Below are 72,089 nucleotides of genomic sequence, written 5' to 3' on the forward strand. Positions count from 1 at the left end.
GAGGTGTACTCACTTTTGTTGCCAGCAGTTTAGACATTAATGGCTGTGTGTTGAGTTATTTTGAGGGGGCAGCAAATTGACACTGTTATACAAGCTGTACACTCACTATTTTACATTGTAGCAAAGTGTAATTTCTTCGGTTTTGTCACATGAAATGTATATATATAGATATAATGAAATATTTACAAAAATGTGGGTTGAGATACTGTATGCTGCTGTGTCTGAGTTTCAGGAGGACAGAAACCCAGGCACAACTGTCAAAACCTGGACGGTCATTCTCATACAGATGGCAACCCTACTAGTTTATCAAGTCAAAATTTCAAAAAAAAAAATTTGCTCGTCTCGCAAAACACTCTCAAACCAAGTTACTCTCAATCCAAGGTTTTACTCTTAATCTAATATTCTACACTGCAATGTATCAAGGAAAGAAAATTGGTGCCAACATCCAAAAATAAAACATCACTAATACACTGAATGTGCCAAATCCAATATAGCATGTGCAGATCTGTAAGCATGATCATTAAACACGAGACAGTTTCAAAACCAGCCTTAAAATAGCATGACACCAATAAATTGACGTCTATAGCATGTTTGTTCAAGAAGCTAGGCAATAATTGCAGGCAATTTATAAGATAACAGCCCAAAAGATCTGACGTCATAAAATGATCAGTCATCAGAAAATGAAAACTGCAATAGAAAAAAGAGAAAGCTGAAAAGACATAAAGGTTACTTCAAATTTTTCATAATAGTTACTTCAAATTTCTTCATAAGTATAGTCAAATTGCTTTTATAAACTCAGATTAAGAATATTATTCTGCAGTGTTTTCTTCGTACTGTGTAATCCTAAAAATATAGAAATATTGTGCGCAAAAAAAAAAAGAAATAATGGTCTACATGTTTAAAACAAAACTATTAAATAATATAAATCTAAACACTCTAAAATATAACTAAAAGTCTAAACTCTAACTGGAAGACCTCCCCTTAAACTTCATTACCTAGCAGGAAATATTGTGGTAAATTTATTATTTTAAAGCCCAACTCCAGGCACAATTATTTTTTTTTCCCATACAGTGAGATTAACGGCTCACTTTTGTCTAAGGGATCGGAAAACAGAGAAATACTTACCTGATCTTCTGATGCTCCCCTCACAAGACCGGTCCCTGTGGCTCATAGCATCCCCCACGGTCAAGTGGTCTTGTGCAGTTGACTGTTCCTGACGTCATCTCACCTATAGGCCTGCTCCGGATTTCAGGATGTCAGGATCACGGAGGATCGATGTTTCCCAGTGGAATGGAGGATCTGGTATACAGCTTTCTCCTCTCCCCTGGACAAATGAGCAGTTGGCCCGTGCAGTGGTGGGCACAGCATGTGTCACTGCATGTGAAAACCTTTTTTTGCCCAGAGATGGGTTTGAACCCCTTCCCGCCAATGCTATAGCCAAAAGACAGCACAGCTTTCCAGTTCTGGGAGGGCACCCATGGACATCCTTCCAGAAACGTGTCCTCTGTGGTGCGCATCAGGCACGCTCTGTGACTGATATGTCCTTTGGACACAGCGGATCACAGATCAGCATAAAGGGCCAATTACAGTGGCTCTTTACCATGTGATGAACTGTGTCCAATCACATCTGGTCACATGTAAACAGACTTGATGGTTATCAGCAGTCCTTTCCTCACACGCTGACTCTGTGTAAGGAAATGAGGAATGATAATCGGCAAGGTTGACAGGGCACAGTTAATATATTCTTTACACTGATAATCAGGGCACTGATCATCAGTGCCCTGATGATCAGTGCAGACCCATCAGTGCTGCCTATCAGTGCCCATTGGTGCTGCCTCATCAGTGCCAACTCATTAGTGCCCATCAGTGCAATCTCATCAGTACCCACCAGTGCAGCCTCAACAGTGTCCATCAGTGCCGCCTCATCAGTGCCTATTAGTGCCGACTCATCAGTGCCCATCAGTGCAATCTCATCAGTGCAGCCTATCAGTGCTGACTATCAGTGCCCATTGGTGATGCCTCGTCGGTGCCGACTCATCAGTGTCCATCAGTGGCCATTAGTGCTGACTCATCAGTACCCATCGGTGCAATCTCATCTGTGCAGACCCATCAGTGTTGCCAATCAGTGTCCATTGGTGCCGCCTCATCAGTGCCGACTCATCATTGTCCATCAGTGCCCATCAATGCCGACTCATTAGTGCCCATCAGTGCAATCTCATCAGTACTCATCAGTGCAGCCTCATCAGTGCTGCCTCATTAGTGCCGACTCATCAGTGCCCATCGGTGCAATCTCATCAGTGCAGCCTATCAGTCCCCACCAGTGCTACCTCATCAGTGCACCTCAGTGAAGAAGAAAAATGACTTATTTACAAAATAATGTGTTTTTTTTTTTTCTTTCAAAATGTTCTGCCTTTTTTCATTTTTTAAGCAAAAAAAAAACCTGTGGTGTTTAAAAACCACCAAAAGAAAACTCTATCTGTCTCAAAAAACAATAAAAATGTAATATGAGTACAGTATTGCATGACCGCGCAATTGTCTCTCAACAGCGCTGGAAGCTGAAAATGGCCTGGGCAGGAATGGGATGAAAGTGCCCTGTAGGCAAGTGATTAAAATTAATTGAATTCATTTTTTTTTTTTAATAATTAGGCAATTCGATATTACATTAATTTTACATTTAAAATACATTTTTGAAAGTAACTTCTAAAGGTATCCATATTCTACGTAATATCAACATTATGTAGCCCCCTGTACAACAGCAGAGGGGGAGTGTGAGCCAGCACAATTAGCTGTTCTAAAGTGCTCATTTGCTGACAGGAAACATGCTGACAGGAATAGAGAGAAAGGTGAGTAGAGGGAGGAACTCATCAGTCTGCTGCTGCTCCTTCAATATTCAATCAAAAGCTGAAGGCAAGATGTAACATTTCTGCATTAGGGAAAGGGCAAGTCATGAGATGGCCCTAATGTCTGACAAGTCGGTCTAATTCTCAGGATGGGATGAGGAGAAATACAAATGTTTTCTTAGATAAAACAGATGGCAAACATATTTTTTTGTACTTCCTTGTGTATTTAGTTGGAGTTTACTGTACCACCAAAATACGACAAAATGTAAAACTTGCCCTTTTAATAATTGAATACAATTTTTGGAGAATCTGGAATACTGGAAATGAATAAATGATTTGTTGACAATTACAGGGGGTTATTGTACCCTTCTAATCTTGATTTTTATCGTTATCTGCATTTTCTGTATAGCGTATCTTTGACACATTGGGGGTTACTTACTAAAGGCAAATACACTTTGCACTACAAGTGCACTTGGAAGTGCAGTGGCTGTAGATCCAAGGGGGACATGAAAGGAAAATAAAAAAACAGGATTTTAGCTTTCACATTAATGGATGATAAAATCAGCAGAGCTTCCCTCATTTCAGATTTTTCCTCTCAGATCTACAGTGACTGCACTTCCAAGTGCACTTGTAGTGCAAAGTGGATTTGCCTTCAGTAAATAAACCACATTGCATTATTATTTTGAAAGAAGATGTATGTTAGTCAAAAAATTTCTGTATTTGTTATGTTTTGTTTGTTGTTTGCCATGTTTTCTGTACTGCCCCTCTAACTCTCTAGATCTTCTCCCCATCCTCCTGCTGTTGCTGGGACCCGATGTTTTAGTTCCCCCCCGGGGGATCGCAAGTGCGACTTGACATGGACATTCACTGTACTGTTCATTTAAGCACAAGAGACTCCATTTTGTCCTCCTCTGCTTTAGTGTTCTGTAACCTTCACCTAACACACAGAAACCTCTCCTACTAAACACTCTCTACTCCCCCCTCCCTTCTCAATGTTTTACTTTTGCAATTGTTCTATTCGCTAGCTTTTAATAATATATTTCTATTTGTTTAGCTCTTAATAACATATTTCTATTTGTTAGTTTTTAATAGCATCTCACACCACCCTTTTCTTATCTATGTATAAAATAACATGTAATAATAAATTTTGACACTGAACAGACATTTTAAACACAGTGATTGAGTCCTGTGAATCTGTTCCTGCAGCTGCAGTATTAACTTTGTTTTAGAGTCCCAATCAGAAATCAGTCATAACAATTTGGCGAGTCAGAATACCAGGAGATTGGCAGAGTTTCCAGAAGGAACCGCGCTTTGATCTGAATCATCGGGAACGCAGACATCTAAATGCCGGCTAGGTAAGCTGTCCTTAAGCTTGCTATATTTCTGCCTTTCCTATGTATCCTATCTGTCGGTTCTCAAGGAAACCAGACCACTCTCGGACCTTTCTGGTTGGGTAACGTGTGTGTGTGAATGTGTTTGTGTCCCCCTTCAAGGGCTGGACTGTGTGTAGATAGGGAGAATCCTCTGCAGTTCCCTGCGTTGACTCCTTGTGGGCGACCTGGGTCAGAGGTGCATGGTAGGGTCAGATAAAACTCGGAGAAGAGAAGAGACGAGGAGGGTCGCTTAGTGAGTGTTTTGTCTATTGTCATAAACCCCTTCTATCCACGTAGATAAGTGGAGACTTTTCTTGTAAATCTGCAGATTTGCTGTACTATTTGTTTTAGAGGCAAGAGTGTATAGGCACAGATAGAGAAGACTGGCCAGTCATTATGGGCATTAATTTAAGTAAGAGAATGAAGGGAGAGAAGCCTTCAGAAAATGCCCAGCGCAAGATGAGCGCTAGAGAATATATGAACCGAAGGTACGGTTCTGCCTATACTGAGCCCCTAGATAAATGGGTAGAATGGACAAAAAGAACAGCTAAACCTTTAAAATCTGAAGGGACTTTTGATTTACAAGTATGGCAAACTTTTCTGCACGATTATGGCCCACTACTGTGCAGTGAAGGAACGTGGAGAATAGCTTGCACATGGGAGACAGAAGCTAAAGTAGCAAATCAAACTGGCTTGATGGAGATGTTTAATAAAAGTACTGCCCAAATTTACTACGTTTGGCCAGAAGACTCTATGGAGGAGGACCCCCCACCTTATGTGGCTGCCAGTTTGGCTTTAAGGGGTCCACGCACAAAAGCAAAAGAATTAGATTACATGGAACATACAAAAGATGAGCTGGGCAATATAGTAGAGAGCAGAGGTTTAACAGCCCCATATCAACCTACAAAGAGGCATTTGGCTCGTATCTTAGAAACAGATGATTGGCATAAATCCAAAGGCACATATGCAAATCTAGATCTCTATGAACTTAAGGCTTTGACCAGACAAAGAGAGATAGAGTCTGAACTTCCGGAGCAAACCATAATTTCCAAATTGTGGCAGCAAGATGAAGAGAGAAAGAAGGGAGATGCCGCCCCTTCTGCCCCGGTCATAGATCAATCTGTTGCAGTTTATCCTGTCAGAAATCAATTAGTTTTTGAAGGTAATGCTGTTGACAGTAAGTCTCAAATTAAATGGCATGTACCTTTTAGTCCCCAAGATATGAGATCCATATTAGAGGGATTGGGAGACCCTAGAAAGGATCCAATTGGGTTTGCAAACAAACTTAGCGCTGCACAGGAAGCATATGAGGCTTCTGCTACTGACATTCATCAGCTTCTTATTAAAGCAGTGGGAAGCAACATGTCTGGATATATACTTAAAGAATGTGGTGTAGACATCAAAAATCTACGTAAGATGGTTAGTGGATGGGAGGTTTGTGAGAAATTGAAGGAAAAATTGCCCCAAATATATGGACAAACCAGACATACTGAATTTATGAATGCCAAGCAAGGGAAAGAGGAGGCATCAGGGGCTTATTGGAGGAGGTTAAGTGATATGGCTGAGGAAGCAGGCATTAAAATAGAGGAAGAGAAGGCGGGAGAAACTGCAAGTCCATCTACACATCTGGTGAAACAAAGGTTTCTTGATGGTTTAATACCCCAGTTGAAAGAAAAGTTGTTCACAGCAAGGCCTGAGGCAGGCAATATGTCTATTCGAGACGTCCTGCCTATCCTGTTATCCATAGAAAACAGGATTAACCAAAAAGACAGCAAACCCAAGGTTATGTATGTGGGGAAGCAGAGAGGTAGAGGAAGAGGCAAAGGCAATGTCAGAAATCGTGGCAATCGGGGACCAATCATATGCTACAATTGTGATGGGGAAGGACACATAGCCAAATACTGCCATCTTCCTGACCATAGACTGGAAACGAGCTTAGAGGCACCTCATGCTGATCCCAGTTCTCTGCCAAAAGCAGTGGATCAGGCATAGGAAAATGGCATGCCAGTATCAATCATGTTAAATAGGGGAGACAATGGTCCCGAGGCCAGAGTAAAAGTATTTTTACGAGAACTCCCCTATCCTGGAGGAGAAACAGAATTAACCTGTTTAATAGATACTGGTGCAAGCCGAAGTGTTTTTAATATAGAGGACTTACCTCCAGGATTATTATCTACAAATGTTATCTCTGGTGTTGGCCTAACCGGGACCTCTACTGATTTGGTTGAGTCCAAGCCACTTAGTGACTGAAATGGCCGTTTGAGCTCTGAGCTCTCCGCATCCACGGCGACTTCCAGCTACTTTCTGCATACCCCAGCCTCTACCGGACTCATACAAGGTAGCGTTAACACTCACACTACCTCGGGAGCATGTCGCTTAAACGAAAGGAGCCCAAGCTGCCCCGTAAGCTGACGGCCTTCATGTACCAGCCGTCCGCATGGCGCGGCCAAGATGGCGCCGTGGCGGACGGGAGAAACACAAAGGCAGAGACTGCAAGTCCTCCCCGCAGAGGAGAGGGCCGCACCGCATCGGAAGCTGCACTGGTAAGTGCTTGCACATTGGGATACCCCTCACACTTCCCCCCCCCGGGACTCCAACCACCCATAGTCCTACAAAAAGCAAAATGAGGCTGGATGCTTCAGAGGGAATCCGGGAGGGAGACAGCACAAGAGAGATGCCCCATAGCTTCCCATTACAGAGTCCTCAGCCAGACGCCATTGCCGCTTTCCCCACTGTGGGACAGGCTGTCGTGGACACAACCCTCAAGGACATGCTCATGTCTCTCCGCAGTTCCCTACAATCAGACCTCTTATCAGTCATGCAGGGCTTTGGCAATAAAATGACAGTAATGGATGACAGGGTCACTCATTTGGAAACTAATGTGGATGCTATGACTGCCACCATAAATGACATAATTGATACGCAAGAAGCACAGGCCCAGGAAACTAAGTGGCTGACTGACAAATTAGCAAATTTAGAGGACAGGGCTAGACGCAACAACTTTAAAATCCGAGGGGTGCCAGAAATGGTGCAAAATACTGATCTCCCTGCCTTTGTGAAGGGCTTACTCAAATCAGTGCTTCCGGAAGCAAAAAATATGGAATTACTTGTGGACCCTATTCACAGATTACCAAAACCTGCATTTCTGCCGGATTCCACACCCAGAGACGTCATTCTCAGAGTACATTTTTTTCATATCAAAGAGCAGTTTATGCAAAAGGTGAGCCTGCCTGAACCCTATAACCACCTACAATTTTTTGCTGACCTATCTCAATAATATCACTAAAACCTTACGCAATAACCAAATCCAATACCAGTGGATTGCTCCTGCCAAACTCTCCATCAGACATGCTGGTTCAAAACATGTGATCTCCTCAGTCTCGCAAGGACTGCGTCTGTTACAAGATTGGGCTATTGTCCCATCCCACAACGAAGTGCTACCTATGGACCAGAGCAACACTGGCACCATGTTGACCCAACCTCTCCCCCCGAGAGGCCACAGAAATGTCCTACCTATCTGAAGGGCTGGGGTACATTCTTCCCTTTGGCCATGTAGATGTGAATCCTGCTCACACTCGGTCGTGTTAAGACTTATACCCCCATCCAGGGTTCTCTTTTCTAGACACTGCTGTGTCGTTCTTACACCCTGAGAACTGTTTTTGTTCCAGTTTCGCCCTCTCCCACCCCCTTCATTGTTTTTTTAACTATTGGTTCAGTAACCAGTACTTGGAAGCACCCCTGTCTTATCGGCTGACTGCTGACTTGGAACACACGGCACTTGCCGTGCTATCGCCTGAAGACACCGATCTACCTACACTCTTTCCCTCCACCCCCCCCTTTTTTTTTTTTTATCTCTCTCCCACATGTACTCAAGATTTACTGCTGGTCTTTCGCCCACAGTCCGTCTTTGCTACCTTCGAAAGAACACCGCACATCATTTCGAGGACGTCCTCTCCCCAGCAACATCTACCACTACGAATCTTCTCGGATTGTGGAGGCAACCGATCTCTCTCCAATCTCCAATGAAAGTAAAGGTACCTCAACTCACCACTGCTGTCCTTCACATACACACCATGACTATAACAATTGTCACAATTAGGGACGAGCTTCGAGTTCGAGTCGAACTCATGTTCTACTCGAACATTGCCTGTTCGCCTGTTCAGCGAACAGTGAACAATTTGGGCTGTTCGTAGCAAATTCGAAAAGCCGGAACACCCTATACAAGTCTATGGGAGAAATCTAAAGTGCTCATTTTAAAGGGTAATATGCAGGTTACTGTCCTAAAAAGTGTTTGGGGACCCGGGTCCTGCCCCAGGGGACATGGATCAATGCAAAAAAAAGTTTTAAAAACGGCCGTTTTTTCAGGAGCAGTGATTTTAATAATGATTAAAGTGAAACAATAAAAGTGTAATATTCCTTTAAATTTCGTAGCTGGGGGGTATCTATAGTATGCCTGTGAAGGGGCGCATGTTTCTGGTGCTTAGAACTGTCCTTGCACAAAGTGTCATTTGTGCAGGAAAAAAAGTCTTTTAAAATCACTTGCGGCTAAATTGTCGGCTCCCCGTAATACAGAGAACACTCAATGAGTGTTCTCTGTATTAGCCGACAATTCATTCATTCATTGATTAAAAAAAAAAAAAAAAAGCATGGGGGTTCCCCTAAATTCAATTACCAAGCCCTTCAGGTGTGACATGGATATTAAGGGGAACCCCGTGTCAAATTAAAAAAAAAAATTGACGTGGGGGTCCCCCTAAATATCCATACCAGACCCTTCAGGTCTGATATGGATATTAAGGGGAACCCCGCATCAAATTTTAAAAAAAATTGACGTGGGGGTCCCCCTAAAAATCCATACCAGACCCTTTATCTGAGCACACAACCTGGCAGGCCGCAGGAAAAGAGGGGGGGCGAGAGAGCGGCCCCCCCTCCCTCCTGAACTGTACCAGGCCACATACCCTCAACATTGGGAGGATGCTTTGGGGGTCTGTGACCCCTCAAAGCACCTTGTCCCCATGTTGATGAGGACAAGGGCCTCATCCTCACAACCCTGGCCTTCCTGCACTACAAGAAGACGCCCGGAATTGAACTTGCTCCTACATGAATTGGGACTCTACGATGTCTGGAGGGCGCACACGCTGATGAAAAAGACTTTACATTTTTCTCTCCCTGCCACAACTCTTACTCGCGCATTGATCTCTTTCTCACAGACCCATGGACTTTGCAGAAAGGCTCTGCCTCTACTATCCACTTGACCTCTTGGTCTGACCATTCCCCTGTAAGCTTAACTATTGAAGATTCCACCAGACGCGCTCCAACCTACTTATGGAGGCTGAATACCAGGATATTGCAATCCCCACCATATGCACAACTATTACAAGATAACCTAGTATCGTTCTTCGAACACAATACAGATTCAGTTACTGACCCACATGTTCTGTGGTCTGCACATAAGGCGTTTATGTGCGGACTCTTTATTAAATTGGGAGCTAGAGATAAGAGGCAGAGGAGGCAGCGAATGGACACATTATTGGCAGACATTCAATCTACTGATCTCCTCAACAAGCAAACTCCTACACAAGCACTTAAATTGAAACTCATTGCCCTCAGATTAGATCTCAGAGCCTTGTTGTTGGAAACCCATGATAAGTACCAAAGACGATTAAAAATGAGATTCTATGCTGAGAGCAATAAACCAGGTAAACTACTCTCCCGCCAGATTAAAGGCTACTCCTCTAAATCCCACATTCCCTACGTTTACCATCCTAGTACTAATGCCAAACTGACTGACCCACAAGCCATTGCCAATGCCTTTAGTGCCTATTATGGCACTCTTTATAATTTAAAAGACGACCCAAATCAACCTCAACCCACGCCCCTACAAATAAAATCGTTTTTAGACTCAATTTGTCTACCCAGCTTAACTCCCCTTCAATTAGAAGATCTCAATGCACCTTTCACAACGGTAGAAATTATACATGCCATCCTATCCTTACCCAACAATAAAGCACCTGGTCCTGACGGCTTTGTAGGAGAATACTTCAAACAATTCAATCAGATCCTAGCTAAACACATTACTCTGATATTCAATTCTGCTGCCTCCTCTGCCTCTTTCCGCAAGAAATGCTGAAAGCTTTAATTATAACGATTCCGAAGCCAGGGAAAGAGCCCACCTCAATGCAAAATTTCCGGCCTATCTCCCTACTAAATCATGACGTAAAACTCTATGCTAAGGTTTTAGAAAATAGGTTGTCTGACTTACTGCCACAATTAATACACCCTGACCAATCAGGATTTCTAAAAGGCCGCCAGACATCCGATGCGACCCGATGAATGATTAACATAATCCATCATACAGTGGCCCATCTAATCCCTTCTCTGCTTCTGTCTTTGGATGCGGAGAAAGCATTCGATAGGGTTCACTGGCAATACCTGAAACAAACTCTGGAAAAATTTGGCTTCCAAGGTCATATCTTGATGGCAATCTTGGCCTTGTACTCCACCCCATCAGCACAAGTCTATTGTTCATCCATGCTATCCACTGATTTTAATATTACTAATGGCACGCGGCAAGGCTGTCCCCTTTCACCCCTAATATTTGACTTGCTAATCGAACCCCTTGCTGCTAAAGTTAGATCACAAACGTGTTTTTCGGGTGTAACTATTGGAGGCAAAGAACACAAAGTCAGCCTCTTTGCTGACAATGTGATCTTTTCACTAACCAATCCTTCCTCTTCCCTGGTTAATGTGACTAAATCTTATATATTACCTTTAGCAATGTCTCCAACGCAGCAGCAACATCTGCGTAATCAATATCACTATGCATGGTCCTCAGACTCTCTTACTTACCTGGGCATTTCTCTCACAAAGACCACCAATGCTTTATACAAAGCGAACTTCATCCCTTTTTTAGCCAAGCTTCCTGCAGACTTAGCCAACATTTCTAAACTCACGCTCTCCACCTCAGGTAGACTTGCAGCATTCAAAATGCTCAAACTCCCCCAGCTGCTTTATCTATTTAGAGCACTGCCCATACCTCTACCGACCTCCTTCTTCTTTAACATATTTTATTAACATGCATTAGAGCGAGTACACAGTACAGATCACATGTTGGAGTGCAGAATAACAAACCGAATAGTGACAATGTAGCAAAAGCGATACATCAGTAGCGGGCATCAGAACCCGAACAGTAAAACAAGGTGATAACAGAAGGATGCAATATAGAGAAGAAGCACAACATATGTTTGGTGGAGAAGGCTATAGACATAAAGGTGCATAGGAAAGGGGAACGGAGCCTTCCCAAAGAGGAGGTTTGATCCAGAGTAGGGATCTTGGTACTGCGTAGCGAGTTGTTTTTAGTAGAGGGGGGTGTGGGAGAGAAAGAGAAAGAAAAGAGGGAAGCAGGAAAGGTGAGTTGGGGGTAAGAGAGGGGAGAGAGTGGGCTGGGAAAGAGGGGGGGAGTCGGCGGGCCCGCCCGGGCCCGAGGGCTTCGAACCAGTGGCGATTCATGTGATATCGATCTGTCTGTTTCAACAATCCAATGTGGCTAAGTCCACGTCAAGGGGTAAGAAGTGATCTACCCACGGCTGCCAAATTCTATTATGCTTAGGGAGGCGGTCAAGGATTTTGGCCTCGATCCTGCAGTGGATCATGGCCTGTGTTACCCTGTTCCTGAATGCGGGCAAGGGCAGGGATGCAGTCTTCCAAGCCTGAGCAATAGTTTGCTTAGCTGCTGTGGTGAGTTGGAGGAACAATCTTAGTTGATTGCGGGTACAGCATTCGGGTGATTTGTTGAGTATGGCGAAAGTAGGGTCCGGTTGAAGTGTGAACTTAAATAGTGTTGACGCCATTTGGAACACTGCATCCCAAAATTGCCGAACTATCAGGCACGTCCACCAGATGTGTAGATGAGTGCCAATGTCAGTACAGCCCCTAAAGCACATCGCTGAGTATCCCGGAACGTATCTGGCTATTCTAGCTGGGACTAGATACCAACGCATTAGAACTTTAAAATTAGCCTCAGAGGCAACAACATTTTGGGTCGCGTTCTTGGTATTAGTCCAGATCTCCTTCCAGGTCTCAGTGTCCAGATCTATAGCGAAATCAGTCGACCATCTCGTCGCATCCGACCTCCTTCTTTACGCAAATTCAATCCATCCTTCGAAAGTTTGTATGGCAAGATAGAAAATCGAGGGTGGCACGACTTCTTCTTACAAAACACAGACAAGTAGGGGGCTTAGGTTATATTGATATTAGACACTACTATAATGCGGCACTCCTAACCTAACTCAAAGCTTGGTTTACCTCTGACCCAAATAATCACTGGAGCAATATGGAAGCCTCTCAGGTCTTAGGCAAAAATTTACAAATTTGGTTATTATCCGCACCCAAAATTAAAAAAACTGATCAACATTTATCCCCGTCCATTAAAGCAACACTGGCAGCCTTTACGTACTTATTTAAGCATTTACACTCCCCAGCTCCTACCTGCGAAATCCCTCTCCCCATAGAAATGCTACAATTACTGATCAAAGACATACAGCTTTCCTCTTGGAAACGCAGGGGTATATCTTACATTTCAGACTTATACATCAATGACTTTATACACCCTTTTACCTCCCTACAAACCAAATTCTCACTGCCTCATACGGATTACTTCAAATATGTCCAGATATCGCACTGTCTCCTAAGCACTCCTTCCCTACGTCGCAACATACCAATAGCGGCTTGGCAGTACCTGTCCAACAACACCACATCGGCCAAAGGTATCTCTCTCTTTTACACCCTACTAGATGGTAAAACTACTTTTGAGAAATTGCCCCCCATGCTAATTTGGGAAAGAGACTTGGGTACCACATATTCTCCACAACAATGGCACACCGCAATCCGTGCCACTTTCAAGGCAACTAAATCAGCTAACCTGTGGGATCTCTCGCATAAACTGACCCTTCGGTGGTACATTACCCCTATGCAAATTCACAGATTTAGCCCCACCACTGATCCTAACTGTTGGAGACTGTGTGGCCTCCCAGGTTCCTTATACCATATCCTATGGGACTGCCCTAAACTTACCCAGTAAATACCTTTCATCTCATAACAGAAATTACACATATTGCTTCCCCTCCAACTCCAGCACTGGCACTCCTCAATATTGGAATTGATAATTACCCACACAATCTTCAATACATAGTCACCCATATATGCTTAGCTGCACGGTTAACCATTGTACGTAACTGGAAATCCCATGATCAACTTTCACACACAGAAGTCATAAGAGTAACACACCTACACGGCATGTTTGAACGCATGTATGCCTCAGCAGAAGGATCTCTTTCTCAAATGACACACAGATGGGAAGCTTGGCTAGAATGGTACAACATGTCCAAACCTCTATTCCACTGACTAATCTCGATACTCCAAGAGAGACACATTTTGCTCCTGCCCTCACATACCTTTTCCTCCCCCCATCCCCCCCCCCTCTCTCTTTTTTTTTTTTCTCTCTTCCCCTTTATGGTGCCTACATCCTAGCTAAATGTTCTCTACTGGTTACTGCTAACTGGATACCCTCCTTTGTTTTTTTTTTCTCCCTATTTCTCTGTTGCCAACACTGCAATGGCTATACTATTGCCGTTTTCTATCTCTATTCTTATTTACACTGGTTCATTTTATCAAAGTAGAGATGGAATAAGTTGAAAATACTGTTTATTTCTGTCACCATTGCTACCTAGATGGCAGGGATGGCTCCTTGCTCTTGCGTACAGTGTGTTCCCATTTGGGGTACCTTGGGCAGGGTGCCAACCCTCTTATTTTTTTGGACTTTGAAGTGTTAACGTCCTAGCCTTTTAAACGATGATCTGTCCCCCTTTTTTGCTGTATTTGAAAAAATTGATGTAATAATATCATATTCATACTGTTAACGGCATTTTCCTACGATGTCTTCCTTAAATGTACTTTGCATTTATATTTCTCAATAAAAAATATTGAAAACAAAAATAATAAAAGATGACTCTAAAAAAATTGTAAACATTATTATGGAGATCGGGCTTTTAAAAAATACAATATTGTTCATGAGATCAGGAGAAATAATCCAGAAATCTGTCTGTGTGAATATGAGCAGCAAAACAACTTCATTCTTCTAGCATTATAAAGAAGACAATAATGCGCTGCATTAAACGATCACAGAATTTGCAGCGTGAGGAATGTACTGACTCCAATATGAACACTAGTTTTACCGTCTCGTACTTGCTTCAGAGCATGCGTCGCTTTTGGTCTGTCAGAACAGCATACAGGCGAGCATTTTTCCCGATAGGAACTGGTTCTGGCTGAGTTCCGGCGAAAAGATTTGAAACGTTTTATTTCTAGGTCCCTCAGAATTTTGGGAAAAAAAGTCAGATGAAGCCCACACATGAGCGGAATGTCTAACGGAATCGTTCCATTCGACCTTTTCTGCCGGAAAGTCTGCTCATGTGTACGCGGCATAGCAGATGTTTGCAAGTTCTGACGTTCTCTATATTCATGGTAAAAAACAAGACCACTTTCTCACATTTTAAGAATAGTTAGTATTAAGCCTCATACACATGATTGGAAAGTCCCACAACAAACATTTGTTGGCAGAAAATTTGAGAACATGCTAGCCTACATTTGTTGGCAGAAAGTCAGTTTGTGTGTACGGGCCATTAGCCTTATTGTCTAGTATAAACTTTTATAAAGGGCTGAAGTCTGCAAAAACTCTCATAAAACTGGAAAGCAGTAAACCAACTGATGTTCTTCTGACACACGAAAATAAATAAATAAATGGCACTTAAAGATCTGGAATAGGCATCTTATCTTGATTTCATGTAAACTATTATCAATGTAATTTTATTCTTTGACGTTAGTAGCTGAACAACACTACACTGAACTACGTGCTGAAATTTGTGTTTTGACCTTCGCCCAATCATTAATTTGTCCAATAAAATATATTGTATATTTACAATATATAGGTAAAATTTATCCAGGGAAAATTGGATTGCCTCTCGGGAGATCAGGAAGGAATTTCTCCCCTGCTATAGCAAATTGGATCATGCTTTGCTGGGGTTTTTCACCTTCCTCTGGATCAAATGTGGGTATAGGATTGTGTATATGAAATTGTCGTTTTTATTTTTCTGGTTGAACAGGATAGACTTGTTTCTTTTTTCAACCTGTCTAACTATGTAACTCCATCTCCATCTCCATGAAACTATGTATATATTTAATTTTGGGATAATCCTGCACAATTTTTTTAAGAAGGTGAGTGACTCAGGTAGGCTGGATGACTCAGCAGCAGCTTCTCTAGTAACTCCACCCTACTGGAAACTTGGAGAAGGTTCCAAAAGCAGTTATAGGGTCAGCCCAGCAGGGGCAGTGTGGCGTTTGGGTGAAAGATGGAGATGTAGTTAGGGGCCTATTAGATTAGCTCTCCAGTGTGTGGGGGGGGGGGGGTTGAACTCAGGCCTGTGCTTGGGTGGGGAAAGGATCCTTCTCATGACCAGGAGGCACGGGAGCAAGGAGTGGACAGTGGGAGAACACTGCTGGGCAAATCTCCAGGGAGGAAGACAGCCACGTGGGCTGGTGAGTGTTGCAGTCAGGTGACTGAGAGGCATGCCTGAAGGGACTGGGTGCAAGTAGTCTGGGATGGATGCAAATCATTCTAGGAGGACTGTGGAGAAGTAGCCAGGAGGGCTAGTACAATGGGAAGCTGCAGCCAGGTGGGCTGGCAGTGCCTGAAGAGGTGGTACTGGGAGCAGTAGGACAGCTAGCACCACATACCTCTATTTTTGCTACACAAAAAGGAGCCCCTGGTCCCTGTCTGCAAAGGGCATTAACAATGATCTGACTGAGTCAGTGTCAGATCATCACATCAGTGCTAGCTGGTCACGGGAGTTGTAGTTCTATAAGCAAGTATGTGCTGGAGGCAGAAGAAGAGAAGTGTGTATATACGGGATGTATATAGTTCTGTCCCTGAAGAGTGTCTACTGATCAAGTGGGCATCCCATAATAACACTTTACCATCCAAGTTCAATTTCCCTAAATAAAAATAAAAAAGCTGCAAGGACTGTTTCTTGTCTGTGCAGGCCGGGAGATAACCATATTCACCAGCGGCTCCTCTGGGGGGGTAGCGCTACAACCGTATTATCATTAAAGTTTTAACATATAAATGTCATTTCAGCAGTTGTTTTTTTTTTCTTCGTTCTTCAGGGGTGGATGTCATATGACCTCGGATTGAAGTTATTATACCAAGATGATGCCTGCAGCTACAGACATTATCTCAGTATCAAAAATTTCTGCCGGCGATGCTCATTCATGTAGAAGTTATTCGAGTACTTTAGAGCCACTCGATCACTTCTACAGGTGGTGTAAGGCAGTGATACCCCCTGGATCACTCATCCGATCTGGGAGCCTGGGACTTCTCTAACCAGCAACATCCTGTGGACAGAACAGAGAGAGATGAACTGACATTATTCCTCCCTCTCTGTGAGATCAAAAACTGGAAGCAACAAGGATTTCGTCATTTCAGTTTTTTGTCTTTTGTTTACGAGTCATTTCCAACTTGTACAAGCATCTGATCAAACCGATCTTGGTTTAAAAAGATGCCTTGGAGGCCAGAGAAAAGATGTGGGGTCTAATAGATCCCAGGTCTCTCCATAAAGAGGACCTGTCATGGACCATACAATTACAAGGGATATTGTCCATGCCTTGTGATAGCAACATAGGTGATAACAAAAAAAAAATTGAAGGGTTGTGCAAAAAAAGTTTTATATAAAAAAAAAATTAAAAATGTTTTATATAAAAAAAAATGTAAATATGCTAACACGCTAATGCAAACATATACATAAGTCCTACATCAGAGCAAGAGAAATAATCCCAGACCTTCTGTGTAACGCTTAACTGGTAACCTGTATGGAGATGTATAGGTTCTGTAGTTTGGCGCCATTGCTGGAGCATACGCAATTTTAAAGTGTGACATGTTAGGTATCTATTTACTTGGCGTAACATATTCTTTTATATATTACCAAAAATTATTTGGCATTATATTGTGTTTGCTTTCACTAAGATTGCTTTCACTAAGTGTAATCTTTCCAAACAGTTTGCATTTGAAAAACCACTGCGCAAATACCATATGACATAAAAAAATTGCAACAGCCACCATTTTATGCTCCGGGACCTCTGCTTGAAAGAGTTTATAGTGTTTGGGGTTCTAAGTAATTTTCTAGCAAAAAAAATGCATATATTTGCATGTATGAGTGAAGTTTCAGAATTGGCCCGGTATTGAAGTAGTTAATTGAGTTCTAAAGGCACAAGTTTTTTTAGTCCCTTGCATTCTATGAGACTGAGGCAAAGAGACTGAGGAAAATAAGCAACATTGAGATACAAAATTAGATAAAAAAAAAAAATAAGAATTTTATAGAGCAAAAAATAAGAAAATTCAGAGAACAGAAAGAAGGAGAGACAACCAAAATTCTGAACATTTTCATGGTTAAATGAGGAGAGGAAAAGTGGATATATCCTCCTGTTAATGAGTAACAAAAGCTGTGATGACTTTTATCAGCTTCTAATGGAAGTTTCTGAGTCGAGTCAGCCCTCCCATGGCCCTGTCATTTTCATATTACGATACACAGATTTGATTATCTACACACCGCCTCTTTTTCTAGCTCTATATATATGCATTACCTTATGAAATGTGCCAAGCTTGAGGCAAAGATCACTTGGATATAAATCAGGGTCACTATCTTAACTCTCACTTTGGGCTTGACATTTGCTGATGTTAGACTGGTCTTGAAGGGATCTACTAATTGATGAGCAGCAAGCACTTACAATGGAAGTGAAAACACTTGTATCAATAATCCTTGGGGTAACACTACTAGTAGCTGGTATGTAAATCTTTAAATGTTTTTGTCCTGTATTATTTAGATATATTTATTCTTTTCAATGTTAACATTTTCTTTCTAACCTGTATAGTAATTTCTGATGGATATTGCAAAATTTCAAAAACATCTGTTTAGTGTATCAGTAATGATGCATGGAAGGAATATCTATAATTCTTTCTCTCTTTTTTTTTTTTTTTAAATCAGTACATAACTGACAAAGAACTTCAGAGTAAGGACTTAAACTAGTCATTTGCAACCAGGGTTCCATCAAACCTGGGGTTCCTCCAGAGGTTGTTAAGGGTTCCTTGTGGCTGATTGACCTCCCAGTGAGTGGAGCTTGTATAGTTCCAAGGCTAACAGAAGGCTGCATAACAGCTTTATATAAAGGTGGTATTCTGAACACCACTCTAAGGGTGGCATTCTTCCCACTGGCCACCTATATAAGGGGCATGTTTCCCACAGACCCACCAATCAATTGGTTTTCCCAGGGGTTTCACAAGACCTGAAAAAGATCTCATGGGTTCCTCTGGGGGTAAAAAGGATTAGAAAGGGTGGCTTTAACACTAGCAAATAAAAAATTACAATCTTTTTATTCATTTTTTTTCACAAAAATATCCTCCAATAATAGGGATTGTATAACAATAAGACACCAGTTTGTCAATAAATCATACCAGCAATATGCTGTGGCAATTTTGTATATGAGTAGTGATAATCACATTAATGGAGTCATGTTGAAAGAAAGGGTTTTGTTCACATTTTCCAAATATTATAAAACAGTAAACTCATGCCTAAAATTACATGTAAGGTGTATCTATACATATGATGTTATGACATAAAAAGGAAAAAGAAAGAAAAGAAAAAGATAGAAAGGAAAGGGAGGGAGTAGAGGTTTCTGCGAGACCATGCTGATACACCATCTGGTATCAAGTTCAAGGGTCCCAACGCTTTATCAAACTTAGGTTAGGTATTGTTAAGTATACCTGAGAGTTTATAATTATTGATAATCCATAAAAATTTTATTTGACATGGTCAGACGACACCACCAACTGGTTCCAGGTCCACGCGCTAGGGATTCTGGCTGATAGGACTAAGATACCAACCTTTTTAAATGTTTAATTAGGTCAATATGCTATTTTTAAAAAGTGATCGGGGTACATGCACCCCTGTTATAGAATGGATTTGATTAAAAATTCTCATCCAAAACCTGGTTACTTTGGGGAATTGCCACCAAACATGAAGCTTGATGCCAGTCTGACTACATTGTCTAAAACAGTAAGATGTAGTTATAGGGCAAATTTAGTCTACCTTACTAGAAACCTCCTTATCAATGTTTTATAAATAGATTCAACCAAGGTCGTATTGATAGATATTTTAGAAAAAATTACTAGCTGTATCTTGCCAGTCAGATAAGTCTAATGTTAATTTGAGATCCCATTCCCATTGTTTCACATAGGGAAAATTATGATTTGGATCTACTAAAGGATTATATATAATGGCTCTACAACTTTCATGAAATCCATAGTTTGGCAAGAAACCAGATGGATGGCATGTTTTAATTTCATTTTTAAATCTCATACAATGTGGTTGTATCAACATTGTTTTAAAGTTCATGTAGTGTAAACCCCACATGAATTGCATTTAAGCTGACCATACACTACTACTATTACCTTTGTAATGTTTCCTTTTAAGAACACTTGTTTCATTTTCCAATGGTAATGGGACCCAAATCAACTTTGTTTTTTGATGGTAGTGATGAGAAAATTTGAAGGTGTGGGATGGAAAATTTTTCTCAAATTAGTTTCTACCAGAAAATGTGTTTTTTGTTTAAGAATGGCCATTCCTTTCCAAATTGAATTGTAAAAACAAACATCAGTGAGGTAGTGGCCCCTTGTCTTACCGATGGTTCTTTATTGTTCAGCTATTTTGAACTGATTATTATGTAATTGTTTGAGGTTGGACAGTACTGGTCTCTTAAGCATATATTGTAATGTTTTTTGGTTTGTGATGAATTTGAAGCTTCCCGCTACTCTCATCTGTCCTGCTAAGGATCTGAAATGCCTCCTCACTGGTGTACACTTTTTTGGACATGACTTTCTGGTTTTGCTGGCTCTGATGACACTGTACTGGTTTGACGGTGATCAGGTACTGATGTGACAGTGACACACTATGACAGTGTTGATGGGGCATTGTGACACAATGACAGATGTTGATGGTGTGCTGGGGACACCCATAGATGTTGATGGTGTACTGGGGACAGTGACAGATGTTGGTGGTGCGCTGAGACATTGACAGGTGTTGATTGTGCACTGGAACTCTGACAGATGTTGATGGTGCACTGGAGACATTGTGAGAGAGGGTGGTGCGTTGGGACACTGACAGATATGGATGGTGGACTGGGGACACTGACATATGTTGATCTTGATGGACAGGTATTGCGAGAAATAGTATATGAATGGCAATAAAAAAAAAAAACAACAGAGGCTCTAATCCTCTAATTATTTCTGAAACAAGATAGGGGCGGCACAGTGGTTTAGTAGTTAGCACTCTCACCTAGCAGTAAAAAGGGTCACTGGTTCTAAACCTGACCACGGCACTACCTGCCTGGAGTTTGTATGTTCTCCCTGTGCCTGCGTGGGTTTCCTCCCACACTTCAAAGACATGCTGGTAGGTTAATTGGCTTTTGTCCAAAAAAAAGTAGTAGTAGTAGTATATATAGTAGTAGTATATGAATGGGGACCTTAGATTGTGGGCTTCTTGAGGGTAGGGACCGATGTGAGTGTGAAATGTACAGGGATAGGGACAATTGTAGACACTCACTCAGGATCACTCGGGTGTCTTTATTCAACCTTACTAACTATGTAACTACGGTATGTATATAAAACATGTGTCTGGAGTTGGACTTTAAGCTTATCTTTATATGTAGCCAAATAATCAGAGAATGCATGCTTCTATCTAAGGTATCTGAGACAGAATCCATATGACAAGTTTATTTTTAAATACAAAGATAGGACAGGTATACTGTAATGCATAAATGTATATGGAAAGGACATCTAGAGGAAGTAACAGTAATTGCCGTCTGCCGGCAAGTAATTTTAAATGCATATTCAAACTGGGACTACTTTTTAAAAATAGGTTTGGAAGGATGTTTGGAATTTCCTCCAGAAGTGCCCAGCAAACATCAGATGTATTGTATTTTGAGTTGACATCTTGTTATATTAGCGCTTTATACAATGCAAAGGGGTTCTCTATGGTAAATGTGGTAACGGTGTGCAATGGTGAAATATTCATTACATTTTGGAAAGGCTTACAGTATACGTATTCTTTGCAGTAGATCCGAATGGAAGTCCATCAAGAACCAATAATACAGCTGTGGGCAGATGTTGGAACTTTGCATTCCATCAAAAATGTATTTTTCAGCTCTGGGTAGATACCGGTTTGTTGCTGTCTCTTGGTTGCAGTTGCTGCTCCTGCTTCTTATATATTATTGTAAATGCAGGGGGAAATATGGGATTTCAGAATGGACAGATAAAGTCCAGCTCTATCCAAATAGAATATATTAGTGATCATAGTTTTCTATCATATTTGTGTCCATAACAAAGGTGTAATTCTTTCATAGCTGGTTCACCTTGTTCTGTAGTCTACATCATTAGAGAAACCATGGGTATAATCTGGATCATATAGCTCTGTAAGGGCCACTACATGTGGGTTCGTTAGCGAGTTCTCACCAATGGGTTTCCCACATATGAAAGACAGCCATGATGGTGTAGAGTATCACAAGCAGATGTGTTTCAAATAAAAATGGGTCAGTACTGAAAAATGTGTCAGGCTGGAAAATTGCATTCGCTTAGCCAGGTAAACTCCATCCTATGAACCATCAGATCTGACAAATTAGTTATTAGACATTTTCAAGCTTTTATCAGCATCAGAACTTGAAACTGCATTTTGACAAAATAGTCTTCTCTCATATCTTCCACTACTGTTTGATGTACCCTATACATTTATTATAATGCTGATATTCAGGACAAAGTTTATGTTGATCACTTATGGTCCACTTTTCCGCTTTTTATATACTGAAAAGCTGGTCTTTTGTTAATATATTGCTACGTGTGCCTTGTTATTTGTACAATATGTATACCATATATATAACATCTATTGTTGAAAAAATAGTCTGCTCAAAAATAAAAGCTTCAGTCTAATAAGCTTGCAAACAGATTGTCAGCTTCTGTGACGAAAGCAACAAAAAGATAGAGCATTATTTTTTTCCAAGAAAATTTTATATGGGAGGAAACTATAAGGCTCCATAAACACTGGAGCTCATAAAATGCAGTTTATTGGAGTTTGGGCATTTTTTTTAAAAGCCCATAAACTCCACTCTATGTTAGCCTATGTGTCCATGCACACATGGACGTTTTTCAGCTTTAATGAGCAGTGGAGTTTATGGGCTTTTTTCTGAACGCCAGAAATTTGCGTTCAAAGTGCCGTTTTTCACCGACAAAAAATGACAAACGCTGATAAACTCTCATAAACGCTTATAAACGCGCGTTAATTAGTGTTCGGCATTCTATTTTTTCAATGCATTGTGGGAGTTTGGAATGTACTGTGGGATTTTTGGAGTGTCCTCTGTGTATTTTTATTGAAAACGCCCATAAACGCTAACGCTAATAAACGCTCATAAACGCTCATAAACGCTCATAAACGCTAGTACAAAACGCTGTTAAAAGCAAGTTTTTCAACCAGCGTTTTCTGCCAGAAATCTGGCGTCCAGAAAAAGCTTTTTTGAGCTTCAGTGTGCATGGAGCCTTATCCTTTTGTTTGGCTGTAGAATGTGCTGGGGACAAACCAATAAATAAATCAAATTTTTCCTCCAACAAATACAATGTAATATATGATCCTATTCCACAAAAAGGTTTCTAAATTACATCTTAGTTGTTGGGGAAATAATTTGATTTATTTATTAAAATACTTAAATTAAATTCCTTTAATGACTTTAATTTAATGTATTTTTTTACATTTACTACTAATATATCTTCTTTTTAGATTTCACCCATAATGAAAATAACAGTTTAGGGTGTATTCTTGTATTTGAGTGTTGTTGAAGTTAGGGGGAATATTTTCTCCTGGAAAAACTGAAGCTGGCCATGCAATGGTTTATTTTTGTCTATTGTATCAAGGCTAAAATCTTTGCAGTCTTAAACTTGATAGTCCTATTCATTGTTTTCTCATTTTAAATGTATCTAAATGATAATGTGTCTCTATTTCCTTCCTCAGTGGTAGAATGGAAGTGGAATGTTCAAGCAAAGCAACGTTTAGAGCCCAGAGATCTAACTAAAGTTATAGAAAATTATAAAGAACCAAAACATGTGTTGAACCAACAAGAACAGGCAAAAACAAAAAAAGACAAAGGGTTTTCTTTAACAAACAAACAGGAGCACTCAAGAAACGCAGAAACCCTTTTGGCAAGAAGAAAAAAGTATTCTATCTTACATTCTCACTTAAATAAGCAATTAATTAATGCCAAACATAACAGAAAACCACCTGCCCACTGGTCTTCACATTCTGATGAACACATGTCAGGATCTGGTTCAGGATTTCCTGAAGGGTCTGGAGACACAGAACCAACAACACAAACACCTACTGCCATATTCACTACACCAGAAGGATCTGGAGAAGGCTCTGGAGACATTGAGACAACCACGCAAACAGTGACAGAAATATTCACTAAACCAGAAGGATCTGGAGATGGCTCTGGAAACATTGAGACAACCATGCAAACAGTGACAGAAATATTCACTACACCAGAAGGATCTGGAGAAGGTTCTGGGGACATCGAGACAACCACGCAAACAGTGACAGATATATTCACTACACCAGAAGGATCTGGAGAAGGTTCTGGGGACATCGAGACAACCACGCAAACAGTGACAGATATATTCACTAAACCAGAAGGATCTGGAGATGGCTCTGGAAACATTGAGACAACCATGCAAACAGTGACAGAAATATTCACTACACCAGAAGGATCTGGAGAAGGCTCTGGAGACATTGAGACAACCACGCAAACAGTGACAGAAATATTCACTACACCAGAAGGATCTGGAGAAGGCTCTGGGGACATCAAGACAACCACGCAAACAGTGACAGATATATTAACTACACCAGAAGGATCTGAAGAAGGCTCTGGAGACATTGAGACGACCATGCAAACAGTGACAGAAATATTCACTACACCAGAAGGATCTGGAGAAGGTTCTGGGGACATCGAGACAACCATGCAAACAGTGACAGATATATTCACTACACCAGAAGGATCTGAAGAAGGCTCTGGAGACATTGAGACGACCATGCAAACAGTGACAGAAATATTCACTACACCAGAAGGATCTGGAGAAGGCTCTGGAGACATTGAGACAACCACGCAAACAGTGACAGATATATTCACTACACCAGAAGGATCTGAAGAAGGCTCTGGAGACATTGAGACGACCATGCAAACAGTGACAGAAATATTCACTACACCAGAAGGATCTGGAGAAGGTTCTGGGGACATTGAGACAACCACACAAACAGTGACAGATATATTCACTACACCAGAAGGATCTGAAGAAGGCTCTGGAGACATTAAGACGACCATGCAAACAGTGACAGAAATATTCACTACACCAGAAGGATCTGGAGAAGGCTCTGGAGACATTGAGACAACCACGCAAACAGTGACAGATATATTCACTACACCAGAAGGATCTGGAGAAGGCTCTGGAGACATTGAGACAACCACGCAAACAGTGACAGAAATATTCACTACACCAGAAGGATCTGGAGAAGGCTCTGGGGACATCGAGACAACCACGCAAACAGTGACAGATATATTCACTACACCAGAAGGATCTGGAGAAGGCTCTGGGGACATTGAGACAACCATGCAAACAGTGACAGATATATTCACTACACCAGAAGGATCTGAAGAAGGCTCTGGAGACATTGAGACGACCATGCAAACAGTGACAGAAATATTCACTACACCAGAAGGATCTGGAGAAGGCTCTGGAGACATTGAGACAACCACGCAAACAGTGACAGAAATATTCACTACACCAGAAGGATCTGGAGAAGGCTCTGGGGACATTGAGACAACCATGCAAACAGTGACAGATATATTCACTACACCAGAAGGATCTGAAGAAGGCTCTGGAGACATTGAGACGACCATGCAAACAGTGACAGAAATATTCACTACACCAGAAGGATCTGGAGAAGGTTCTGGGGACATCGAGACAACCACACAAACAGTGACAGATATATTCACTACACCAGAAGGATCTGAAGAAGGCTCTGGAGACATTGAGACGACCATGCAAACAGTGACAGAAATATGTACAACACCAGAAGGCTCTGGATCTGTAGAAACAACATCCCAACCAACAACTGAAGTATTCAGTACTCAAGAGAGCTCTGGGAATGTAGACACAACTTTACAAACTGTTACAGAAATATACACAACAACAGAAGGCTCTGGAGAAGGCCCTGGAGAAGGCTCCGGAGACGTTGCAAGTACATCACAAACAGTGACAGATATAGTCACAACACCAGAAGGATCTGGAGAAGTAGAAATAACACCACAAACTGTTACAGAAATATACACAACACCAGAAGGCTCTGGAGAAGGCCCTGGAGAAGGCTCGGGAGACCTTGTGACTACACCACAAACAGTGACACATATAGTCACAACACCAGAAGGATTTGGAGAAGTAGAAACAACACTACAAACTGTTACTGAAGGATTCACAGAACCAGAAGGGTCTGGAGAAGGCTCGGGAGACATTGCAACTACACCACAAACAGTGACAGATATAGTCACAACACCAGAAGGATCTGGAGAAGTAGAAATAACACCACAAACTGTTACAGAAATATACACAACACCAGAAGGCTCTGGAGAAGGCCCTGGAGAAGGCTCGGGAGACCTTGTGACTACACCACAAACAGTGACACATATAGTCACAACACCAGAAGGATTTGGAGAAGTAGGAACAACACTACAAACTGTTACTGAAGGATTCACAGAACCAGAAGGCTCTGGAGAAGGCTCGGGAGACATTGCAACTACAACACAAACAGTGACAGATATAGTCACAACACCAGAAGGATCTGGAGAAGTAAAAACAACACCACAAACTGTTACTGAAGGATTCACAACACCAGAAGGGTCTGGAGAAGGCTCGGGAGACATTGCAACTACACCACAAACAGTGACAGATATAGTCACAACACCAGAAGGATCTGGAGAAGTAGAAACAACACCACAAACTGAAGGATTCACAACACCAGAAGGGTCTGGTGATATACAAACAACACCTGTCTCAGTTACATCCTCAGCCACTGCAGCATCATTTACAGCTGTAATCACCACTTCTAAAGAATCTGGAGAGATTCAAACATCAGAAAAAGTTACTGATAAATACACAACAGCAGAAACATCAAGAGATTATACAACATCAGATCTCTTGACTAGAGAGTCATCATCTGATAGATTGACAACATCAGGGAAAAGACTGACAACCTCTGAAGATAACATGACAACGCCTGAAACTAATTCAAAGCCTGAAGGATCTGTCAACACTGATGCAACTCAAACCCTTACTACAAGAATACTCATAACACCAGAAAGTTCTGGAGTAGTTGATAGAACACCTGAAATCACAACTGTAGCATACACAACCTCTAAAGAAGCTTTAGATACGTATACTACATCTTCAACAATTTCTAGCGGTATATTTCCGCCAGAAGTTTCAACAGCTAAAGTGTCTTTAGAACCAGAGACTGGTACCACCCAGAAGGTCACTATAACAAAACCATTCACAACAATTGGATCTGGAGAACCTGATGTTAGCACCACAAAAGTTTTTGAAAAAAGTTCACCAGCAACATACCCTACTTTGGAAAGTGGAACACAACAAAAAACAGATCCAGTCATAATCACAACGGCAGAGGTAGCATACACAACCCCTAAAGAAGCTTTAGATACGTATACTACATCTTCAACAATTTCTAGTGGTATATTTCCGCCAGAAGTTTCAACAGCTAAAGTGTCTTTAGAAACAGAGACTGGTACCACCCAGAAGGTCACTATAACAAAACCATTCACAACAATTGGATCTGGAGAACCCGATGTTAGCACCACAAAAGTTTTTGAAAAAAGTTCACCAGCAACATACCCTACTTTGGAAAGTGGAATACAACAAAAAACAGATCCAGTCATAATCACAACGGCAGAGGTAGCATACACAACCCCTAAAGAAGCTTTAGATACGTATACTACATCTTCAACAATTTCTAGTGGTATATTTCCACCAGAAGTTTCAACAGCTAAAGTGTCTTTAGAACCAGAGACTGGTACCACCCAGAAGGTCACTATAACAAAACCATTCACAACAATTGAATCTGGAGTACCTGATGTTAGCACCACAAACGTTTTTGAAAAAAGTTCACCAGCAACATACCCTACTTTGGAAAGTGGAACACAACAAAAAACCAATCCAGTCATAATCACAACGGCAGAGGTAGCATACACAACCCCTAAAGAAGCTTTAGATACGCATACTACATCTTCAACAATTTCTAGTGGTATATTTCCGCCAGAAGTTTCAACAGCTAAAGTGTCTTTAGAACCAGAGACTGGTACCACCCAGAAGGTCACTATAACAAAACCATTCACAACAATTGGATCTGGAGAACCTGATGTTAGCACCACAAAAGTTTTTGAAAAAAGTTCACCAACAACATACCCTACTTTGGAAAGTGGAACACAACAAAAAACAGATCCAGTCATAATCACAACGGCAGAGGTAACAAGTAGGACCTTAACCCCAGGGTTTGTGGCCACTACTTCTAGACCATCAGCCACTAATCCTACCAGTTCGATTCCACTCACTAGTATTGTAGTAACCACTGTCAGTGATACAACAACATCCCCCAATACAATATCTCCAATAATAACATCTCCGACAACTGAATCTCCAACAACCACTACAAGACCTGTTGCCCCAACAACACGTAAGCAATTGATATTTTGTCTTGTTATATTACCAAATTGTTGTGCATCGAGAAACAAAAAGAGTAAAGAAGGTGCTTTCCTCATCATGTAGCCGGAATAATAGATTTCTATTATAGTACAGATGATCAGTATAGGGTCATTCAAGATAGGTTGAAATTAAATTCAACACTAATAAAGGCTGCTAAGTATATTTTTATACTGCCTTTGCAGCAGCTAAACATTTGTGAAAATCCCTATGACAGTATTGTATGGTCTGATTTCCAATTTTTCAAATGATGAGTCCTGTACAGGTACTGAAAGAATATACTCCTGAAAGAAGGGTTACTTTCTTCTTCTGTATGAATACTACTACACCAAGACAATTTGTATATATAATATTATATATTCCCAGAATTATTCTTTAAGTAATTTCTATATGTCTTCACAAATACAAAAATAAGATGCTTAAATCAATCCAAACACACATCAATTCTTCTGGCTTTGCTACATATGGATCAGACACATGTTAACATTTTAGGCATATCTACTCATATCTATGAGAAAAGATGCACAATTAAATCATATGCTAGAAATAAAAACAACTAATTCTAGTCAAAACTTTAAAAAAAAAAAAAAAATTACTGTCACAAACAGATAATCACCCAAGGCAGAAACATGGAGAATGCCCTCAAAAGAGACCCAGACTGCAAAAACAGTCAAGGCATAATATTAACACTGAGCCCCGGTTCACACATATGCATCACATCTCACCCTACCCTCTGCAAACCACTGCAGGTGTCAATACAAAGTTAATGACAACCCAAGATCGGTTTTCAGATTGCAGTGCCAACTGTGAATTTGGACAGGAATCGAACAGGAATGTGAACACCCAGTGCAAGGGAAAAAAAGGTTCCTGCGCTATTTTCGTGCAAATCCAATTCAGCCATTCAACTGTATGGCTGAACTTGCAGTGCACAGACATCGCATGTGATCTGCAGAGCAATGTGGTGCGAATCACAAGCGATGTCTGACATTGCATATGTGTGAACCCAGTATGAATTAGTGCTTTAATATTTTGTAACCTCAGCAGTTAAATATTCATGCATTTCACATCTGAATTATACCTTATCATGCCCATTTAATTTTTATTTTTATATTTTTTTTCCCTCAGCCAATTGTCAAAATGGAGGTAGCTATGATGGAATTAAATGTGTGTGTTTAGGAGATTACTTTGGATCATCTTGTGAGACTTTCTTAGGTGACAGAGTTATTGTTGGTAAGTCCTTCCTATTGGCATGTAAAGAACAATCACACAGATAATTTTTTTTTTCAATATATGTTTATTAAGAAATTATAACAGCAACAAAGAATACTAAGAAAACAAAAGAAAGGGATAATTACAATTTTATGCTGAAGCAAAGTGAACGACAATACATATCCTACTCCAGTAGCAAGAAAGGAAACCCTCTATATTCCCCTGAAAAAAAATAAAAAAATATTAGGGGTACACTGTAGGGGTACAATGAAAGACCCCTCCGGCCTGGCACCCCGACTGGGATCACACTGTACCACGGCCGTGGGGTTATAAAACCACAAAAATGCTCCCTAAATAGAGGTTTTAATTACTTTTGTAACATTTATCTAACTATACTTTTCTCCTAGTAGAGATGCCATAAGCTACTATAAGAGAACAAAATTGTGCATGAGCCCAAATTATTGAACCAACTGTAGGTCACTATCTCATATAATAAACCAGATTATTAACAACAATAATCACAGATATGTTTTTTTTTAATTATTGATATTATTATGTTTTAATTAGTATAATTTGAATTTTTCATTTTTGTAATTCCTAATTCTGTGGAAATAAATAAAATACAGAAAAAAATGCACATAAAATATACTCTCTGATCATTTCCTTTCTGTTCTCTTTTATTATATGTGCTTTGGTTATTTTGTTATCATTTGATGTTTTTCTTCTACAGAAGTAAATAAAACAGAAAAGATTTAAAATTTATGTGACATAGTACAAAAATCATTGATTTTTCCCAGAAACAATCTCTTATCCACCGCTTCTTTATATATATATATATATATATATATATATATATATACAATGGGGGAACAATTTATATATTTTTTCCTAGATATTTTGCCTGAAAATATGGCTGAATTAGATTAAAAATTTTTTTTGTAAAATTAGTTCCTCCTCTCATTCCTTATTCGTTCATGTTTACTTTAATTGAAACAACATTTCATTTTTAGTGACTATCTATGTTGAGCAATTTTTGCAACCCTAACCAGGTAGAAATTTTTTATGTGACCTGCATAGTTTACATAGTTGCTGTTCCATAGCGTAAGCATTTTTTCGCTCTACTAAGCTAAAATCAGTGTCTGCATATGTAATAATCAAATATGGCTCCTGCAGTGTAGATTTTTAATTACAAATTATGCGTATAGAGCACTTTTAAATATACCTATATATCTATGGGTATATTTGGACATGTATGTATATTGTAAACCCAGTGTTTATCTTTCCTATAGGCACAACAGTTACAGCAACAGTAAAGGTGGAAATTCAAATCACTAACCGATTTTATCTGACTGAGTACCAGGATTCTTCATCTACTGAATATAAAAAGTTTGAGGATGAATTTAAAAAAGAGGTGAGATTTCATTTATATTTAATACCTTATTAGATTTATTTGCAAAAGGCAACTCAAAGAGCAGTTACAGTGGTGTGAAAAAGTGTTTGCCCCCTTCCTCATTTCCTGTTCCTTTGCATGTTTGTCACACTTAAGTGTTTCGGAACATCAAACCAATTTAAACAATAGTCAAGGACAACACAAGTAAACACAAAATGCAATTTGTAAATGAAGGTGTTTATTATTAAAGGTGAAAAAAAATCCAAACCATCATGGCCCTGTGTGAAAAAGTGATTGCCCCCTAAACCTAATAACTGGTTGGGCCACCCTTAGCAGCAACAACTGCAACCAAGCGTTTGCGATAACGTGCAATGAGGCTTTTACAGCGTCCTGGAGGAATTTTGGCCCACTCATCTTTGCAGAATTGTCCTAATTCAGTTACATTAGAGGGTTTTCGAGCATGAACGGCCTTTTTAAGGTCATACCACAACATCTCAATAGGATTCAGGTCAAGACTTTGGCTAGGCCACTCCAAAGTCTTCATTTTGTTTTTCTTCAGCCATTCGGTGGTGGACTTGCTGGTGTGTTTAGGATCATTGTCCTGCTGCAGAACCCAAGTTCGTTTCAGCTTGAGTACACGAACAGATGGTCGGACATTCTCCTTCAGGATCTCTTGGTAGACAGCAGAATTCATAGTTCCTTTTATCACGGCAAGTCTTCCAGGTCCTGAAGCAGCAAAACAGCCCCAGACCATCACACTACCACCACCATATTTTACTGTTGGTATAATGTTCTTTTTATGAAATGCAGTGTTCCTTCTACGCCAGATATACTTGGACACACACCTTCCAAAGAGTTCCACTTTTGTCTCATCGGTCCACAGAATGTTGTCCCAAAAGTCTTGGGGATCATCAAGATGTGTTGTGGAGAAATTGAGACGAGCTTTGATGTTCTTTTTGCTCAGCAGTGGTTTTCTCCTTGGAACTCTGCCATGCAGGCCATTTTTGCCCAGTCTTTTCCTGATGGTGGAGGCATGAACGCTGACCTTAACTGAGGCAAGTGAGGCCTGCAGTTCCTTGGACATTGTTGCGGGGTCTTTTGTGACCTCTTGGATGAGTCGTCGCTGCGCTCTTGGGGTAATTTTGGGCGGCCGGCCACTCCTGGGAAGGTTCACCACTGTTCCATGTCTTCGCCATTTGTGGATAATGGCTCTCACTGTGGTTCGCTGGATTCCCAAAGATTTGGAAATGGCTTTATAACCCTTTCCAGACTGATAGATCTCAATTACTTTCTTTCTCAATTGTTCCTGAATTTCTTTGGGTCTCGGCATGATGTGTAGCTTTTAAGGATCTTCTGGTGGACCTTACTGTGTCAAGCAGCTCCTATTTAAGTGATGCCTTGATTGTGAACAGGTGTGGCAATAATCAGGCCTGGGTGTGGCTAGAGAAATTGAACTCAGGTGTGGACAACCACAGTTATAGTATGTTTTAACAAGGGGGGCAATCACTTTTTCACACAGGGCCATGGTGGTTTGGATTTTTTTTCACCTTTAATAATAAACACCTTCATTTACAAATTGCATTTTGTGTTTACTTGTGTTGTCCTTGACTATTGTTTAAATTGGTTTGATGTTCCGAAACACTTAAGCCCCATACACACTATCAGTTTTTCTGCTGAGTTTTTCCATCAGATTTACCAAAACCATATAATATGAGGTCAAACCTTAGAAGTTTCAATTTGTATGCAATCAGGCAGGCCCTTCTACTACATGGTTTTGGTAAACCTGAAGGAAAAACACAACAGAAAAACTGATAGTGTGTATGGGGCTTTAAGTGTGACAAACATGCAAAGGAACAGGAAATGAGGAAGGGGCAAACACTTTTTCACACCACTGTATATATAGTTATGTGTGTAATTATGGTACATGTCCCTCTTTAGCTGTGTAGAACAGTAAAAACAATAAAATTTGTTGATCTCTGTATGGTCTTATGCCCTGTACACAGAAATTCAGACGGAAACAGTCTGATCGGATTATGTTGTCTGAAAATCCGATCATGTGTGGGCTCTATCAGACTTTTTCTGTCGGAAATTCAGATGGAAAAAGTTTGAAAGCTGGATCTAAAATTTTCCAACAACAAAATCCCATCACACTTTTTCCGATCGTTTGTAGAGAATTCCGAAGGACAAAGTGCCACGCATGCTCAGAATAAATTACGAGACGAAAGCTATTGGGTACTGCCCTCTACATAGTCCCATCGTACGTAACAAACGTCACCGTATTCAGAACAATTGAATTTTCCAACAACTTTGTCCGACCGTGTGTATGCAGCGCAAGTTTCGGCCAAAATCCATCTGAAACATTGGCATTTCAGATGGATTTTGGCCGAAACTTGCGCTGCATACACACGGTCGGACAAAGTTGTTGGAAAATCCAATCATTCTGAATGCGGTGACGTTCGTTGCGTACGATGGGACTATGTAGAGGCCAGTAGCCAATAGCTTTCGTCTCGTAATTTATTCTGAGCATGCGTGGCACTTTGTCCGTCAGAATTCTCTACAAACGATCGGAAAAAGTGTGGTGGGATTTTGTTGTCAGAAAATTTTAGACGGATCTTGTGGTCGGAATGTCCGACTGTGTGTACAGGGCATTATTGTTCACTGAATGTTGCAATTGGTTGCGTATAATTTCCACCGCTTTCTATATGATACTACCATCACTGGATTTTTCTCATTGGTTCTAAATGTTCTCTGCTTTCTTAAATCTCCTCTATTAATGCAAATTATAGATACCTGCATATATTTTGGAGGTATTTATTGGTCTTACTATGTTGTTACATCATTTTATGAGGCCTTATGGTATTTGAGGTAATTTAGCTTGCTTCTGAACTGTTCCTACATGAATGGTGTGGAGTGACATCCTGAAGTTTAGATGCCAACGTTGTCATTATTATTGCTTTTAGGTGGAAGGTAAAAGTTTATATTTATAGAATTGTGTTTTACCTTTTTGTTAAATTTTGTTTAATAATAAAATTAAATATTTGAGATATTGAGTAGTGGAAGCTCCTTAATTCACAATAGTAATTACCATTTCTCTCTGTTTCCTTTTTTTATGGTCTTTCCCATAATTATTACTGTTCCATGTTCATAGTTAGAAGATTGCCCCGCAATGTAAAAGAGTGAGCACACTGATTTTGATCTATATATGGATCAAATCATCCCTTACAAATTTTTCTTTTTTATAAGTGGTTCTGAATGTTACCATTGGTTGCAGGGTGTTTACTTACAATTCAGTGTTTCTTATTGGTAACATAAGGGAATAATGCTGTTAGTCACTAAATACCAGACTGCTGGATGTTTCCCACATGTGTCCATGGGTGGCCAAGGTTTCTCTTCTGTAAGTACACTCACAGCACAGTGATTGTTAGCACTGTTATCGACAATTCCCGGTATCTATTAATAATCAGAGGCCAGTAGGACCGGCTCCCCATCATATGACCACTGTGACAGACAATCATAGTGTTCACATTATCAGGTAGTGCTTTCATGCCCCCCAGGTGTAAAGGCCCTGTGGAAGGGGCACTGGGGCTGGACAGGAATAGGCTAAAATAATGTTTACTAACTGACTACCATGTACCTGTATGCAGACCCTGAGATGACAACCCTGGCTCTTGTACAGTTTCTGTCTAAGCAGCCCTGGATGTTGAGACAGGTACTGCAGGGGCGAAGGAAAGGCACGAATGCCAAGGTGTAGACACCGAGCAAGAACTTGGGAGTGCTGGCATCTGACAAGCACAGGTACAGCTGGGGATGTACCGTGGATGCACCAAGTTCAGTTGGTGGTGGAGTCAGGTCCTGCATCTGGTTAAGTAACAGGGAATGGACAGACACCAGGACATAAGCATATTTAGAGTCAGGAAGAGGCAGAAGTCAGCAACAATCAGGCAGTGAGGTACAGAGTCACTACACAGAGGTGTGGTCAGTAGTCCCGGCCAGTAGCAAAGGCATACAGCAAACATGAGTAGACAAGGGTAATCCGAGAGCAAGGTCATAGAGGAAGCCTGGTCAGTTACAGGATCGCAGATGTATATCGGGATTGGATCACAGGAACAAGACTGAACACCTTAGAGCCCTGCTGCCTTACCTGAAGTCTGAGGGTTGAGTGCAGCTATTCAGTATATGATTTGCGACCTTCAGACCTCAGCAGTCTGTAATGGGAACTTTGATTAGGGTAATAGCATTGGTCTCTACTAGCCTCATGTAAGATGTTACCAAGTCATATTGTGTTCTGCAGCCTATCCCCAGTCAAAAATGTAACATGTCCACACTTTCTGACACTCATTTAGTCTTTTCCTTCTTCTTCTTCTTCTTCTTCCATGTCATACTTACCTCCACTGTGCAGCTTGTTTTGCACAGAGTGGCCCTGAATATCCTCTTCTGGGGTCCCCTGGTGGCTCTCGCGGCTCCTCCCCGCATCACATAACCCCCTAGGCAAAGCGATGTCCAGAGGGCGCGCTCCCCAGTCCAGCATTTGCATCCACAGACACGAATGCCGGACTCGGCTACGGTGCCCGCGTCATTGGATTTGATGGACAGCAGTGGGAGCCAATAGCTGCGCTGCTATCAATCTATCCAATCAAGAGCCAGAACTCTGTGAAGAGAGAGACAGCGCGTCCCCGCCGAGGAGATGAAGAGGCTCGGTAAGTAAAACTGGGGGACAGTGACTGCCAGGTGTTTTTTCACCTTAATGCATAGGATGCATCAAGGAGAAAAAACATGAGGGTTTACAACCCCTTTAAGCCCTATACTTCGTATTTAATTCATACAAAGAGACAAACGTTGTGAATCAGAAAACAGCTTTCATTTGCATTGCTACCGATGGCTAGAATTCAATTGGTTACTGCTCAGAATCATATGCCTTAAATTTTGTATACATATAAAGGTTTTACCATTTCTCTCTGTTTCCTTTTATAGATGGACACTCATTATGAGAACATTGATGTTTATACCGGAGTAGAGATTATACAGATAAGGTGAGAGTTGCCACAAATTATCTTTAGATTCCCATAGAAAGTGACATAGTATTATTCTCCTAAAAATGGTACAAGGGTAGTTTTGAGCATAAATAAACTGTTGGTTCCACCCTGATTAGATTTTTCTAGGCATAAGACAAGAACAGGCTCACCTTCCTTTTTTCCATCTGCTATCACTAAATCCAGGTTACTTATTTGCTCTTCAGCCCTCTACTTTTACTTTATCTTCTCTATTTCACGTTGTTCTGTTTTTTGTTTTTTTTTGTCTGATAGGATCAGCAATGCAATGAGCAATAATCCAGAGCAGTGGTCGTCAACCCTGTCCTCAAGGCCCTTGGGTTGATGGAGACTAGAATACTGCAATCACTGAGCAGCAAATGATATCACCTGTCATGTATTTCAGTTATCTTGCAAACCTGGCCTGTTAGTGGGCCCTGAGGACAGGGTTGATGACCACTGATCCAGGGGATGCAAAGGGTTCCTTGAGCAATCAGCAATTTCTGCCTCTCAGATAACTAAACACTAAGACCAGTAATGTTTTTAGCTATCTTTGAAGGGGGAATCTTCCCACTGACCACAGATGTAAGGCACATTCTTCCCACTAACCATTAGGCTAATGTACAATGAACTATAGATACTGTATAGTAATTAACAGAGGTTTCTTTAGACTGGAAAGTTATTTCAAAGATTCTTCCATGTTAAAAAAGTTGAGAATGGCCGATTGCCTGTTGCCACCAACACAACCTATATGTGTGTTGTCACGATTTAGCCTATAGATTTACTGCCTGTGTATTATTACCTCCCTGCTGCAGTGTTCTTCTAGTCCTCGGATTCCTTTCATATGTTTTGTTAGCTTCTGTCCTCCTCTATGGGTGTTGCCTGCTATTCTCTGTGTTGACCTCAGTTTGATTCCTGGTTTTCCCTTCAGTCTTCTGCTGTTATACTCTGCACATATTAAGTGGTCTCTGCCTTCTCAGCTGGGTGCATCTGTGAGCCGGAGCTGCTGTAACAGCTTGCTGCAAGTCTATCCCGACCATCAGGGGCTATGGTGAAGAAGCAGGCTAGGGCTTAGACCCCGCTCCCTGGGGAATCCCGAGTTGGTGAACTACATTATCACAGACTCCTGACATGTGGATGCAAAAAGGGTGGTTTTTAATGTATATATGTTGCACATATTTGTCTATTGGCAGCAGACGTTTCTGTGCTAAGAGTGCGTTCACTGTGCGCTCCCAGCACAAAGACTAAGACGTCAATGACAGTTCTTGGTCCTTACTGATGATTGGGAGCTGGCAGGAGCGGCTCCCAATCATGTGACCACTTTGACAGCCAATCACAGACGCAATGTGATTAGGCAAACCTTCCCATCTCCCCCAATGTAGGAACACATGGCTGATTGGCCATTTAGGCACAGAGCTTAGTCACACGGTGGGGGGACTTTTAAAGTTTTCCTATACTTACTGTATCTATTACCCCTCATGGTGGTGGGTGTAAAAAAAAAAAAATAATCAAACTGTTTTGTATTCAAGCAAATCATGAAACATGAAAGGCCAATTCTTGGCTCCCCACCTTCTGATATACCCTTAACAGTCTCCTATTGGTGTTGATTTATTAAAGGCAAATAGACCATTCACTGTGTGAGGGAAGTTGAACTAGAGCTTAGTGATTGTGGAAAAGTTATATTTTGCAAATAATATCCAATTACGTACAGGGAAAAAAAAACAGCACATGATTGGATGATGGCAGGCAATAGAGCTTTGCCCCATTCACCAAACTCTGGGGCAAATTCCTTTGCAAAGTGATCAGCCTATTTGTCTTCTATGAAAAAACCCCTACTGCATTCAGAATAATATAAATACAGGTTTTATCAATTGCTCTATGTGTTTAGGCCTGGAAGTGGTTCAGCTAGGAAAAGAAGAAGTGCTGATGTATCTGCTGGGGATGTTGATATGTTTGTGGAACATGACGTCAATATGGCGATACCATTACAGGAAAACTTGACCGTGATCACAAAATATGATGAAGCATTGCAGACACTAACAGATCAATTAGTGATGCTCCAAAATTGCACAAATGAAGGCTGTAAGTATTTTTATCTGTGAGTAAAATAAGTCAATTGTTTCAGACGTACTGCAAGTGCGTATCGTTACACCACATAGTAAACTTGCCTCAGTTGCATACCCTTTCTTAAGTGGGAGATACTGGTGCATGGTATGTGAGTCTCAAGTGTGCAGAGCACAGCACTTTTTTAGTCATCTTCCTTGGCAGTTGGCCAAGTCCCCTCTCTGCATACTCTTTCATTCCTGGTACATATCACACATCTACCTTGTGTTGTCAAGGGGTGACCTGTTTCCATGCTCCCTTCAGTCTCAGGTCCACCCACAGCAATTAATAAAGGGCACAAGTCCCACCCACTAACATCACTAGGGTAGTGGTATCACTACACCTGCCAACACATAACCAAAGAAGGAAGTGAGGGAAATTATCTACAAAGTGAGGGGATCCCTTGTTGTCACCAGAACTAGTAACTTCTTTGGAAGATTTCTCTTCTCTTCCTGTTGACAACACAATATTTGGGATTTTCTTTACTTTCTCTCATATAGTTACATAGTTAGTAAGGTTGAATAAAGACACCAGTCCATACAGTTCAACCTGAGTGTCTACAATTGTCCCCATCACTGTACATTGCACACTCACATTGGTACCTACCCTCAAGGAGCCCACAATCCAAGGTCCCCATTTATATACTAGGGCCAATTTTGGACATAGGCCAATTAACCTACCTGCATGTCTTTGGAGTGTGGGAGGAAACCAGAGTACCCGGAGGAAACCCACGCAGGCACAGGGAGAACATGCAGACTCCAGGCAGGTAGTGTCATGGTTGGGATTTGAACCAGCAACCCTTCTTACTGCTAGGTGAGAGTGCTAACCACTACACCACTGTGCCACCACTCACATTGATAATGGTAAACAGGAGAGAGGGTGAATCTCCCAAACAGAGGCACAGATATAAATAAAAATCTTACATGGGTTCTAATTCTGCTCCACACAATACAAGAATGAAGAAACGTTTTCTTTAGTTACACTTTAAAATGACGCTAAACTATGATTTAAACCTAGGGTTAACCCCAACCCTAAACATTTATTTTTTAACTCAAATAAGGAACTTCTAATGCTCTCAGCCTCCTCCAAATCTTCAAATGTCTTTTTTTATTGCTGCTGTGATCTGACTTCCTGCTAGAGGATGGCTTGGACCAATGTAACTATGTATATACCATACCTGTGGGATCCTTCTAGATACTGGAAATCACTGAAGTACACACCGCTAGTGATGGACGAACTTCCGACGGGACGTTTCGCGAACGCGAAATGCGAACGGACCCAAACGTTCGCGAAACCGACCGTTCGCCGCGGGCCCCATTGACTTCAATGGGAGGCGAACTTTGCAAACCTTCATGTCGAATTTGCGGCCACGTGGTAATTATTAGGGGGTAAAACGTAGTCCCACCATCTGGACAATGACATAATACATGTATGAGGTGAATTTGGGATCGATAACTACAAGCATTTTTATTTTATTTGGGAAATTGTTCTAACAATTCAGGACTATGGAGCTAATGAAGGCAATGGAGGAGAGGGAAGGTCAGGGACCAGGGTAGGCAAAGAAGAGGGTGCAGGAGATGATCACCAGCAGCGTGACATACCGGAATGACACATGCACCGTGATAGAGGCATCTGACAGCAGCACCGTAATACAGAGCACTGACAGCAGCACCGTGACATACAGCGCTGACAGCAGCACCGTGACATACAGCGCTGACAGCAGCACCGTGACATACAGCGCTGACAGCAGCACCGTGACATACAGCGCTGACAGCAGCACCGTGACATACAGCGCTGACAGCAGCACCGTGACATACAGCGCTGACAGCAGCACCGTGACATACAGCGCTGACAGCAGCACCGTGACATACAGCGCTGACAGCAGCACCGTGACATACAGCGCTGACAGCAGCACCGTGACATACAGCGCTGACAGCAGCACCGTGACATACAGCGCTGACAGCAGCACCGTGACATACAGCGCTGACAGCAGCACCGTGACATACAGCACTGACAGCAGCACCGTAAGCAGCCCCAGGAGGAAGTCAGCACAGCACAGGGATGGTGTGATCCCCTCATAATAAGAACCCCCAGGAGGAAGTCAGCACAGCACAGGGATAGTGTGATCCCTTCATAATAAGAACCCCCAGGAGGAAGTCAGCACAGCACAGGGATATCATAAGCAGCCCCAGTAGAAATATGACACCGCTCAACCTCTTCAAAGAGGAGGGTAGGGGCATATAGTACGGTGTGCTTTTTTGGGTCAAGGAAGTGAGCCAAATGAATTAAGAAGGTCTGTGTGCTTGATTAAAAAAATAGTTTATAGACATATACATGGTCTACTGGTCACATGTGTTGAATTCCTCCGAGATCCATGCCTCATTCATTTTTAGAAATGTGAGGTAGTTAACACTGTGGTGAGCTAGGCGAGTACGCTTATCGGTCACAATCCCCCCTGCTGCGCTGAACGTCCTTTCGGACAGGACACTGGATGAGGGGCAAGCCAACAGTTCGATTGCAAATTGGGCAAGCTCTGGCCAGAGGTCAAGCCTGCCCACCCAGTAGTCTAGGGGTTCATCACTCCTCAGAGCGTCCACATCGGCCGTTAACCCAATGTAGTCGGACACCTGACGGTCTAGGCGTTCCCTGATGCTGGATCCGGATGACACCTGTCGATGGGTCGGCTGAAAGAATGACCTCATATCCGAAGTCACCAACACATCTTCAAACCGGCCTCTTCTTGCAGGCGCTGTTGGATTGGTACCCGCAAATCCTTCTCTGGGAGTGGGAATTGCTCCTCTGCCAGCGCACGCAAAAGCAGAATGCAGCATTTCTCGAAGCAAGGCCTGGAAGTGCTGCATTCTGACAGCCCTCTGCGACGGCGGTAACATTTCCGCCATTTTGTGTTTGTACCGGGGGTCTAAGTACGTTGCCACCCAGTACTGGTCCTTGACCCTCATGCTTTTTATACGGGGGTCCCTATTAAAACACTGGAGCATGAAGGCCCCCATTTGCACTAAAGTGGAAGCGGTGTGGTGGCCTGGCTCCTGCTCATCATCCAGGATAATGTCGTCCTCTTCATTCTCCTCTCCCCATCCTCGCACAACAGGGATCCCAGAAAGGTTTAAAGCATGCTCTTCTTGCTCCTGCTCATCCGCCCCGGCACCATCCTCCTCTGACTCCTCATCAGACTCCTGTTGTTGACTTGTCTCAGATAGAGTAGCCCCCCCTGGGAATTCATCCAGCATTGCGACTTCCTCATCTTCCCGCTCCTGCTCCTCCACAGCCTGATCAATGACACGACGCAATGCACGCTCCAGAAAGAAGGCATAAGGTACCATGTCACTGATGGCGCCATGGCTGCGACTGACCAGTTTGGTGATCTCCTCAAATGGCCGCAGAAGTCTGCATGTGTCGCGCATGAGCAGCCACTGGCGCGGTGAAAAAAAACCCAGCTCCCCAGAACCGTTTCTTTCGCAGAGTTCATACAGGTAGACGTTAACTGCACGTTTCTGCTGGAGCAGCCTATCAAGCATATAGAAGGTTGAGTTCCATCGCGTCGGGCAATCGCAAATAAGACGTCTGACCGGCAGATGGTGTCGCCGCTGAATGTCAGCAAGGCGAGCCATGGCCGTGTAAGATCTTCTGAAATGGGCCGAGATTTTCCTTGCCTGCCGCAAGATGTCCTGGACCCCAGGGTATTTGACAAGGAATCGCTGCACGACCAAGTTTAAGACGTGTGCCATGCACGGCACGTGCGTGATTTTGCCCTGTTTCAATGCGCTAAGCAGATTGGCACCGTTGTCACACACCACTTTACCAACTGTCAAATTGAGCGGTGTTAGCCACTCATCTGCCTGTGAACGCAAAGCTGAAAGGAGTGCCGGGCCAGTGTGGCTCTTTGCTTCCAGGCACAACAGACGCAGCACGGCATGGCAACGTCTCACCTGGCATGTGGAATAGGTTCTGGGGAGCTTGGGCGGTGCAGTGGAAGAGACGCTAGCAGCGGAAAAGGAGGAGGCAGCTGAGGAGGAGAGGGAGGAGGATGGAGTAGGAGGAGGAGAAGAAGAGTCAGGCCTGCATGCAATCCGTGGCGGTAAAACCAAATCTACACGGGTGCCACGGGTTACATGCTTGACGGCCGTCAGAAGGTTCACCCAGTGGGCAGTAAAACTGATATACCTTCCCTGCCCGTGTTTGCTAGACCACGTGTCTGTGGTCAGATGTATCTTGGCACCGACACTGTGTGCCAGAGATACATTCACTTGCCGCTGAACATGGCCATATAGCTCTGGGATGCCCTTCTCTGAGAAATACTTCCTTCCTGGGACCTTCCATTGTGGTGTTCCAATGGCCACAAATTTGCGAAAGGCCTCCGAGTCCACCAGTTTATATGGCAGTAGTTGGCGGGCTATGAGTTCTGACAAGCCAGCCGCCAACCGTTGGGCAAGAGGGTTATCCGGTATCATCATTTTTTTACGCTCAAACATTAGGCCCACGGAAGCCTGCCTTTTTGCAGAAAAATGTGAGCTTGGCGTGATGGAAGGTGGAGTGGAGGACAATTGTGAGGAGAGAGGAGAAGGAGAAGTAGAAGACGAGGCTGGACGGTGAGAGCCTGCAGTGTGGCTTTGTGTGTTCCGTTGCTCCCACTGGGCTCGGTGATGGCTGCTCATGTGCCTTCTTAAGGCGGTCGTCCCTAGGTGAGTATTGGGCTTACCGCGACTAACGCGTTGACTGCAAAGATTGCAGATGGCAACGCTATTGTCAGCAGCGGACACGTTAAAAAAAGCCCACACTGCGGAGCCATGTGCCGGTGTCCTGGGAGCGCCAGATGTGACCGTACATGGTCGATGACTCGCTCCTGATACATTTGCAGTCTGCTTTGTCCCTGCTGTGCAATGTAAGTCATTGCTGCTTCTCCTCCCTATCTGCTGGTCCATATCTCCCTCTGAACTCCCCTCCTCTTCCTCTCTTGTGGGCACCCACGTGACATCACTAGACACGTCATCATCAACGTCACCTTCCCCACCGCTATAAGTAGAGATCTCGGAGTAGGCAGCAACACCGGGGACCAACCTCCTCCTTGGGCTGATCTGGGTACTGGCGTCAGACTGCTGAGTAGCGCTTGTTGCTACCTCCTCTTCCTGATCCAATACCAAGAGTGGCTGCGCATCAGAAATGTCCTCTTGATATGGATCGGAAAATAATTCCAGTGACTCAAGCGGAAGGTATGTGGTGGTGGTGGTGGTGGTCGTGTTGTTGGTGGTAGTGTCTTTGGGGGTGCACATAGCAGAGAGTGAAGAAGAGGGTGCAGATCGAGAGGATGAGGAGGGTGCAGAAGAGTAAGGCTGAGCGAGCCACTCAACCAAGTCTGGTGCATCCTTTAAAGTAATTGAACGCACCTTCTGCAACTTCCCACTTTGGCTCAAGCCTGTTGCTCCTGCCCTACCCCTACCACCCCTGCGGAAGGGCCTGCCTCTTCCTCTGCATGTCATTTTTTAAATGACCCTGTGACAAAACTCTTAGTCCCTATACCGCTGAAGGACTGCTGCAGTATAGGTGAGCGGTCAGCAGTGGTGCACGTCAACCCTATCTATTGTGGACCTATAGCGGTCCTTACAGAACAGCAGACTGTACCGCACTCAAGCCTATGTACCGTAGCACCCTATACCAAGTTACCAGTCCTTATAAGAACTTTTGTGGACCAAGCAGGTTGTGTATTAGTGTTTAGCAGACTGTACGTCAGTCCCTATACCGCTGAAGGACTGCTGCAGTATAGGGCAGCGGTCAGCAGTGGTGCACGTCAACCCTATCTATTGTGGACCGATAGCGGTCCTTACAGAACAGCAGACTGTACCGCACTCAAGCCTATGTACCGTAGCACCCTATACCAAGTTACCAGTCCTTATAAGAACTTTTGTGGAACAAGCAGGTTGTGTGTTAGTGATTAGCAGACTGTACGTCAGTCCCTATACCGCTGAAGGACTGCTGCAGTATAGGTGAGCGGTCAGCAGTGGTGCACGTCAACCCTATCTATTGTGGACCGATAGCGGTCCTTACAGAACAGCAGACTGTACCGCACTCAAGCCTATGTACCGTAGCACCCTATACCAAGTTACCAGTCCTTATAAGAACTTTTGTGGACCAAGCAGGTTGTGTATTAGTGTTTAGCAGACTGTACGTCAGTCCCTATACCGCTGAAGGACTGCTGCAGTATAGGGCAGCGGTCAGCAGTGGTGCACGTCAACCCTATCTATTGTGGACCGATAGCGGTCCTTACAGAACAGCAGACTGTACCGCACTCAAGCCTATGTACCGTAGCACCCTATACCAAGTTACCAGTCCTTATAAGAACTTTTGTGGAACAAGCAGGTTGTGTATTAGTGTTTAGCAGACTGTACGTCAGTCCCTATACCGCTGAAGGACTGCTGCAGTATAGGTGAGCGGTCAGCAGTGGTGCACGTCAACCCTATCTATTGTGGACCGATAGCGGTCCTTACAGAACAGCAGACTGTACCGCACTCAAGCCTATGTACCGTAGCACCCTATACCAAGTTACCAGTCCTTATAAGAACTTTTGTGGAACAAGCAGGTTGTGTGTTAGTGATTAGCAGACTGTACGTCAGTCCCTATACCGCTGAAGGACTGCTGCAGTATAGGTGAGCGGTCAGCAGTGGTGCACGTCAACCCTATCTATTGTGGACCGATAGCGGTCCTTACAGAACAGCAGACTGTACCGCACTCAAGCCTATGTACCGTAGCACCCTATACCAAGTTACCAGTCCTTATAAGAACTTTTGTGGAACAAGCAGGTTGTGTATTAGTGTTTAGCAGACTGTACGTCAGTCCCTATACCGCTGAAGGACTGCTGCAGTATAGGTGAGCGGTCAGCAGTGGTGCACGTCAACCCTATCTATTGTGGACCGATAGCGGTCCTTACAGAACAGCAGACTGTACCGCACTCAAGCCTATGTACCGTAGCACCCTATACCAAGTTACCAGTCCTTATAAGAACTTTTGTGGAACAAGCAGGTTGTGTGTTAGTGATTAGCAGACTGTACGTCAGTCCCTATACCGCTGAAGGACTGCTGCAGTATAGGTGAGCGGTCAGCAGTGGTGCACGTCAACCCTATCTATTGTGGACCGATAGCGGTCCTTACAGAACAGCAGACTGTACCGCACTCAAGCCTATGTACCGTAGCACCCTATACCAAGTTACCAGTCCTTATAAGAACTTTTGTGGAACAAGCAGGTTGTGTATTAGTGTTTAGCAGACTGTACGTCAGTCCCTATACCGCTGAAGGACTGCTGCAGTATAGGTGAGCGGTCAGCAGTGGTGCACGTCAACCCTATCTATTGTGGACCGATAGCGGTCCTTACAGAACAGCAGACTGTACCGCACTCAAGCCTATGTACCGTAGCACCCTATACCAAGTTACCAGTCCTTATAAGAACTTTTGTGGACCAAGCAGGTTGTGTATTAGTTTTTAGCAGACTGTACGTCAGTCCCTATACCGCTGAAGGACTGCTGCAGTATAGGTGAGCGGTCAGCAGTGGTGCACGTCAACCCTATCTATTGTGGACCGATAGCGGTCCTTACAGAACAGCAGACTGTACCGCACTCAAGCCTATGTACCGTAGCACCCTATACCAAGTTACCAGTCCTTATAAGAACTTTTGTGGAACAAGCAGGTTGTGTATTAGTGTTTAGCAGACTGTACGTCAGTCCCTATACCGCTGAAGGACTGCTGCAGTATAGGTGAGCGGTCAGCAGTGGTGCACGTCAACCCTATCTATTGTGGACCGATAGCGGTCCTTACAGAACAGCAGACTGTACCGCACTCAAGCCTATGTACCGTAGCACCCTATACCAAGTTACCAGTCCTTATAAGAACTTTTGTGGAACAAGCAGGTTGTGTGTTAGTGATTAGCAGACTGTACGTCAGTCCCTATACCGCTGAAGGACTGCTGCAGTATAGGTGAGCGGTCAGCAGTGGTGCACGTCAACCCTATCTATTGTGGACCGATAGCGGTCCTTACAGAACAGCAGACTGTACCGCACTCAAGCCTATGTACCGTAGCACCCTATACCAAGTTACCAGTCCTTATAAGAACTTTTGTGGAACAAGCAGGTTGTGTATTAGTGTTTAGCAGACTGTACGTCAGTCCCTATACCGCTGAAGGACTGCTGCAGTATAGGTGAGCGGTCAGCAGTGGTGCACGTCAACCCTATCTATTGTGGACCGATAGCGGTCCTTACAGAACAGCAGACTGTACCGCACTCAAGCCTATGTACCGTAGCACCCTATACCAAGTTACCAGTCCTTATAAGAACTTTTGTGGACCAAGCAGGTTGTGTATTAGTTTTTAGCAGACTGTACGTCAGTCCCTATACCGCTGAAGGACTGCTGCAGTATAGGGCAGCGGTCAGCAGTGGTGCACGTCAACCCTATCTATTGTGGACCGATAGCGGTCCTTACAGAACAGCAGACTGTACCGCACTCAAGCCTATGTACCGTAGCACCCTATACCAAGTTACCAGTCCTTATAAGAACTTTTGTGGAACAAGCAGGTTGTGTGTTAGTGATTAGCAGACTGTACGTCAGTCCCTATACCGCTGAAGGACTGCTGCAGTATAGGGCAGCGGTCAGCAGTGGTGCACGTCAACCCTATCTATTGTGGACCGATAGCGGTCCTTACAGAACAGCAGACTGTACCGCACTCAAGCCTATGTACCGTAGCACCCTATACCAAGTTACCAGTCCTTATAAGAACTTTTGTGGAACAAGTGAGTTGTGAATGTTTAGCAGACTGCAGCAGAAGGGCAGCAGTCAAGTATAATATCCTTTCTATATTTGGAAGAAAGAATATTATACATGTACAAGCCTATTACTGTACCACTGATACCAGTCCTGAAAAGAACCTTTGTGGAACTAATAATAACAGCAAGTCTTTAAAATTACCCTCACTGCCTGACAACACTGCTTCCTTCCTGTCCCTATACAAATTGGCAAAAAAAGAGAACGATTAGTGGTTACTGGAACAGCTCTTTTGTGGACCTTGATAGTAACAGCTAATGATGATGATGATGATGATGATGATGAAAGACTAATCTGGCTGTCCCTGTAGCATACACCGTCCTTTCCCTTTCTCTAAACTAACAAAAGACACTCAGGCTGCTGCAAGAATCAGCAGCACAGCAAACCTATCAACACCTAACACCTATACCAGTCCTGAAAAGAACTTTTGTGTACCAAATAGCTAGTGGTTTATCTCTCCCTACTCCACACAGGAACCTGTCCCTATCTTAACAGAAGAAAGAATGTAAAATGGCCACCGGATCGGGTGTATTTATAGGTTAGGGGGAATGTACAAGTGTCCATGTGCTGTCATGTCTCAATTGGCTGTCCTGTATCACATGATAAACGTGTCACCAAAGGTTAAAGTTCTTGTATACATTAAACACGTAAGTCCGCCGCGGCGAACGACGGAAAAAGGCGTTCGAACGTGCGGACCGCGAATGTCGGAAATTCGCCGCGAAACGACCGCCGGGCGAACCGTTCGGCCATCACTACACACCGCTGCTCCAGAGCCCTGCTGTATTCTCAACACAGGAGGTTGGTCACTTTTTACTTTTAAGAGACTGCTTTACATATTCTTAATGATTGCAAAGTAACCTTTGATTGGATGAGGTGGAGAAGCAGGTGATGTCAGGCTCTCTACCTAGTCCAATCAGAGAATGCCTTGGATTCACTGAAAAAATGCAAAGCATTCTCTGAATGTTGATCATGCTGAGCGGCTGATCTCCTGTGTTCAGAATGCAGCAAGGCAGCCACTCGGCATGGAATCTAAAAGCAAGTAGAGATCACAGTAGTAAAATTGCCTACTTCAGCAATTTCCAGCTTCCATAGGGATCACACAGGTATGGCAAATGCATAGTTACCCTGGTCCAAGCTGGACTACTGTAACTAGGTAAAAAAATGCCATAGCTGGAATTCTTCTTTAAAATAAGACAAGGGTGACAAATAATAATGGTCCTGGAGCCTACACCTTTAAAAACAGAATTGTTTTCCTCACTTTTATTGTCACAAAATATCATTATGTCATAAGTAATGTATGGAAGGGCACTAGAACCAAGTAAAAGAATGTAAAATGTCTAAATTCCTAGTAGAGTAGTAGAGTATGTCAGAATTCTGAGATACTATCTGGGGGCACTCTGAAATAATATGTCAGAATGTTGATCATCTCAGAATCCTGAGATATCATTTTACGATTCAAATGTATTATCTTAGAGGGCTTCTAGATTTTTTTCTTACAGTGTTCTGGTGCGTTATCCATAATTTCGACATATTATCTCATCTTAATTCTGATGTTTCCTTTCTCAGAGGACTTTAAGACATCATCTAAAAATGATAAGACTTGTCTTTCCTATACCTGGCTGCAGTGCTCTTCCATGCAGATGGACTGGTCTTGTGATTTCAAAATGGAAGCCACATAAGCAAAATGCTGCCTTATAACATGTTAAATAACCACAAGAGGATTGTTGCAGTTGTGCTTTTATTTACTATATTTCCTTATTTTACCTTATAGCTGGATTCTGTATCTCTAAAGAAGGTTTGAATATCACAAGAGTGAACCCCCCAACCGCCAATGGTAAGATATTCCATCAGGTCAATTCAAGTTTGCCGCTGTATATGTTTCCTACCTCAGTAGCAGCCTGAGTATACCTTGTCTTCACAGAGCTCTGCATGGAAACACTTCCCTCTGGCACCAACGAATTTTATAGTCCGTACTTTTCCACCAATGGACTGAGCTGCATATCTGACTGTGATCCTTTATCTAACAAATACATAAGCTGTAACACAGGCACTTGTCAAATCAAGGAGAAAACTGGTCGTGCGTGCTTGTAAGTATTTACTTGAAAGCAATTCAAAGTTGTGTGCCTTTTTTTTTGCGGGGGTGGGGTAGCATAAATTGTCCAAAGAAGTAGGATTGGCACAGCCATGGTCATAATGCCATCTGGAGGATAAGTTATATAGCTGTGAATTCCATACTATGATTTAATTCACCCTTGGAGGGTGGATTGTTGTGCAGGAGCTTTCAAGAGGCAGCTCTTGGGTGAACAATCACCACTGTTATGCCGCGTACACACGACCGGACTTTTCGACAACAAAGGTCCGACAGAACGAATCCATCGGACAATTCAATCGTGTGTGGGCTCCATCGAACCTTTTCTGTCCAAAAATCTGATGGACTTTAGAAATAGAACATGTCTCAAATTTTTCGGCCGGAACCCTGCCGGACTCAGTTCCTATTGAGAAATCCATTTGTGTGTTTGCTGGTCCAACGGACAAAGACCGACCCAAGGGCAGCTATTGGCTACTGACTATGAACTTCCTTATTCTAGTCCGGCCGTATGTCATCACGTGCCAATCCATAAGACTTTGGTGTGATTGTGTGTGGCCAAGTCCGTTCATTCGGAAAGTCCGTCGGAACTCCTCCTAAAGTCCGTCAGGAAGACCATCGGACCTAGTCCGTCGAAAAGTCCGGTCGTGTGTATGCGCCATTAGGCTCTTGAATCAGTGCATCAGAAATAAAAAAAATTGAACATCTGACAAGTACTCGAGTCTAGAAATAATTTGTTTAGAGTCTTCATTAAAAGCCAACTCTTTGGCATATCTATGGGATCCTCCATCAGGGCTTGTTAATATTAGACAAAGGCAGATCCAGACAAGAAAGGGTAAGTACATCAGACATACAGTTTGTGGTAGTGCACAGAACCTGGTTCATTTGCTGGTTTCACCAGCCAATTTTGTATTGGAAGTCTTTACCTTCATATGTTTGCATCTACCTTAGCCTAACATTTTCGTAAACCCAGTAAAAACCTTGAAACATATTGGATTTTCAATGGATACTGTGGCCAAAGAATATTCAGACTTCAGTATTTTTTCAGTGCTTTTCTTTTCGCATCTATGAGGTGTGGTCACATTTCTCATTTTAGACTCTCAACCCTCCATGTGCAATAAAAAAACTCTTTGTGCAGTTACACATGCCTACCTTAACAGCTCTACCTTGGCATAAAGGCAATTATATCTAGTATCTTCTGAGGTAATGCTCCTGTGGCCTAAGAGCTAGCAGATGTGACTTGGACCTTTAAAATTTGATGTAAGCATAACTTAAGGTTGACGTTTAGGTATGGTCAAGCTTGGGTCAATGTATGTACTCCAAAGACATGCTGGTAGGTTAATTGGCTTCTGTCTAAATTGTCCCTAGTATATGAATGTGAGTTAGGGACCTTTGATTGTAAGCTCCTTGAGGGTAGGGATCGATGGGAATGTACAATGCATATGTAAAGTGATGCGTAAATTGACGGCGCTATATAAGTACCTTAAAAAATAATAATATGTATGTGCCATACCTGTGAGATCATCGGAAGCTGGAAATCAATCTAGTTGGCACTACTACTACAGTGATTGTTGCTAGCTTCTGGGTCTCTTGCCGAGCTCCTGCCCATTTGCTTACTGAACACTTAGCACGGGCTCCATTCAGAGAATACTTTCCATTTTCTCAATGAATGAAAAGTGTTCATTGATTGGATAAGGTAGAAATTGTGACATCACCGACCTGCCTCTTCATCACTTTAAAGTGGAATTCTGGTATGGGGGTTCAGTATGACACTTGCGCTAATGTGAGAGTCAATTATGATGCAACCACCATGCTTGTGGAATGGAGTTCAATTTCACTTCTGGGCTTTGGTCTTTAGGATCTGATAGATGCTGGAAGTGGTCATGGCAATGAGCAGACCAACAGTGATAGGGAGAATAAATTGGCTTCTAAAAACTTTTGTTTTCAGTTTAAAGTTCTGCCCCAGTCTTCATCGATAAATTATTTCAGCAAATGTTTTTTGTTTTTTTTATTAGAAAACAAAGGCAACTTATTTTAATGCCTTAATATGTATAAGAGGGTTAATAGTTAATAGGTTGAGATCCAAGCAAGTCTAGTTATTAGCTGATAACAGCTGTTGGGTTAAACAGAGTGGCACCCCCACCTTCCTGCTAGTAGACAGCAATATCTTAAGGACGGGTTCACATATGTGCGGTTGCAGGTTTGTGCCTGGGGGTCCGGAGAGTGTCTGTTCAGGGTTCAGGTGTGATTCAGGTCCAAATTTTTGCATGAATTCGCACCAGGAAATTGACACTTCCGATAGTGTCAGATTCTCTTTAACATTTTGGATAATTTATTTTAGCAACAGAGTCAGTTTATGTTTGTAACACATGTGAAATATCAGCTGTCTGGGGTGCAGTGTCTCAATGTGTTGAAGGGAAGGGTGTGAGGCAGCAGCCCGTAGAGTACTACATTCAACTTGGTTTAGAGTCAACCCTTTCCATCCTTTACTGACCCATTCTGCTGCCTGGGGGCTCCTCTACCTGAGAAGAGAAGCCTGTGCCGAGCAGCAGTGATCAAGTGGTGAGGTTCATTGTCTGCACCAGTGGCATTCCTAGGGGGATGCAGGGGTGCAGTTTTCACCAGGTACTGGCACATTGGGGGTGCACCTTACAACTGTCAGACAGGAAGAAGTGGCACTGTAGTGTTAGTATCATGGATCCCACTGCAGAAGAAGATGCGGGGTGCCCACATCATGGGCAGGGGGCTGGGGCACAGCTTAGCATCTTTGCCCTGGGCATTTGACGACCTTGACCCACCACTGATTGCAAATATTCCTGTTTTAATCACATTGGCCTATTTTGTCTTTGCACAGCTGTCCTCAGACAGACATCTACCTCTATATGTACTCCGACTGTAAAGGGCCCCTACTGAAGATTGGTTTGTACGGAGGAGTCGGAGCTGCCATAGCTGTCCTGTTCCTTGTCATAATCGTTGTGGTTTACTTCTTGTTCAGACGTGGTAAAGACAAAAAACTACTGTAAGTACTGTGTTTTGTTTTTGTTCTTGTGCTGTATCTTAATAGGCAAAATTGTTTTAGATAAGGTTTAAACTGTATCAGGAAATGTGTATGTCTAAAGTGAATGGAATGCCCATTTTAGAGACTTGTCATAGGAACATCTGTTCCATTCAGAAGATTTTTCCTCACCTCTAACTCTGATTTCCCACCAATGTCTTTCTTTGTCCAAGGCTCAGTTACTTATTTTTACTTCCCCTGGGCCTCCAGTGTCAAGGAACCCTTAGTGACAATGGTCACAAGGACAAAAAAAAGAATGAATGTCCTCAACAGGGACATAACCAAGATTCAAAATCCCTACTCTATACAAACCTAAAAAATATCCTTACATGCATTTTACCTAAATCTGAATTCCAGGTATGGCTATTCATTCATAGTTACATTGTTCCGGCTTGGACTAATGTACGTATGTATGTACTAAGTCTAGCCGATCCCCATGGAAGCTGGAAATCACTGTAGTAGTAGGCACTGCACCACTATTACAGTGATTGTCGCTGGCTTCCGGGTCCCATACCGAGCAGCTGCAATGCTGCTTAGTGAACACTCAATGGCACGGGCAATACTTAGAGAACTCTTTGCATTTTTTTACAATGAATGATTGGATGAGTTGGAGATTATGGCATCACCGCCCTGTCTCCTCACTTCGTCCAAACAAAAAATGCTTTGCATTCATTGAGAAAATGCAAAGTTTTTTTCTGACTGAAACCCATGTTGAGTGACCAACGTCCTGTCTTCTAAGCAAAGGGGCAGCCACCAGGCACGGGGACCCAAAACCCAGTGGCAACCACTGTAGTAGCGCTGTCTATAACAGTGATTTCCAGCTCCATAGGGATAGGCCAGGTATGTAGGGTTGCCACCTCATCCCTTTAACCACTTAAGGACCAAGCCTTTTTCCGAGATTTGTTGTTTACAAGTTAAAAACATTTTGTTTTGCTAAAAAATTACTTAGAACCCCAAACATTATAAAAACTATTTCTAACACCCTAGAGAATAAAATGACAGTTGTTGCAATACTTTTTTGGTAAAAATACACTTTTTGAATTAAAAAATAAGACAACATTAAAGTTAACCCAATTTTTTTTTATATTGTGAAAGATAATGTTAATTGATACCCAACATGTCACGCTTCAAAATTGCACCAGCTCGTGGAGTGACGACAAACTTTTACCCTTATAAATCTCCATAGGCGATGTTTAAAAAATTCTACAGGTTGCATGTTTTAGGTTACAGAGGAGGTCTACGGCTAGAATTATTGCTCTTGCTCTACCGAGAACACGTGTGGTTTGAACACCGTTTTCATATGAGGGCGCTACTCGCGTATTCGTTCGCTTCTGCACGCAAGCTCGTTTGGGAACAAGGAGTGTTTAAAAAAAAAAATTCTTTCTAATTTATTTTACCTTTTATTGTTTATTTTTACACTGTTATTTAAAAAAAAAAGTTACTTTTATTCCTATTACAAGGAATGTAAACATCCCTTGTAATAGAACAAAGCATGACAGGACCTCTTAAATATGAGATCTGGGATCAAAAAGACCTCAGATCTCATATTTACACAAAAATGAAAAAAAAAAAAAATGGCCCTTTAAGAGCTATGGGCGCAAGTGACGTTTTGACATCACTTTCGCCCAGCAATTGTATGGAGACGGGTGGATGCCATCTTCCCCTCACTCGTCTCCATACCTGACAGGAGACAACACGCGATTGCCTCTGCCACTGCCCACGGCTCCGGTAAGTGGCGGAGGGCACCGGATCGCGGCGAGAGTGGGGGAGGCCCTCTCCCACCACCGATAAAAGTGATCTTGCGGTGAATCCGCCGCAGAGACTACTTTTATCTTGTAGTGGACTGCCCCCTGATGAAGTGGATACCGGGGTTATGTAAGCTAGCTGCTGCCATAACAACGATATCCTCCTTCAAACTGCGGCAGGCGGTCCGTAAGTGGTTAAAACCGAACACATATTATTTACACAGGTTCTGTGGCCGATTAAGGTGGTATCTAAACTCAGCTAGTGCCTTATGTGCATTAAATTAGCCTCAGAACCTGTGTAATTATTATGAGTTCGGGTTTAAAGGGATGAGGGGGCAACCGATTGATCCCAGTTGAACAAATGTAATTATGCAAAAATAACTATAACTGGTATTTAGCTAAAGCAAAAACTTTTGTTGAGGAAGAACAGTCAACAATTCAGTAGCCCCCTTATTAATTATAGTTGTCATTTAAAGAGTTACTATACAAAGCTAACTAAAGGAAGGTGTTTGTGTAATAGAAGACAATAAATACTTAACTTCCCCCTGCCATTACCACTAAATGCTAAACCCATCCTGAGAAATCCTATGCTAAAGTCTGCAAGGAAATCAACACTTCTGTAAGTATCCATCTCCTGGTCCTTGCATCTTCCATATCATAAGAGACAGTGGTGCTGTTGAGGTCAGCAGGAGGTACTAGTGATAGCTTAAGGTCCCGTTCACACCTGGGCATTTGCGATCGGTAGCAGAATCGCGCCAATTCTGCCCACTCTCCCCAAAACGCTCTACAAAACTGACAAATCACACCACGCTTGTTCAGGTGCTATTCAATTTCAATGGCACCTAAACGCGGGTGTGATTCTGCAAACAGCATTTCGCGAAGCTTGTCACCCAAAAGCAGCTCCTGCATGTGATTTGCTGCGATTGCATCACATTTGCGGTAGAATCGCACCTACGTTTAGGTACCAATAAAAAGAGATGGCACCTAAACAAGCGATTTTTCAGTTTGGTAGAGTGGTTTGCGTTTGCAAATGCCCTGATGTGAACGGTGCCTCAGGGAACTGTAGAATCCTGAAAAGTGATGTATGTGATGGCAGCATGGAGAAAATGGAGAAATTACCGTTTTTTTGTTAGTTTAAAAATATATACTATATATAACCTGTATATACATTTATGGAAATTAAAAAACACAAACTTTTTTTGCATTTTTGCTATACCATCATGATACTTGACCAGAGTTAAGGTGTTGTATGTAGTTTTCTGTTAAACAGTCTCCACAACTTTTCAAACATTTTGTGTTACCAGAGCTCCTTTTGCTAACGATCAAGAAGAGAACTGGTGTGAAGAAAATGACAGCCAGTGGCATGTAGATCGCGGGATCACCAACCTGTCTGAAAAAGATGGAGGTAGGTAGTTGCAAACTAATTCTCTTCTGTCTGTGTCACCCTGCAGGAGGAGGACAGACTCATAGCCCCCTTCTATCTGTATCACCCTGCAGGAGGAGGACAGACTCATAGCCCCCTTCTGTCTGTATCACCCTGCAGGAGAAGGACAGACTCATAGCTCCCTTCTGTCTGTATCACCCTGCAGGAGGAGGACAGACTCATAGCACCCTTCTGTCTGTATCACCCTGCAGGAGAAGGACAGACTCATATCCCCCTTCTGTCTGTATCACCCTGCAGGAGAAGGACAGACTCATAGCTCCCTTCTGTCTGTATCATCCTGCAGGAGGAGGGTAGACTCATAGCTCCCTTCTGTCTGTATCGCCCTGCAGGAGGAGGACAGACTCATAGCCCCCTTCTGTCTGTATCACCCTGCAGGGAGAGGACAGACTCATAGCTCCCTTCTGTCTGTATCACCCTGCAGGAGGAGGACAGACTCATAGCTCCCTTCTGTCTGTATCACCCTGCAGGAGGAGGACAGACTCATAGCTCCCTTCTGTCTGTATCACCCTGCAGGAGGAGGACAGACTCATAGCTCCCTTCTGTCTGTATCATCCTGCAGGAGGAGGACAGACTCATAGCCCCCTTCTGTCTGTATCATCCTGAAGGAGGAGGACAGACTCATAGTCCCCTTCTGTCTGTATCACCCTGCAGGGAGAGGACAGACTCATAGCTCCCTTCTGTCTGTATCACCCTGCAGGAGGAGGACAGACTCATAGCTCCCTTCTGTCTGTATCACCCTGCAGGAGGAGGACAGACTCATAGCTCCCTTCTGTCTGTATCACCCTGCAGGAGGAGGACAGACTCATAGCTCCCTTCTGTCTGTATCATCCTGCAGGAGGAGGACAGACTCATAGCCCCCTTCTGTCTGTATCATCCTGAAGGAGGAGGACAGACTCAGCTTCTTCTGTCTGTATCACCCTGCAGGAGAAGGACAGACTCATAGCTCCCTTCTGTCTGTATCACCCTGCAGGAGGAGGACAGACTCATAGCTCCCTTCTGTCTGTATCACCCTGCAGGAGGACAGACTCATAGCCCCCTTCTGTCTGTATCATCCTGAAGGAGGAGGACAGACTCAGCCCCTTCTGTCTGTATCACCCTGCAGGAGGAGGACAGACTCATAGCCCCCTTCTGTCTGTATCACCCTGCAGGAGGAGGACAGACTCAGCTTCTTCTGTCTGTATCACCCTGCAGGAGAAGGACAGACTCATAGCTCCCTTCTGTCTGTATCACCCTGCAGGAGGAGGACAGACTCATAGCCCCTTTCTGTCTGTATCATCCTGAAGGAGGAGGACAGACTCATAGCTCCCTTCTGTCTGTATTATCCTGAAGGAGGAGGACAAACTCCTTTTTATTTCAAATCATTTCTCAGTTCCTGGTGTCACCTCAGACAGAATGTGAGCTAACATCTTCCGTGTTGGTACACAAACTACACTAAAAGGGATTTCATCCCTGCCCATTCCATTTAGTTTTCCCTAGAATTTCACTTTTATATTTTATAAGTAAATAATTAGTTCTGCATTACTTTTTCCATTTGCAGACTCATCCAAGAACAGCTACTCATCTTCAAGGGAGAGGTTTAAACCAGTCCTGGAGAATATAAACACAACAGTTGAGGTAATTACAGGTTTCCTAGCTAGCTGTAGACATTTTTTTTTCTAAACTGACGTTTAGACATAGTTTGGTGATGTGCTGAAGATGCTATAGCTCTTGACGTGTAGACTTAACTTCTTTAATGGTTGTAGGGAGGTGTTCTTTTCATTGGAGGACCCAATCTAATAGTCTACCCCATCTCCCTACCCAAAACAATCATCTAGCAGAGTCTACTACACCCTGTATTCAATGGCCGAGATGGCTATGTATGCACAGAACCACAAGGCCTGCTGATGGAAAAGCTGAAACACTGATGACCTGTACACGCGGTCGGAAATTCCGACAGGAAATGTCCGATTGGATTATATTGTTGGAAAATTCAATCGTGGAAAAAAATTGAGAGCAGGATCTCAAATTTTCAGACAAAAAAAATCCGATCAGACTTTTCCGATCGTTTGTAGAGAATTCCGATGGGACAAGTGTCACGCATGCTCCGATCAAATTACGAGACCAAAGCTATTGGCTAGTAGCCTCAATGTAGTCCCGTCATAACAATCAAATGTCATCACGTTCCGAACGATCGGATTTTCTGACAACTTTGTCTGACCGTGTGTATGCAACACCAGTTTATGACAAAATCCGTCTGAAAAAAACAGACGGATTTTGTTGTCGGAATGTCCGCCGTGTGTACAAGGCATGACTGTTATAAGCTCCTGTATTTGGTAGAGGGTCCACTAATCTGAGGTCTAAGTTGAAGCATATATATATCTGATGGGAAGAGCAAGAGGGCATAGTTCTCATATGAAGGGACTGTCCCTCATTTGGAACAAAATCCCTCTTTCCCCTCATTCCTACTAAGCTGTTCCCTTTTTTAACTTCTGTATAAACAAATGTAGTATTTACTTCCAAAGTTGTTTAACTTACGCTAAACTTTTTCTTCATCATTCGTTAGATTTAAATGCTGATATAAATGAAAACGAATGATGAAAAAAAGCCATAATGGGGACTTATTCCTGCAATTGAGGATATGGGGTGACTGTGTCCATTGCCTAAATATTCTATATTAAAAGAATTTATTTTCTCCCATCTGAGAGGGTTAGGAGGTATGAAGAGATAGTTTGGGCATAGAAAAGTAAAGTTTTTCCTGAATCCTTTTGCTCTTCTAAAGGCCAAAATCAAAATGTAATTTTTTCCAATGCAAGAATTCTAAAATTCCAAGTTAAAAATAGTACATGGATTCACAATTGCAAAATGGTGTGTTTTGGGGCTTTTTCAAACGGTCTTTCAGGTGCTATGCAGGCACAGTATAGTACATTGGGATCTCTATGACCTATTGGTTTCAGCCCTTCTGGCTGTATAGCTCAGAGTTTATAGGCTTTTCATAGCTACAGTTGTGTATGACTATGCTTTAATATTTGCAGAAGGGACCCAGATCATCTCTGCATGAAACATTGTGGCTCTTTCAAGTCCTGCCCCATGCTCTCCCTTCTCATTTGTTGACAGCTGAATTTATTAAAATGGACAACAGATGGCTGATAATAGAGCAGAGACAGGATTGGGTGGGATAGAACTGCCTTTTTACATGGTTCGTTCTTGGCAAAAAAAACAAAACAATGTAATCCCTATAAGGAAATTCCTGTGAGGAATGGTTATATCACTTCCTCTAGATGATAGCACCCCTTCCTCACCTCCCACTAATGTTGATAAACAGACTCGCCAAGAAAGCTTAAGATATAGATTATTGATAATTCAAGAGGTAACCCAGATTAGAAGGTTTGTAGCCGCCATTTTTAGCTTAGAATTTTAGTTCAGGTTAAAATACAAATGTTTTGGTTCTGCGTTAACTTTTAATTATGTTGCAACTCTTCTGAATGGCTGAAGTTTTTTGTGTTGGTGATGCATACCTCACTGTAGCCCAGAAGGAGTTCAGGCCCAACCACTTCACCTAATGCTATGGTAGCCCATCACAAAGGAGCTACTTTAAAGTGAGGGGAAGCTCTGTTTGCACCCTGCCCTCCACAGCCACATTTGGCACTTTTTTGGAGGGAGGAGGGAGTAGGAACTTGGTTTTGATAGGTACTGTACCTGCTCCCACTTCCGGCTCAGATCTCTGCCAGGATCTAAGATGAAAGTTTTGCCCCCCTCTTTCCACTGCAGTCTTCACAGGTCCCAGAGGTCTACAGGACCATTCACAAGGTGCAGCTTGTCTCGCATATGTGCAGTAGGAAACAGGCTGTGAAGCTGCATGGCTTTACTTCCTGTTTTCTTTACTAAAGATGCCGGAGCCCGATAATTGAAGAATTGGCATGTGTGAGGACATCACTGGATCGCTGGACACTTATGTGTCCATATATTAAAAGTCAGCAGCTACAGTATTTTATGGGGAAGCCTGGGGCTCCTCTTTAACCTTATCTGTGTTGATGTTAAGCACTTAGTCTAGGCTCCCTTTTTACCTAGTGGTTCCAAGGGCCTTTGTTGCCACTACCCAACATTAAATCATTCTCCTCTCCTCTTTAGATCAAGATACAGAGACCAGAGATCTCCAGTACGTGATCTGATTTCACGGACAGTGCACAGATGGGGGTCACAAGCACAGAAACCTTACACAGAAAAGTGTGATTTGCCAGCTGCTATCTGATCGTCAACAGTGTTTTTCAACAAGGAAACCATCAAACCATCAACAGATTAAATACTTACCTTCAATGGGTTCATGTAAAGATGATGAAGAAGTAGCCGATAAGAACACAATTTTCTATCCAAAGCTCAATTTTGAGTAAATAAACGCATATCTGACTAAATGCTCTACTCTCAATTCTTCCCTATTGACCTCTTCTTACACCATCCTATCTTGCCCATTTTTCAGTCACTTTATCCCATGTATTCATGTATTTAGCATATATATTTGTAAATTATTATTTTATTTCTATATTCTTTATATTAAAGACAGGTGCATGTGGTGTTTGGTTGTGAGAGACTGTGAACTGGAATGAATATTCTGTGTGCATTTTTTGTATGTACATCTTGCGCAAAGCATAAACTTTTTGTGTAAAAATGTAAAAAGGCCGTTAAGATCTAATATAGATATTTATTTATTGGATTTTTGGAATGTAACATCAGATTCTTTTTTCCGTTATTGGCAATGACCAAAACAAGCAGAACAATGCTCTCTGTGATTTTTAAATACCAGAAAAAAGAGCAATTTTCCAATCGCAATACTGTTTATATTTATATTTATTAACCTGGACTATAAAAATAGTAGTTTCATTTTGATTATTGATTGGCTGTTAGTGACAATAAAAACCTTACATTTTTATAATTCGGTCTTATGTTCTTCATTGACTTAGAAACAAACAGATACAATGTATTAGGAGATAGATTGTTTTCAGAAACAGGTATATTTTTTTTTTTGATGAGTCAAATGCTCTATAAATTTTATTTATTTTTTTAATTGAAGGAAATTGAAAGTTCTGTTACAAATAGTAATCAATTAAATTCCATCCACCATTTCATTAATACTTATTGATTAATAAGTATTATTTGGCTTTGCAGAAGCATTGTCAGATATTAAAGTTGACTGGTAAAACAGAAGGAGCTTGTTCGACCCACTACACACTGGTAATTAGGGATGAGCCGAACACCCCCCAGTTCGGTTCGCACCAGAACTTTCGAACGGACGGAAAATTCATGCAAACTTTAGAACCCCATTGAAGTCTATGGGAATCGAAGGTTCGAAATAAAAAGTGCAAATTTCTGCCCCAGGGGACATGAGTCGATGGCAAAAAAATTTTTTTTAAACCAACGTTTTTTCGGGAGCACTGATTTTAATGACGATTAAAGTGAAAAAAAAAAAGGTTTTCATTTAAATATCATGCTTGGGGGGCGTCTATAGTATGCCTGTGAAGTGGCACGTGTTTCCTGTGTTTAGAACAGTCCCTGCACAAAATGACATTTAAGGGAAAAAAAGTAATTTAAAACTGCTTGTGGTTTTAATGTCATGTCTGGTTCCGGCAATATGGATGAAAATCATTGAGAAAAAATGGCATGGGTAGCCCCCCCTGCCCATTACCAGCCCCTTTGGGTCTTGTACGGATATTAAGGGGAACCCCGTACCTAAATTTAAAAAAGGAAAGGTGTGGCCCTATATACTCAGAACAGCAGTATACAGGCGGTGCAAACAAGACAGGGACTGTGTAGGTTTGTCGTGTTAAGTAGAATCTGTTTGTAATTTTGAACTGGTACATTTTTAAAGTGTAGCTCAAGTCAAAAAATAAATTTTTAAGCTTTTTGGAAAACATAGGGAAGGATTATCACCGCTGTATAATTATTTTGGCTGTCCGTCTTTTTTCATCTCACCTCCTGTTTTCTCCTTCCGTTTGCAAGTAGGAGACGTATGTAAGTTGGATGTTTGAAAGTAGGGGCCTGCTCTATATGCTCTGCAGAAATGGGGGCCTAAGGTTTTGGTGTTGCCACAAAACTGTAAACCCTCAAAGTGACTCTTGGTGGGCGCTGGAGCACCCTGCTGTGAACGATTATATCAAGAATTGTAATTACATGCCATTGTTGAACAATGGTAGAAAAATTGGGCCTTTGGTGGTTGTGGTGGGGGTGCTGGTGCCACAACACTATAATTCCTCACAGTTACTCTCGGTGGGCAGAGGAAAGGGCTCTGCTGTGAAATATTATATCAAGAATTGTAATTACATGCTGAAAAATTTGGCCTTAGGCACTGGTGCCACGACACTGCAATCTCTACCATATACTCTAGTTGGAGTGCAGGAATGAGCCCTGCTGTAAAGCATTGTATCAAAAATTGTAATTACACACCCCTATTAAACAGGGGCTGAAAAATTGGGCCTTGGGCACTGGTGCTGGTGCCACGACACTGCAACCTCTCCCATATACTCTAGTTGGAGTGCAGGAATGAGCCCTTCTGCAAAGCATTGCATCAAAAATTGTAATTACATGCCCCTGTTAAACAGAGGCTAAAAAATTGGGCTGGTGGCGTCACCCAGAACCAAAAATGTTCTTGCAAGCTATCAGCAGGATCATTGAGGAGGAAGAGTATAGTCAGTCAACATAACAAGACAAGGGATGTGGCATTTAAAAAAAAAATTATACGGTTACATCAGCTTCAGGTGTTTGCTAGCTGGTGGTGATCCAAGATTGATTCATCTTTATGAAGGTCAGTCGATCAACCGAGTCTGTGGACAGGCGCACCCTGTGATCGGATACAAAGCCTCCAGCAGCACTGAAGGTTCCTTTCCGAAAGAATGCTGGATGCAGGACAGGCCAGTAGCTCAATTGAATACTGTGCAAGCTCTGGCCAGTGATCCATCCTCAAGACCCAGTAAGCCAGAGGATTTTCGGTGGGAAAGGTGTCCAGGTCTGACCTTGCCCCTAGGTATTCCGGCATCATGTAAATCAGACGCTGACGATGGTTGCTGGAACCGATCATACCTTGGGGCTGCGGACTAAAAAATTGTCTGAAAGCATCGGTCAGACGGCCACTTTCTCCACTGTTCCTTCTGTGACTGACCAAAGCCTCAGCAACACGTTGTCCATGACCAGGAGTTTGTAACCTCCCAGTCTCTGGGAACACGTTACACAGACCTTTCTGCAAGGCCTCCCGGAGATGTCTCATCCTCTGCTTCCTCTGCAATGGCAAGATAAGGTCCGCAACCTTACCCTTGTACCGTGGATCAAGGAGAGTGGCCAGCCAGTAATGGTCCCTCTCCTTGATCCAAAGAATACGAGGATTCTTCCGCAGGCTTTGCAGGATCAGGGAGGCCATGCAGCGTAGGTTAGCTGAGGCATTCAGTCCAGAGTCCTCTGGGTCACTAAGGACAACATGGTCTGCAGCCACCTCCTCCCAGCCACGTACAAGTCCATGGGTTTCTTGGGACTGTAAATCATCCCTAAAAGACTGCTGCTGCTGCTGCTGCTGCTGATGCTGAGTGCCAGGCTCCACCTCCATGCTGACACAATCCTCCTCCTCCTCCTCTTCCTGTGTGATGGATGGGACAGCAGGAACACTGTCTGTATAAAGGGGGCCTTGAGAGGCAAGGAAGTCCTCCTCTTCCTGCCTCTGTTCTGCCTCAAGTGCCCTGTCCATTATTCCACGCAGCGTATGCTCCAACAGGTGGACAAGAGGTACAGTTTCACTGATGCATGCACTGTCACTGCTCACCATCCTCGTGGCCTCCTCAAATGGTGACAGGAAAGTGCATGCATCCCTGATCATGCCCCACTGGCATGGTGAAAAAAAAACTAGCTCCCCTGACCCTGTCCTTTTGCCGTAGTCGCAGGGGTACTCATTGATGGCCCTCTGCTGCATGTGCAGCCACTGCAGCATGGCCAACGTTGAGTTCCACCTGGTGGGAATGTCACATATAAGGCGGTTCTTGGGCAGGTTCAACTCCTTTTGGAGCTCAGCCAGCCGAGCACTGGCATTAAATGATCGGCAGAAATGCACACAGACTTTCCTGGCCTGACTCAGGACATCCTGTAAGCCCGGGTACCTGCCCAAGAACCGCTGCACCACCAGGTTAAGGACGTGAGCTACACAGGGCACATGGGTCAGTTGTCCCTGTCGGAGGGGGGAGAGGAGGTTGGTGCCATTGTCGCAAACCACCATTCCTGGCTTAAGCTGGCGTGGCATCAACCACCTCTCGGCCTGCCCCTGCAGAGCTGACAAAATATCTGCCCCAATGGGGCTCCTGTCCCCCAAACAAATCAGCGCAAGCACGGCATGGCACCTTTTTGCCTGCATACTTGCATAGCCCCTTGAACGCCTGCGGAGCACTGCTGGTTCAGATGACAAAGTGTCACAACCAGTAGTAGCATTTTGGAGGTGTGGTGGCGGAACAACATCCAACACTACTGCACCTTGTCCTGCATCCTTCCCAGCTGCCAGAAGAGTGACCCAATGGGCCGTGAAAGATAGGTAACATCCCTGTCCATGCCTGCTGGACCATGAGTCAGCGGTAATATGCACCTGACCGCCCTGTCCAGCGAGGCATGGACATTGCCTTCTACCTTTCCCGGTAGAGAGCAGGAATCGCCTTCCATGAGAAAAAGTGGCGTTTGGGGACTTGCCACTGAGGAACTGCACATTGCACAAACTCACAGAAGGGGGCCGAGTCTACCAACTGAAAAGGTAGCAGTTGAAGTGCTAGAAATTTAGCCAAGCTAGCATTCAACCGCTGGGCATGTGGATGGCTGGGAGAGAACTTCTTTCGATGGTCCAGCAGCTGGGGCAGGGAAATTTGCCTGCTACAATCGGACGTGGGTGTACTTCTAGCAGAGTGCCCGCAAGTACTTGGCTGTGACACACCTAATTCTACACCTTCATTCCTCTCAGTGCAGGTTTCAGAGAGGACTGAAGGTCTAGTGGGGTTGGAGATCCCAGCTGATGAAGAGTAAAGAGAGTTCCGCTTTGTTCTTTGATGTGGGTCTTTAAGGTACGCTTGCCAACGAGCTGCATGGCAGGTCAACATATGTCTGATCAAGCATGTGGTGCCCAAGCGGCTGATGTTTTGGCCACGCGAGATACACTTGAGACATATGTTGCAAATAACAGCGGTGCGATCTGATGCATTCATCTCAAAAAAGGCCCACACCAAAGAACTTTTGGAATAATGCCCTGCACAGGCGGAGCTCTGCGGTGTGATTCAGTCGGTGTTCTGCCCCTAAGCTAGCCCCTGGAGGGCATCCTGCCTTGTTGGAGATGTGCCTCCTCCTCCTTCTCCTCCTCTCTCCTATCAGGCACCCACATGAAGTCAGTGACCTCATCATCCCCTCCCTCTTCACTCTGGCAGTATGCTGCAGCTGGTGGAACATGACTGCCAGATTAGACAAAAAATACAATCGCGCTACCCAATAAAACTCACCAACTAACAAAAACAAATAATAGTGAAAAATTAATCGTGATACATATACACAATCAGTTCATACACAGTATAAACAATTGATGTCAAATAAATAAATAATAATAGAAAAATTCATTGAAATAAGAATAAATTAAATATAGACATAAATAAATTCATACGATTAATAAAAATTCATTGAAATAAGAATAAACTATATATAAACATAAAAAATTCATACACTTATTATAAAGTGCTTGAAAATGGAAATGTGCAAACAACAATTTAAAGACACAAACACACGTGCCCAATAAACGTTCTCAAATGAGTGAAAAAGAATATAAGTGCGAAAGTCCATCAGTTGAAGGTATCTCTCCAATTAGACTCAGTGCAGAGCATAGACTTCCTTCACCACCACTGTGCTGGTTAATAGAAAAAGTGAGCGCTTACCAAATCCTAAAAAGATCTGGGCATGTAAGGTAAAAAATCTCAGAGGACCGTCACATCAGAACAACATCTCATCTCTCCACACGAATTTCAATGATGGGATCGCTCATAGAATATAGACAGAAACTCCCATAGTGTGAATCCGTATAAAAAACGTTTTATTTAAATCTTAAAAGCATACTCACAAACAGAATCAATCAAATAGCGTTAAATCGAGCGCCCAAAAGTCACGTGATAGCGTCAACACGTCGAGAACACCCCTGCCTGTGGCCAATTATGGCTCTCCTCACTGCCGGCGCGGTGATTGGCCAAGCATGCGGGATCACAGTGCATGCTTGGCCAATCATGAGCCAGCAATGCACTTTGATGGCGCATTGGCCCGAACGGGCGAATAGCCGGTGATAAAAATCAAATATTCCTTTAAATATTGTGCCTGGGGGTGTCTATAGTATGCCTGTAAAGTGGTGTATTTTTCCCATGTTTAGAACAGTACCAAAGTAAAATGACATTTCTAAAGGAAAAAAGTCATTTAAAACTGATCGTGACTAATAAATTGTCAAGTCTCGGCAATATAGATAAAACCCATTGAAAAAAATGGCATGGCCCCCCCCAGTCCATTACCAGGCCCTTTGGGTCTGGTATGAATATTAAGGGAACCTCAAACTTAAAAAGAAAAAAGAGATTGCATGGGGGACCCCCCAAAATCCATACCAGGCCCTTCAGGTAGTTAATGCGGGGAGGAGCCACGAGAGGCGCCGTGGGACCCCAGAAGGGCAGGTTTGGGGCCACTCTGTGCAAAACAAACTAACTGCACAGTGGAGGTAAGTATGTCATGTTTGTTATTTAAAGAAAAAAAAAGGTCTTTACAATCACTTTAAACCCACATAATTTAAAAGCGTCGGTACATGCTGTTAATACTCACTAAGTCACTATGGGATTAATTTTCTGTATTCTGCAAAAAAGGTTGACTCTGCTGTTCACTGTCCTTCCCTCCTTATCTGTGTCCCTTCCACAGCCTGAGCATGCTCCAGTTTCAGGACCCTTTTAAACTGTTCATTCCCTCCTTTTTCTTATCTCAGAAGCCCATGTGACTATAGAGTCACACATGTGGGTGTATACACAGGAATTAATCACAGCCCACTCCCTTTCTCCTCCTCCATGCCCACTAAACAGCTTTACACTATGGAGGCGGGATAGTGTATGTTGATTGATGGAGGCGTTGCCTCCCTGTAATTCGAAGCACATATAAACAATAGACACTGGAGGCTGGAGGGGCGTGAAACAGGCTGTGATTGGCAGAACCTCCCCCTAGATAGCCCATGCCATGTGTTTGCACAAAAAGAATAAAGATTTGAGTTCAAATACATATTTGTATGACGATGATTTAAAACATTTATTTGATATTAATTATGTATGTGTCCTATGTATTCAGCGGGATGTTTTTTTTTTTTTTTTACATGGTTACATACTGTAGTTACATAATAGGTGAGGTTGAAAAAGCAAGTCCAACCTATGTGGGTGATTATATGTCAGTATTACCTTGTATATCCCTGTATGTTGCAGTCGTTCAGGTGCTTATCTAATAGTTTTTGGAAACTATCAATTCTCCCCTCCGAGACCGCCTGTGGAAGGGAAATCCTTGCCGCTCTTACAGTAAAGAACCCTCTACGTAGTTTAAGGTTAAACCTATTTTCTTCTCATTTTAATGAGTGGCCACGAGTCTTGTTAAACTCCCTTCTGCAAAAAAGTTTTATCCATATTGTGGGGTCACCAGTACGGTATTTGTAAATTGAAATCATATCCCCTCTCAAGCGTCTCTTTTCCAGAGAGAATAAGCTCAGTGCTCACAACCTTTCCTCATAACTAATATCCTCCAGATCCTTTATTAGCTTAGTTGCCCTTCTTTGTACTCGCGCCATTTCCAGTACATCCTTCCTGAGGACTGGTGCCCAGAACTGGACAGCATACTCCAGGTGCGGCCGGACCAGAGTCTCGTAGAGCAGGAGAATTATTGTTTTATCTCTGGAGGTAATTCCTTTTTTTTATGCATGCCAATATTTTGTTTGTTTTTCTTGCAGCAGCTTGGCATTGCATGCCATTACTAAGCCTATCATCTACTAGGGCCCCCAGGTCCTTTTCCATCCTAGATTCCCCCAGAGGTTCTCCCCCTAGTGAGTGGCTTACATTCATATTTTTAGCACCTAAATGCATTATTTTACATTTTTCAACATTAAACCTCATTTGCCATGTAGTTGCCCATCACATTATTTTGTTTAGGTCTTCTTGCAATGTTTCCACATTGTGCGTAGAAGTTATTGCCCTGGCTTAGCTTTATATTGTCTGGGAATACTGTGAGTGAGCTGTTTACCCCATCCTCTAGATCGTTCATGAATAGATTAAACAGGATTGGTCCCAGCACAGAACCCCACTTTACACAGCAGAACATTCCAAGTACTCCCCATTTATCACCACCCTTTGGACTCACCCCTGCAGCCAGTTTTCAGTTCATGTACTCACCCTATGGTCCATGCTGACAGATCTTAGTTTGTTCTGTAAACGTTTATGGGGAACTGTATCAAATGCCTTTGCAAAATACAGATACACCACATCTAAGGGCCTTCCTTTATCTACATGGCAACTCACCTCCTCATAGAAGGTTAGTAGATTGGTCTGGCTTGAACGATTCTTCATGATTCCATGCTGATTACTACTAATGATACTGTATTCATTACTAAAATCTTGTATGTAGTCCCTTATCATCCCCTCCAAGAGCTTGCATACTTTTGATGTTAGGCTAACTGGTCTGTAGTTCTCAGGGATATATCTCAGCATTTTTTTAAATATTGGTGCCACGTTGGCTTTTCTCCAATCAGCTGGTACCATTCCAGTCAGTAAACTGTCCATAAAAATTAGGAACAATGATCTGGCTAACACCTGACTAAATTCCCTAAGGACCCTCGGGTGTAAGCCACTAGATGGCCTCAATCTACCAGGTTGAAACACAATGGACATCATAATGAGGACATACTGTGAGTTCAGGTTACCATGGACCCAAGCACCCTGCACTCAAATTGTAATGATCCAATGAGTGACATTGACTAATCACAACAGGGAGAAAATCTGAAAGGGACAAGAATACAAAGGTTCATGTGGCTGGCCAAAAGATATCTGCAAAATGTAAGCATTGAAAAGAAAAACATTGAGCTATAAAGTAAACCTGTCACTAATCATTACTGGGGGAAACTCAAGCTTAGCATATGATAAAGAAAATATTTTGTTTCAAATGCCACTTTATACATTGGCGTACCTCTTTAGAGCCAGTCTGTCTGGACAGTAATTTTACCTGCTGATTTGGCAACATCCACAGGCAGCTTAAAGAGGCAATAAACCCTGATTGGCTTACTTCTTCTTTGTCTCCCTGCAAAGGTAAAGCATAATGGGCTACTATGCATCGCATAGTAGCCCATTATGTGTCACTTACCTGACACAAGAGCCAGAGATGTCACAGCTGTGTCCTGTAGCACAGAGCGTCTATCTTCTTCTGGGTATCGCTGCTAAGGCCACTCACAGTGCAGGAACAGCGATGACATCACTCCCACGCATGCCCACGGGAGCCGCCACTAACGGCATATCGCCGCTAGCAGCGGCATGCTGCAAACAGCAATAGTGTGCCTGCACGCCGTTGTCTATGGCGCATGCGCCGTAGACAGCGGTGCCTGTCTTTTAGTAAATATCTCCTAAACCGTGTAGGTCAAAGTGGTTTGTAAGGGTTTACAACCACTTTAATGTTACAATAAGACACAAAAGTTGAATTCAACACAATTTTAATTCAACTAATTGCAGTACTGAGCATATTTTTCCAGTCTCTTGGCATGTAAGAAGACAATGAACTTCGTGAGCTCTGCCTGATACTGAGGGAACATGGAAGAAGTGAGAAGAATCTAGCTAGGACTACTACACTATCTAGCAGTAAACCAGAGGAGAAGATAGAGAAAGATAGCAAAATCACATTAGTAAAGAAGTTGTAGTGGCTCAAAATAACAACTAGATGTCAGCATACTACAGAAAAAGGAAAGCTTCATGCAGTTCAATACAGAACATAAAAGTCACACAAAAGTAGGGCAGAGCAAAACATACAAGAAGGTTGTCTTCTATGAAGTTGCGTGTGAAAATGATTAGATCCATGGATATGAGCATCTGGGATTATCTTTCCTCCCATGGTTGAGCACCTGTAAGCCCTTGTACACACAGTCGTAAATTCCAACGGAAAATGTCTGATCGGACCGTGTTGTCGGTTAATCCGACCGTGTGTGGGCTCCATTGGACTTTTTCCATCAGAATGTCTGACCAACAAAGTTTGAGAGCTGGATATAACATATTCCCACAACATGATGTCCGATCGTTTGTAGAGAATTCCGATTGGACAAAGTGCCACGCATGCTCAGATCAAATTACAAGACCAGAGCTTTTGGCTACTAGCCTGAACGTAGTCCCGTTGTCACCAACGAACGTAATAACGTTCCGAACTATCGGATTTTCCGACAACTTTGTCCGACCGTGTGTATGCAACACCAGTTTCGGACAAAATCCGTCGGAAAAAATCAGATGGATTTTGTTGTCGGAATGTCCCACCGTGTGTACAAGGGCTTATAGTAATGCCGCGTACACACGATCGGACATTCCGACAATAAAATCCATGTTTTTTTTTTCTGACGGATACACACGGTCACACAAATCTTGTCGGAAATTCCAAACGTCAAGAACGCGGTAACATACAACACGTATGACAAGCCGAGAAATTTGAAGTTCAATAGCCAGTGCGGCTCTTCTGCTTGATTCCGAGCATGCGTGGAACTTTGTGCGTCGGAATTGTGTACACGCGATTGGAATTTCCGACAACGGATTTTGTTGTCGGAAAATTTCAGATTCATATCTCAAATTTTAATTGTCGGAAATTCTGATGGAAAACATTCAATGGAGCCTACCCATGGTCGGAATTTCTGACAAAGGGTTTTGTTGTCGGAAAATTTGAGATCCAGATCTCAAATTTTGTTTGTCGGAAATTCCGACGAAAAACGTTCAATGGTGCCTACACACGTGGAACCGACAACAAGTTGCCATCGAACATTTCCCCTCGGAAAATCCTACCGTGTGTACACGGAGTTCCTTTAAAATCAGCATGTGAAATACTTGCGTTTGAGGCACCAGGGGTTAGGCTAATCCATTTAAAACTATGAATATCGATGCGTAAATATATACATAAAGAAAGGAACTCTGTGCTATTTTTTTACATGCAACACAGAGCATACTAAAATGCACATCTAAAGTGGGTCACCATGTGTGGTGGTGTGCATGACATTTTGCAAGCCCTTGAAATAAGAAAAATAAGAGAAAAAAGTACAACTGGAAGTCAGTTACAATGTCTTGGGCCGAGTTTGGCCACAAGGTGGCTTCCGTGTTTGATCTTTAAGCTGCATTCACACCTAACCGTAGCGTATTTGAGCGTATTTCCATCATTTTTGCCACGTGATTTTTTAACGTTTTTCCACGACTTTGCGCATTTGTATGCAGTGTTTTTGAGCTTTGGCATTTTTTTATTAGCCAATAGAGAAAACTGTTATCTGTTGCATCATTTGTTGCTAGGTATTTCAGCTTTTTTGAGCTTGTCTATTAGCCTTTATTTCTTCTTTTATTATTATTAATTTATTATAATTTTTTTTCGTTAGGGTAAAGGGTTCGAGTTCAGTTTAGGTTAGTGTTAGGGTTAGGAGTTGGGGGTTAGGGTTATTTATTATTATTTTATTTCTTTTTTATTTTATTTATTGATTATTATATGAATAATAATAAATGGATAAATAAATGTAAAATAAATGCACAAATAAATAAAAATCATAAATAAAAAAAATTCAATAAATTATTACTAAGTAACAATAAATAAATAATTAACCCTTAACTTTAACCCTTACCCCTTAAAAAAATAATATGAAATAACTAAACACCCTAGCCCTAACACAAAATAAATGATTATAATTATTACTATTATTATTAATAATGTATTTAGAGTTATTTGTGTACTTATTTTACATTTATTTATTCATATTTTATATATATATATATATATATATATATATATATATATATATATATATATATATATATACATATATATATATACATATATATATATATATATATATATATATATATATATATACATATATATATATATATATATATATACATATATATATATATATATATATATATATATATATATATATACATATATATATATATATATATATATATATATATATATATATATATATATATATATATATATATATGAATAAATAAATGTCAAATAAGTACACAAATAACTCTAACCTTAAATATGAAATACATTATTATTATTATTATTATTATTATTATTATTAGTAGTATTATTATTATTATTAATATTATTAATATTATAAATAATTTATTATAAATATTAATATATATGAATATATATTTATTCATATATTATTACTATTTTATTTTTGACTTTTTTTTCATTTGAGCAAAAAAAAGTGCGCAAAATGGTCAAATGGCGTGTTTCCATTCATTTCTATGGGAATACAAACACACCATAAATCGTTTCAAGAGACAAAAAAAGCTCCAGATCTTGTTTGAGCTTCAGGCGAGATGGAGTGGCGATGGGAACCATCTCCATAGATAATAATTTATTTTTTCTCCTCCAGCGTTTTTGAGCTTCAAACAGACAATCGTTCAGGTGTGAATGGGGCCTAAACACCGATGCGGTTGACAGTAGAGGTCCGGTGCTGCCCTGTTTTCTGTTTCAGGGACGAATCAGGCCTGAGTTTTTGCCTGAATTTGGACCTAAAACAGAGCCAAAAAACGTACAGGACTCCTGTGCAATTCGCTTCTCAGCCGCACGGAGATATGTGATCCGGCTCCATAGAGAGCCGGTCACAATCTCCTGTCATGCAACTTGTATGCGGAGAAACCCACATCCAATTCACAATAGTGTGAAGCCAGCCTTAAAGTAGAACTAAACTCAGCAAGTCAAGATTTTTTCAGTCTTCAGCCCCGGAAGGATTTACCCCTTTCCTGAACAGAGCACTTTTTGTGATT

General features: G+C 42.3%; 1 protein-coding gene across 1 annotated transcript; it reads left to right on the plus strand.

Moving 5' to 3' along the window:
• Positions 1–17,928: 17,928 nt before the first annotated feature.
• Positions 17,929–59,956, plus strand: LOC143961281 (uncharacterized). Its single transcript, XM_077470532.1, has 12 exons — positions 17,929–18,099; positions 23,365–28,146; positions 29,298–29,402; positions 30,671–30,792; positions 35,743–35,801; positions 37,687–37,880; positions 48,492–48,554; positions 48,642–48,807; positions 51,661–51,825; positions 54,911–55,011; positions 56,588–56,664; positions 59,158–59,956. The coding sequence occupies exons 1-12, from the start codon at positions 18,045–18,047 to the stop codon at positions 59,191–59,193; spliced, it is 5,925 nt and encodes a 1,974-aa protein (XP_077326658.1). The 5' UTR covers positions 17,929–18,044; the 3' UTR covers positions 59,194–59,956.
• The last annotated feature ends 12,133 nt before the right edge of the window (positions 59,957–72,089 follow it).

The sequence above is a fragment of the Lithobates pipiens genome, unplaced genomic scaffold (assembly GCF_037356315.1).
Source record: "Lithobates pipiens isolate NorthernLeopardFrog02 unplaced genomic scaffold, aLitPip1_a1.2 Scaffold_8, whole genome shotgun sequence".
Classification (NCBI taxonomy): Eukaryota; Metazoa; Chordata; class Amphibia; order Anura; family Ranidae; genus Lithobates; species Lithobates pipiens.

Coding starts and splice junctions, on each gene's coding strand:
- LOC143961281 (XM_077470532.1), top strand. CDS start 18,045: ATGGAAGTGAAAACACTTGTATCAATAATCCTTGGGGTAACACTACTA. Junction 29,403..30,670: donor AGGTGACAGAGTTATTGTTG/GTAAGTCCTTCC, acceptor TCTTTCCTATAG/GCACAACAGTTACAGCAACA. Junction 30,793..35,742: donor AGGATGAATTTAAAAAAGAG/GTGAGATTTCAT, acceptor TTCCTTTTATAG/ATGGACACTCATTATGAGAA.